Consider the following 72089-nt stretch of genomic DNA (forward strand, 5'->3'; position numbering starts at 1 on the left):
GGATCCTTCAATATATGAAAATCAACCAATGTAATACACCACATTAACAAATTAAAAAATAAAAGCCATGGGATTATCTCAATAGATGCAGAGAAATCCTTTGACAAATTTCAACATCCATTTATGATAAAAACCCTAAAGAAAGCAGGAATTAAAGGAACAAACCTCAACATAATAAAAGGTATATATGACAAACCCACAGCAAACATTATCGTCAATGGTGAAAAATTCAAAGCATTTCCCCTGAAGTCAGGAACAAAACAAGGGTGTCCGCTTTCACCACTACTATTCAACATAGTTTTGGAAGTTTTCGCCACAGCAGTCAGAGCAGAAAAAGAAGTAAAAGGAATCCAAATTGGTAAAAAAGAAGCAAAACACTCCCTGTTTGCAGATGACATGATCCTCCACATAGAAAACCCTAAAGACTCCACCAGAAAATTACTAGAGCTAATCAATGAATATAGTAAAGTGGCAGGATATAAAATCAACACACAGAAATCTCTTGCATTCCCTTACATAATATATAATGAGAAAATAGAAAGAGAATTTAAGGAGACAGTCCCATTCACCATTGCGACGAAAAGAATACAGTACTTAGGAATATATCTACCTAAAGAAACATAAGACCTATATATAGAAAGTTATAAAACACTGGTAAAAGAAATCAAAGAGGACACTAATAGATGGAGAAATATACCATGTTCATGGATCGGAAGAATCAATATAGTGAAAATGAGTATACTACACAAAGGAATCTATAGATTCAATGCAATCCCTATCAAGCTACCAATGGTATTTTTCACTGAGCTAGAACAAATAATTTCACAATTTGTATGGAAATACAAAAAAACCTCGAATAGCCAAAGCAATCTTGAGAAAGAAGAATGGAACTGGAGGAATCAACCTGCCTGACTTCAGGCTCTACTACAAAGCCACAGTCATCAAGACAGTATGGTACTGGCACAAAGACAGAAATATAGATCAATGGAACAAAATAGAAAGCCCAGAGATAAATCCATGCACCTATGGACACCTTATCTTTGACAATGGAAGCAAGAAAATACAATGGAGAAAAGACAATCTCTTTAACAAATGGTGCTGGGAAAACAGGCCAAGCACTTGTAAAAGAATGAAACTAGAACACTTTCTAACACCATACACAAAAATAAACTCAAAATGGATTAAAGATCTAAATGTAAGACCAGAAGCTAAAAAACTCCTATAGGAGAACATAGGCAAAACACTCTAGACATAAATCACAGCAGGATCCTCTATGACCCACCTCCCAGAATATTGGAAATAAAAGCAAAAATAAACAAATGGTACCTAATTAAAGTTAAAAGTTTCTGCACAACAAAGGAAACTATAAGAAAGTTGAAAAGACAGCCTTCAGAATGGGAGAAAATAATTGCAAATGAATCAACTGACAAACTGATCTCAATAATATACAAGCAACTCCTACAGCTCAACTCCAGAAAAATAAACGACCCAATCAAAAAATGGGCCAAAGAACGAAACTGTCAGTTCTCCAAAGGAGACATATAGATGGTTAACAAACACATGAAAAGATGCTCAACATCACTCATTATCAGAGAAATGCAAATCAAAACCACAATGAGGTACCATTTCACGCCAGTCAGAATGGCTGCTATCCAAAAGTCTACAAGCAATAAATGCTGGAGAGGGTGTGGAGAAAGGGAATCCTCTTATACTGTTGGTGAGAATGCCAACTAGTACAGCCACTATGGAGAACAGTGTGGAGATTCCTTAAAAAAACTGGAAATAGAACTGCCATACGACCCAGCAATCCCACTGCTGGGCATATACACCGAGGAAACCAGAATTGAAAGAGACATGTGTACCCCAATGTTCACGGCAGCACAGTTTATAACAACCAGGACATGGAAGCAACCTAGATGTCCATCAGCAGATGAATGGATAAGAAAGCAGTGGTACATATATACAATGGAGTATTACTCAGCCATTAAAAAGAATACATTTGAATCAGTTCTAATGAGGTGGATGAAACTGGAGCCTATTATACAGAATGAAGTAAGCCAGAAAGAAAAACACCAATACAGTATACTAATGCATATATATATGGAATTTAGAAAGATTGTAACGATAACGCTGTATACGAGATAGCAAAAGAGACACACATGTATAGAACAGTCTTTTGGACTCTGTGGGAGAGTGCAAGGGTGGGATGATTTGGGAAAATGGCATTGAAACATGTATAATGTTTCATACATGAAATGAATCGCCAGTCCAGGTTCTACCAGGGTCCAGCCCCAGGTGGATCCAGGGATATCCTCAGGATGACGGCGTTGGCGATTGAAAGGATAGATAAAGGGGAGAGACAGAGTCCTGATCTGACTGGTTTACGTGGGAAACCAATAAAGTTCATGACACATAGCTTGCTCTGACCACGGAGGCTGCAGGCGCCCTCTCAAATAGCTGAAGGTGCCCCACCTTAGGCACCTTCTTGAGTGGGTCTTAGAAGCCCAGGCAGGTAAGTGGTCTCAGAGGGCCCCCACACTCTGATCAGTCATCCTGAAGGAAGAACAGAGAAGAAAAGGAGAGAAAAGGAAACAAGAATGACACGGGGAGACCAAGCCTGATGAGCAACTCCCGTAGCTTTATTTTCAAAAAGAGCTTTTATACCCTAAGTTGTACATAGAGGATAATAGGGGGATGCAGAGTCATGCAAAGTCAGCAGTCTTTGACCCTTATCGAGACCAGGATTTCTTTTCTGCAAACTTACCTATACAAATGCTTTAGGTGATTTACATCATCTTCTGGCCAGGAGGCCTATTAACATTTTATGACTCTTTGTTCTGATAAAGGTTCTGCTGCTAAGTCGCTTCAGTCGTGTCTGACTCCGTGCGACCCCATAGACGGCAGCCCACCAGGCTCCCCTGTCCCTGGGATTCTCCAGGCAAGAACACTGGAGTGGGTTGCCATTTCCTTCTCCAGTGCATGAAAGTGAAAAGTGAAAGTGAAGTCGCTCAGTCGTTTCCGACTCTTCGTGACCCCATGGACTGCAGCCTACCAGGCTCCTCTGTCCATGGGATTTTTCCAGGCAAGAGGACTGGAGTAGGGTGCCATTTCCTTCTCCTGATAAAGGTTAGTTAACCAGAAAACTTATTTTCTCTAAAAGTAATTTTTCTAAAGTTTGGCACCGCTCTCTGAAAGTATTAGATAAAGTTGCATTCCTATAGGGCAAAGGTGCAGTGGGCTGTAGCAAGGAAAGAATTTACTACCTCAAGGGTCTAGAATTTACTACCTCAAGGGTCTAAGGTTGTTAATACCAAGGCCACTACTTAATTTTTCTATATACCAACTGTATTAATTAATATACTCCCAGGGACACAATGTGTAGGGGATTTGGAAACTTGGCAGCAAGCATTAGCTCAACAATGAAATCTTCTACTAGTTCTATTCTAATAATTTCTAACTCACCAAGAGGCTGTATACTATTTGAATATCTTAAGCTTCCCATACCTCTCACGGTTGGAAGGCTGTAAACAATCATATGCGTAGCTGTAGGAGTCCAGATAAACCTGTCAGGCAAGTTCGAGAGCCATCTGAGGGGTTTGGATTGAAACACTCTTATTATGCCCAGGAGGCTTACTAACTGGAGCTCTAAGCTGATTTCCATCAGAGAAAGGTGGTCAGGGACAGTCCCCCATTAATGTCAGAGGAGTTGGTGAAAGTCGTAAAATAGTAAAGCAGACAGATTCTGGTTTGGGGGTAGATGCTCAAGCAGATCCAGGGGGCCCTCGAGTCCTGACTCACCTTTTCATGTCAGGTCCTCTCTGTATATCAGTTCCCACCTTTGTCATGGGTCAGAACTCCGGTGCTGGCTCCTGGCAAGGTTCAATGCATGATACAGGATACTAGCGGCTGGTGCACTGGGATGACCCAGAGGGATGGTATGAGAAGGGAGGTGGGAGGGGGTTCAAGATAAGGAACACATGTACACCCATGGCGGATTCATGTTGATATATGATAAAACGAATACAATATTGTAAAGTAAAAATAAATAAATAAAAGTAAAACAGAATTACCATATGACCTAGCAACACCTCTCTTGTGCATATTCCTGGAGAAAACCTTATTTCCAAAAGGTACATGCACCCCAATGTTCATTACAGCACTATTTTCCACAGCTATGACTTGCAACATTTTTTAATCATAACAACAATGCAAGGAAAAAAAAAAAAAAAAACCACCTTGAAGCAAAGAGTCTCTAAACAGGAGGTCAAATTACTAGGCATTTGTAAAAATAGAAGCTTAAAGATAGGGAAACAAAGCAAGAATCACGTATCAGAACCAAGTTCTACATTAGCATTCAAATAGCAGAAAAGACGATTTTATACTGAAAGAACTAGTGCACCATCATCTTCTTATCTCCCCTTCCCAGGAACTCAGAATTCTAAGCTAATGCTATATGAAATCACGTGTGATTTTTTCTGACTTTGTATTTTTCTAGAAACTTCACATTTTCTGTTATGAGCATGTATTATTTTTTTTTAAGTTATACAGTATTATTTTCAACATGTAAATAAAACATTTGGTTTATATAAATTGCATTCATAAGCACTCTTCTATTTCTCCACGAGAGGGCAGAATAAGCACAGTATATATTTATTCATACCCACATGTACTTATGAGAGAATACATCTGCATTTTATACATTACATTCATAAGCATTCTTCTATTTCTCCATGAGACGTCAGCATAAGCACAGTAAATATGTATTCATACACACACATATATATATATGAGTGAATACCTTGGATTTTGTAAATTACATTCATTAGCATTTTCTGTTTATCTCTGAGAGGGCATCATATGCACAGTAAATATTTATTCATACCCACATATACATATGTGAGAATATATCTCGATTTTATACATTACATTCATAACCATTCTTCTATTTCTCCACGACAGGGCAGCAAAGGTAAAGTAAATATTTATTCATATCCAGATACTTTGGCCACCTGATGTGAAGAGCTGACTCATTGGAAAAGTCCCTGAGCACACACTGAGTGACTAAACTGAACTGACATATACATTTGAGAGAACACATCTGGATTTTATAAATTGCATTCATAAGCAATTTTCTCTTTCTCCATGAGAGGCCAGCATAAGCACAATTAATATTTATTCATACCCACATATAATCTGGAGAGTCCCTTGGACTGTAAGGAAATCAAACAAGGTAATCCTAAAGGAAATCAGTCCTGAATATTCATTGGAAGGACTGATGCTGAAGCTGAAACTCCAGTAATTTGGCCAACTGATGGGAAGAACTGACTCATTTGAAAAGTCCCTAATGCTGGGAAAGATTGAAGGCAGAAGGTGAGGGGGATGACAGAGGATGAGATGTTTGGACTGCATCACCCACTCAATGGACATGAGTTTGAGCAGGCTCCAGGAGTTGGTGACAGATAGGGAAGCCCAGTGTCTTATAGTCCATGGGGTCACAAAGAGTCAGCCACGACTGACCGACTGAACTGAACTGACTGGCATAAACATATAAAATACTAATACAGCTTCAAAATGGACGTGCTATTCCAAGAGTGGTGTACTACACAAGTTTTCATAATATATCAGGGAAAATAACCACAGATGAATACCTCTATGTATGGTTAAAAGCATACAAAAATCTGTACAGCTACAAAAATAAGGCAATTTAAGTCAACATGAATGGACTGAGAGATGATCATACTAAGTGAAGTGAGGCACACAGAGAAAGACAAACAACAAACAATATCACTTAAATGTGGAATCTAAGATAAATGAACACATGTATGAGACAGAAACACACTCATGGACATAGAGAACAGACTTGTGGTTTCCAAGGCTTAGAGAATTGGGGGAGCAATGGAGTAGGAGATTGGGGTTAAGAGATATAAACTAGAGTGTATGGAATGGATTGGCAAGTTCCTACTGTAGAGGACAGAGAACTATATTCAGTATCCTATGATAAATCATGATGGAAAAGAATATATATGGGACATCCCTGGCAATTCAGTGGTTACGACTCCACACTTCCACTGCAGGGCATGCATGTTCAATCCCTGGTCAGGAAACTAATCCCACATGGTTAAAAGTGTAGCCAAAAGAAAAAAAAACTGTAAAAATGAAATAAAATAATGTATATATATATATATATATACACACACACATATACATATACATATACATATATGTATACACACATATATGTGTATTTCTGAAACATTTTGCTATAAAGTAGAAAAGAAATGGCAGAACTCTTTAGTATTCTTGTGTTGACAACCCCATAAACAGCCAGTCAGTCAGTCAGTCGGTTCAGTCGCTCAGTTGTGTCCGACTATTTGCGACCCTATGAATTATAGCATGCCAGGCCTCCCTTTCCATCACCAATTCCTGGAGCTCACCCAAACTCATGTGCATTGAGTTGGTGATGCCATCCAGCCATCTCTTCCTCTGCCGTCCCCTTCTCCTGCCCCCAGTCCCTCCCAGAATCAGGGTCTTTTCCAATGAGTCAACTCTTCGCAAGAGGTGGTCAAAGTATTGGAGTTTCAGCCTCAGCATCAGTCCTTCCAATGAACACCCAGGACTGATCTCCTTTAGGATGGACTGGTTGGATCTCCTTGGAGTTCAAGGGACTCTCAAGAGTCTAATCCAACACCACAGTTCAAAAGCGTCAATTTTTCAGTGCTCAGCTTTCTTCACAGTCCAACTCTCACATCCATACATGACCACTGGAAAAACCATAACCTTGACTAGATGGACCTTTGTTGGCAAAGTAATGTCTCTGCTTTTTAATATGCTATCTAGGTTGGTCATAACTTTTCTTAGAAGGAGTAAGCGTCTTTTAATTTCATGGATGCAATCACCATCTGCAGTGATTTTGGAGCTCCCAAAAATAAAGTCTGAAACTGTTTCCACTGTTTACCCATCTATTCCCCATGAACAGTATGAAAAGGCACACACACTGAAAGATGAACTCCTCAGGTCGGTAGGTGCCCAATATACTACTGGAGATCAGGGGAGAAATAACTCCAGAAAGAATGAAGGGATGGAGCCAAAGCAAAAACAACACACAGGTGTGGATGTGACTGGTGACAGAAGCAAGGTTCGATGCTGTAAAGAGAAATATTACATAGGAACCTGGAATGTTAGGTCCATGAATCAAGGCAAATTGGAAGTGGTCAAACAGGAGATGGCAAGAGTGAATGTCAACACTTTAGGAATCAGCGAACAAAGATGGACTGGAATGGGTGAATTTAACTCAGATGACCATTATATCTACTATTGTGGGTAGGAATACCATAGAAGAAATGGAGTAGCCATCATAGTCAACAGAAGAGTCTGAAATGCAGTACTTGGATACAATCTCAAAAATGACAGGATGATCTCTGTTCGTTTCCAAGGCAAACTATTCAATATCATGGTAATCCAAGTCTATGCCCCGACCAGTAATGCTGAAGAAGCTGAAGTTGAATGTTACTACAAGACCTTTTAGAACTAACACCCCCAAATAGATGTCTTTTCCATGACAGGGGACTGGAATGCAACAGGAGGAAGTAGAAATACCTGGATTAACAGGCAGATTTGCCCTTGGAGTACAGAATGAAGCAGAGCAAAGGCTAATAGACTTTTGCCAAGAGAACGTGCTAGTCATGCAAACACCCTCTTCCAACAACACAAGAGAAGACTCTACACATGGACATCACCATATGATCAACACCAAAATCAGATTGATTGTGTTCTTTGCATCCAAAGATGGAGAAGTTCTATACAATCAGCAAAAACATGACCAGGAGGTGGCTGTGATTCAGATCATGAAATCCTTATTGCCAAATTCAGACTTAAATTGAAGAAAGTGGGGGAAACCACTAGACCATTCAGGTATGACATAAATCAAATCCCTTATGCTTATACAGTGGAAATGAGAAATAGATTTAAAGGACTAGATCTGATAGACAGAGTGCCTGATGAATGATAGGTGAAGATTTGTGACATTGTACAGGAGACAGGGAGCAAGAACATCCCCAAGAAAAAAGAATTGCAAAAAAGCAAAATGGCTGTCTGAGGATGCCTTACAAAGAGCTGTGAAAAGAAGAGAAACTAAAAGCAAAGGAGAAGAGGAAAGATATACCCATTTGAATAGAGAGTTCGAAAGAATAGCAAGGAGAGATAAGAAACCTTCCTCAGCAATCAATGCAAAGGCATCAAGGAAAACAATAGAATGGGAAAGACTAGAGATCTCTTCAAGAAAATGAGAGATACCAAGGGAATATTTCATGCAAAGATGGGGTCTATAAAGGACAGAAATGATATAGACCTAACAGAAGCAGAAGATATTAAGAAGAGATGGCAAGAATACACAGAAGAACTGCACAAAAAAGATCTTCACAACCCAGATAAACATGATGGTGTGATCACTCACCTAGAGCCAGACATCCTGGAATCTGAAGTCAAGTGGCCTTAGGAAGCATCACTTCGAAGAAAGCTAGTGGAGGTGATGGAATTCCAGTTGAGCTATTTCAAATCCTGAAAGATGATGCTGTGAAAGTGTTGCACTCAATATGTTAGCAAATTTAGACAACTCAACAGTGGCCAGAGGACTGAAAAAGGTCAGTTTTCCTTCCACTCACAAAGAAAAGCAATGGCAAAGAATGCTTAAACTATCACACAATTGTACTCATCTCACACTCTAGTAAAGTAATTCTCCAAGTCAGGCTTCAGGAAAATGTGAACCGTGAACTTCCAGATGTTCAAGCTGGATTTACAAAAGGCATAGGATCCAGAAATCAAATTGCCAACACCTGCTGGATCATCGAAAAAGCAAGAGAGTTCCAGAAAAAATCTATTTCTCTTTTATTGACTATGCCAAAGCCTGTAACTATGTGGATCACAATAAACTGTGGAAAATTGTGAAAGAGATGGGAATACTAGACCACCTGACATGCCTCTTAAGAAACTTGTATGCAGGTTCAAAAAGCAAGAGTTAGAACTGGACATGGTATAACATACTGGTTCCAAATAGGAAAAGGAGTATGTCAAGGCTGTATATGGTCACCCTGCTTATTTAACTTACATGCAGTGTACATCATGAGAAATTATGGGATGGAATGAGCACAATCTGGAATCAAGACTTCTGGGAGAAATATCAATAACCTCAGATATGCAGATGACACCACCCTTATAGCAGAAAGTAAAGAAGAGCTAAAGAGCCTCTTGAAAGTGAAAGAGGAGAGTAAAAAGTTGGCTTAAAGCTCAACATTCAGAAAAGTAAGATTATGGCAGGTGGTGCCTGAAGCCTTGAAATTGAAAGACACTTACTCCTTGGAAGAAAGGTTATGACCAACGTAGACAGCATATTAAAAAGCAGAGACATTACTTTGCCAACAAAGGTCCATCTAGTCAAGGCTATGCTTTTTCCAGTAGTCATGTATGGATGTGAGATTTGGACTATAAAGAAAGCTGAGCACTGCAGAATTGATGCTTTTGAACCGTGGTGTTGGAGAAGATTCTTGAGAGTCCCTTGGACTGCAAGAAGATCCAACCAGTCCATCCTAAGGGAGATCAGTCCTGAGTTTTCATTGGAAGGACTGATGTGGCAGCTGAAACTCCAACACTTTGGCCACCTGATGCAAAGAGCTACTTGTTTGTAAAGACACTGATGTTGGCAAAGATTGAGGTCAGGAGGAGAAGGGGACAACAGAAGATGAGATGGTTGCATGGCATCACCAACTCATTGGACATGAATTTGGGTAAACTCCAGCAGATGGTAATGGACAGGGAGACCTGCCATGCTGCGGTTCACGGAGTCTCAAAGAGTCGGTCATGACTGAGTAACTGAACTGAATTGAATGCAACATTTAAAATCAACCATACTTCAATTAAAATTTAAGATGACTGGGAAAAAAAAGATTGGTATATTTCATTGCATATAACTTTTATATCCAAAGAAAATTGCTGTAAACAAGCATGGCTTACAAAATGGCAGGCTTGCTGAAATACTTGCAGAGAGACATACTGATGTCTGCAATTTATCAGAAAATGCAACAAGGAAAAAGGTCAATTGATGATTGGACAGAGGCATGGACAAATGGATAGATACATGGCAAAGCAAGTATTGTAAAATCGTTACAAAAGCAGCCCCTACACATGCTGTCTACAAGAGACCCACCTCATAACAAGGGATACATACAGAGTGAACATAAAGGTTTGGAAAAAGGTATGTCATGCAAATTGAGACCTAAAGAAAGTAGGAGTATCAATACTCATATCAAATAAAATACCCTTGGAAAGAAAGGCTGTGAAAAGAGACAAAGAAGGACACTACATAATGATCAAAGGATCAAACCAAGAAGAAGATAGAAAGTGAAAGAAAGAAAGTGAAGTCACTCAGTCGTGCCTGACTCTTTGCAAACCCATGGGTAGTAGCCTGCACCAAGCTCCTCCTTCCGTGGGATTTTCAAGGCAAGAAGTACTGGAGTGGGTTGCCATTTCCTTCTCCAGGGAATATTCCCAACCCAGGGATCGAACCCAGTTCTCTCACATTGTAGACAGACGCTTTACCATCTGAGCCACCAGGGAAGTCCTGGTGAAGATATAACAATTATAAATATCTATTCACCCAACATAGGAGAAGCTTAATGCGTAAGTCAAATGCTAACAAATAGGAAAGGGGAAATTAACAGTAACACAATAAGAGTAGAAGACTTTAATACGCCACTCACACCTATGGATAGATCAACCAAACAGAAAATTAGCAAGGAAACACAAAGTTTAAATGATATAATGGATTGGTTAAACCTAATTGATATCTATATGACATTTCACCCCAAAATAATGAAATTCACCTCTTTCTCAAGTGCACATGGAACCTTCTCTGGGATAGATCACATTATGGGCCATGAATATATCCTTGATAAATTCAAAAAAATCGAAATAATTTCAACCATCTTTTCTGATCACAATGAGTTAAGATTAGATGTCAACTTCAGGGGGGAAAAACTATTAAAAATAAAAACATATGGAGGCTAAACAATTTGCTTCTTAATAACCAACAAATAACAGAAGAAATTAAAAAGAAGTTAAAATATGCATAGAAACAAATGAGAATTAAAACACGAGAACCCAAATACTATGCCATTCAGTAAAGCAATGCTAAGTTGAAGGTTGATAGCAATAAGAGCTTACCTCAAGAAACAAGAGGAACATCAAATAAATGACCTAACTTTACACCTAAATCAACTAGAAAAAGAAGAAATAAAGAACCCCAGTGTTAGTAGAAGGAAAGAAATCATAAAAATTAGGGCAGAAAGAAGTGAAAAAGAAACAAAATAGACTATAGCAAATATCAACAAAACTAAAAGCTGGTTCTTTGAGAAGGTAAATAAAATAGACAAAGTATTAGCCAGACACATCAGGGGGAAAAAAAGGGAGAAGAATCAAATCAACAAAATTAGAAATGAAAATGCAGAAATCACAACAGACAATGCAGAAATACAAAGGATCACAAGAAACTACTATTAGCAGCTATATGAAAATAAAATGGACAACTTGGAAGAAATGGACGAATTCTTAGAAAAGTATAACTTTCCAAAGCTGAATCAGGAAGAAATAGAAAATATTACCAGACCCATCAAAAGCACAGAAATTGAAACTGTAATAAAAAATCTTCAAACAAACAAAAGCCCAGGACCACTTGGCTTCACAGGTGAATTCTACCAAACAATTAAAGAGCCAACACATATCCTACACAAACTCTTCCAAAAAATTGCACAAGGTAAACACCCAAACTCATTTTATCACCCTAATCCCAAAACCAGAAAAGATGCCACAAAAAAAGAAAACTACAGGCCAACATCATTGATGAACATAGATGAAACTCTTCAACAAATTCCAGCAAACAGAATCCAACAACATATTAAAAATGTCAGACATCATGACCAAGTTGGTTTATCCTAGGGATGCAAGGATTGTTCAATATTTGCAAATCAATCCATGTGATAAATCACATTAACAAACTGAAAGATAAAACGATATGGTTATTTCTATAGATACAGAGAAAGCCTTTCACAAAATTCAACATGCATTTATGGTAAAAAACACTCCAGAAAGCAGGCATCAGATCAGATCAGATCAGTTCAGTCACTCAGTCATGTCCGACTCTTTGCGACCCCAAGAATCGCAGCACGCCAGGCCTCCCTGTCCATAACCAACTCCCAGAGTTCACTCAGACTCACGTCCATTGAGTCAGTGATGCCACCAGACATCCCATCCTCTGTCATCCCCTTCTCCTCTTGCCCCCAATCCCTCCCAGCATCAGAGTCTTTTCCAATGAGTCAAGTCTTCGCATGAGGTGGCCAAAGTATTGGAGTTTCAGCTTTAGCATCATTCCTTCCAAAGAAATCCCAGGGCTGATCTCCTTTAGAATGGACTAGTTGGATCTCCTTGCAGTCCAAGGGACTCTCAAGAGTCCTCTCCAACACCACAGTTCAAAAGCATCAATTCTTCAGCGCTCAGCCTTCTTCACAGACCAACTCTCACATCCATAAATGACCACAGGAAAAACCATAGCCTTAACTAGACAAACCTTTGTTGGCAAAGTAATGTCTGTGCTTTTGAATATGCTATCTAGATTAGTCATAACTTTCCTTCCAAGGAGCAAGCGTCTTTTAATTTCATGGCTGAAGTCACCATCTGTAGTGATTTTGGAGCCCAGAAAAATAAAGTCTGACACTGTTTCCAATGTTTCCCCATCTATTTCCCATGAAGTGGTGGGACCGGATGCCATGATCTTCGTTTTCTGAATGTTGAGCTTTAAGCCAACTTTTTCACTCTCCACTTTCACTTTCATCAAGAGGCTGTTTAGTTCCTCTTCACTTTCTGCCATAAGGGTGGTGTCATCTGCATATCTGAGGTGATTGATATTTCTCCTGGAAATCTTGATTCCAGCTTGTGCTTCTTCCAGTCCAGCGTTTCTCATGATGTACTCTGCATATAAGTTAAATAAACAGGGTGACATTATACAGCCTTGACATACTCCTTTTCCTATTTGGAACCAGTCTGTTGTTCCATGTCCAGTTCTAACTGTTGCTTCTTGACCTGCATACAAATTTCTCAAGAGGCAGATCAGGTGGTCTGGTATTCCCATCTCTTTCAGAATTTTCCACAGTTTATTGTGATCCACACAGTCAAAGGCTTTTTTGGCATAGTCAATAAAGCAGAAATAAATGTTTTTCTGGAACTCTCTTGCTTTTTCCATGATCCAGCGGATGTTGATAGTTTGATCTCTGATTCCTCTGCCTTTTCTATAACCAGCTTGAACATCAGGAAGTTCACGGTTCACATATTGCTGAAGCCTGGCTTGGAGAATTTTGAAGGAACACAACTCAACATAATAAAATTCATATATGATAAAACCATAGCAAACTTTATCCTCAAAGGCAAAAAATTTAAAGCATTTCCCCTAAAGTCAGGAACAAGACAAGAGTGCCCACTCTCACCACTACTATTCAACATAGCTTCAAAGCTTTAGCCATAGCAATCAGAGAAGAAGAAAAAAAAAATAATAAAGAGAATCCAAATAGGAAAAGAAGAAGTAAAACTCAATGTTTGCAAATGCCATGATCCTCAACACAGAAAGCCCTAAAGACACCACCAGAAAATTACTAGAGCTAATCAATGATATAGAACAGTTGCAGGATATAAAATTAATACACAGAAATCCCTTGCATTTCTATACACTAACAATGAGAAAACAGAAAGTGAAATTAAGAAACAATCCCTATCAGAATTGTGGTGAAAAGAATGAAGTATTTTGGAATAAAACTACCGAAAGAAACAAAAGACCTATATATAGAAAACGTTAAAACACTGATGAAAGATATCAAAGATGAAACAAATAGATGAAAATATCCCATGTTAATGGATCTGAAGAATCAATATAGTGAAAATGAGTATACTACCCAAAGCAGTCTATAGATTCAATGCAATCCCTATCAAGCTATCAATGGTATTTTTCACAGAACGATAAAAAATAATTTCACAATGTGTATTGAAACACAGAAAACCTCAAATAGCCAAAGTAATTTTGAGAAAGAAGAATGGAAGAAGAGGAATCAATCTGCCTGACTTCAGACTATACTACAAAGCTACAATCATCAAGACAGTATGGTACTGGCACAAAGACAGAAATATAGATCAATGGAACAAAATAGAAAGCCTAGAGATAAATCCACACACCTATGGACACCGTATCTTTGATAAAGCTTGCAAAAATGTACACTGGAGAAAAGAAAATCTCTTTAACAAGTGGTGCTGCAAAAACTGGTCTATGAAGTGTCAAAGAAGGAAACAAGAACACTTTCTAACACCATACACAAAAATAAACTCAAAATGGATTACAGATTCAAGTGCCGAACTAGAAACTATAAAATTCTTAGAGGAGAACATACTCAAAACACTCCCTTGCATTAACCACAGTAGGATCCTCTATGAACACTCCTCCCAGTGTAATGGAAATACCAGAAAAATTAAACAAACCAGGCCTAATTAAACTTAAAAGCTTTTGCACAATGAAGGGAACCATGAGCAAGGTGAAAAGCAGCCTTCAGAATGGGAGAAAATAATAGCAAATGAAACAACTGACACAGAATTAATGTCAAACATATACAAGCAGCTGCACACCAGAATAATAAATGACCCTATCAAAAAATGGAACAAAGAACTGAAGAGACTTTTCTCCAAAAATACATACAAATGTCTAACAAACACATGAAAAGATGCTCAACATCACTCATTATCAGAGAAATTCAAATCACAACCACAATGAGGGATCATCTTTGGTGGTCAGAATGGCTGCTATCAAAAGTCTACAAACAATAAATGCTGGAGAGGCTTCAGAGTAAGGGATCCCTCTTACACTGTTGGTGGTAGTGCAAACTAGAATGGCCACTATGGAGAACAGTGTGGGGATTCCTTAAAAAACTGGGAATAGAATTGCCATACAACCCAGAAATCCCACTGCTAGGCATACACATTGAGGAAACCAGAACTGAAAAAGACATGTGTACCCCAATTCTCATCACAGCACTGTTTACAATAGCTAGGATATGGAAGCAACCTAGGTGTCCTTCAGCATACAAACAGAAACAAAAACCGTGGTACATATGACTCAGCTATTAAAAAGAACATATTTGAATCACTTCTAATGAGGTGGATGAAACTGGAGCCTATTATACAGAGTGAAGTATGTCAGAAGGAAAAACACCAATAGAGTATATTAACACACACACACACACACACACACACATATATATATATATATATATATATATATATATGGAAATTAGAAAGATGTTAATGATGGCCACATATGCAAGGTGGCAAAAGAGACACAGATATAAAGAAGAGACTTTTGGACTCTGTGGGAGAAGGCCAGGGTGAGATGATTTGAGACATTTGAGAGACATGTATGTTATGATATGTGAAATAGATCGCCCGTCCAACTTTGATGCATGACATAGGGCACTCAAAGCCAGTGCACTGGAAAAACCCTGAGGGATGGGATGGGGAGAGAAGTGGTAGGGGTTTCAGGATGGGGAAGACATGTACACCCATGGCTGATTATACTCAATATATGGCAAAACCACCACAATACTGCAAAGTAAGTAGCCTCCAATTAAAATAAATACATTAATTTAAAAGAAAAAGACCCATGTACATTCTGTCTACAAGAAACCCACTTCAGACCTAAAGACACATATAGACTGAAAGTGACACAATGGAAAAATATATGCCATGCAAATGGGAATCAAAAGAAAGATGGAATAGCAATCCTCATATCATACTTTAAACTAAAGAAGATTACAATAGATAAGGAAGGACCCTACATAGTGATGAAGGGATTAATACAAGATGACATAGCAATTGTAAACATCTATGCCCCTAACATAGGAGCACCTCAATACATAAGAGAAACACTAACATACATTAAAAGAGAAACTGACAGTAAAACAATCATAGTCGACTTTAACACCCCACTCACACCAATGGACAGATCATCAAAACAGAAAATTAATACAGAAACACATGTCTTAAATGACACATGAGATGAGATGAATCTCACTGATATCTTCAGGACATGCCATCCAAATGGAGAAGAATATACCTTCTTCTCAAGTACACATGGAACATTCTCCAGGATAGACCACACTTTGGGTCCCAAATCAAACCTCAGTAAAATTAACAAAATTGAAATTGTATCAAGCATCTTCTCAGACCACAACACTATGAGACTAGATATCAATTAGAAGGAAAAAAAAAAAAAAACTTTAAGGAACACAAACCCATGGAGATTAAACAACATGTTTCTAAATTACCAACAGATTACTGAAGAAATCAAAATGGAAAATGAAAATTTTCTAGAAAAAAATGACAATGAAAACACAACAACTCAAAAACTATGGAATGCAAGAAAAGCATTTCTAAGAGGGAAGTTTGTAACAATACAATCCTAACTCAAGAAACAAGAAAAGCATCGAATAGACAACCTCAATTGACTCCTAAAACAACTGATAAAGAAGAACAACAAAAAAATAGCCAAAATTAGTACATGGAAAGAAATCATAAAGATCTGAACAGAAATAAATGAAAAATAAATGAAAGAAACAATAGCAAAGATTAGTAAACTAAAAGCTGGTTCTTTGAGAAGATAAACAAAATGGACAAAACTTTAGCCAGAATCATCAAGAAAAATAGAGAGAAGAATCAATTCAACAAACTTAGAAATGAAAAAGGAGAGGTTACAACAGAAAATGCAGAAATACAAAGGATTATAAGAGACTATTATGAACAACTCTATGGCAATAAAATGGATAACCTGGAAGAAATGGACAGATGCTTAGAAAAGTTCAATATTCAAAGACCGAACCAGGAAGAAATATAAATTATGAACCATCCAATTACAAGCTCCAAATCGAAGCTGTAATCAAAAATTCCCAAAAGACAAAAGCCCAGGACCAAATGGCTTCACAGGTGAATTATATCAAACATTCAGAGATGAGCAAATGCCTCTCCTTCTAAAACTCTTTCAAAAACCTGTAGAGGAAGGAACACTTCCAAACTCATTCTATGAGGTTACCATCACCCTGATATCAAAACCAGACAAAGACAAGACCAAATAAGAATACTATAGGCGAATATCACTGATGAACTTAGATGCAAAAAAATCCTCGGCAAAATTTTAGCAAACAGAATTCAACAACACATCAAAAACCATGATCAATTTGGGTTTATTCCAGGGATGCAAGGATTCTTCAATATTTGCAAATCAATCAATGTGACAGACCATATTAACCAAAGGAATGTTAAAAATCATATGATAACCTAAATAGATGCAGAAACAGCCATTAAATTTAAAATTTTAAAATTATTAAATTAAAAATAAGTTTTAAAAAGAAATAAACTTTAAAAAGTTTAAAAAGTTGAAATAACTCAAATGTCCATCAACTGGTGTTCGAATAAATAAAACATGCAGTGCAAAATTATTTGGCCATCAAATGAATGGAGTTCTTATAAAAGGTATAACATGCTAGAGCTCTGAAATGATTATGTTAATTAAAATAATCCAGGAACAAAAGGCTGTGTATTGCATTATTCTGTTCATGTGAATGCATATGTCCCAGATTAGGTAATTCTCTAAAGATGGAAAATAGAGGAGTGGATGCAAGGGCCCAGATAAAGGGGGAAATGGAAAATGTCTGCCAACTGGAGAGTGTTTCCCTTTGGAATGATGAAAATATTCTAGAATGAGGCTATGGTTATGGTTATTCGACCTATGAATAAGTTACAAATTAATGAAATATACAGCTTAACTAGTAAATTCATGGTACAGGTACAACATGTCTATAAATACAATCTTTTTTTTTTTAATCTACTGAAATTAATTTCTACATCCAGGAATATTATCCTTCAAAAACAAAGGAGAAGGAGATATTCTCATATAAACAAAAAATTGGGGAATTCATTCTCAGCAGATACCTTGTCTGTAAGAAATGTTAAAAGAAGTTATTTACACAGAATAAGATGATATTGAAGAGAAACTATGAGACGAAGAAAGACTGTTATGTTAAAGTTTGACAGAAAACAACAAAATTCTGGAAAGCAATTATCCTTCAATGAAAAGTTAATTGAAAAAATAAACGAAGGCAAATTGAAATGAAGGTTTTTTTTCTTATGATTAACTGGTAAAAGATAAATGCTTGTTTCTCCATCTTTGCTTTTCACCAATTATGAATCTTCATAATTAAAGTGGGTTTCATGTATACAAGATCTATTTTCACTCACTGGTAAAGAATCCGGAGCAGATGCAAATTCCATCTCTGGGTCAGGAAGATCCCCTGCAGGAGAGCATGGCAACCTACTCCACTATTCTTTCCTGGAGAATCCCCATGAACAGAAGAGACTGGTGGGCTTACAGTCCATGGGGTGGCAAGGAGCTGGACACGACTGTGCAAGTAAACAACAGCAGGCACATATTCTTAACAGAAACTCTGAAGATAGTAAAAATAGATGAGAAAATTGTCAGCCTAAACAGAGCAAAACAAACAAACAAAAAACCTAGATTGTAGAACTGAATTATAAAAGGTTTTAGGCAATAAAATGTCTCCCAACAGTAGTGTAAACAGTGTGTCCCACACAAGAGAGAGGAGTAATTTTTAATACTCACTCAATAGAAAAACAATCTAGTTACATTCATAAATTAAAGGAAATTTAAATGTCCAGAAAACAAACATAGTATACAGTCTACTGATCATTTTATATCTAATTAAGACTGTAAAACTGTAAGGGAAGTTTTAAGAAAAAACATCTGTGAAAGTTTAAGCAGCCCCCAATGAAAAGAGTTGCACATGACTGAGTGACTGAACTGAACTGAAGCATCCCCAATGAACGTAATTTTATTTCCTTTTTCCCATAGTTTCAAAATAATTGACAATTAAGATTGAATTTCACTTTAAAACATATTTTTCAATTTCAGCAGGATATTTCATATTCAAATATAAGATTTTTCATGCTAAAAATGTTTGTACCTTGCAGTGAATATTTTGTTTCACTGATTTAGACATAAAATCATAATGTGTGTCTTTGCTTTGACCATCTTTGTGGCATCACTGTGCATTTAGAATCAACTGTTTGAATGTGTGGACTGTGAAGTTTTTGGGTCACGTACTGTTGAAGCCTAGCTTGAAGGATTTTGAACATTACCTTGCTAGCATGTGAAATGAGTGCAGTTGTGTGGTAGTTTGAACATTGTTTGGCATTGCCCTTCTTTGGGATTGAAATGAAAACTGACCTTTTCCAGTCCTGTGGCCACTGCCAAGTTTTCCAAACTGGCTGGCGTATTGACTGCAGCACTTTAACAGTAGCATCTTTTCAGATTTGAAAGAGCTCAGCTGGAATTTAATCACCTCCACTAGCTTTGTTCATACTGATGCTTCCTAAGGCCCACTTGACTCTGCACTCCAGGATGTCTGGATCTAGGTTAGTGATCACACCATCATGGTTATCCAGATTATTAAGATTTGTTTCGGAGAAGGCAATGGCAACCCACTCCAGCACTCTTGTCTGGAAAATCCCATGGACAGAGGAGCCTAGTAGGCTGCAGTCCATGGGGTCGCTAAGAGTCGGATATGACTTAGCGTCTTCACTTTCACTTTTCACTTGCATGCATTGGAGAAGGAAATGGCAACCCACTCCAGTGTTCTTGCCTGGAGAATCCTAGGGACGGGGGAGCCTGGTGGGCTGCCGTCTGTGGGGTCGCACAGAGTTGGACACGACTGAAGCGACTTAGCAGCAGCAAGATTTGTTTAAACAGTTTTTCTGTGTATTCTTGCTACCTCTTCTTAATCTTTTCTGCTTTAGTTAGGCCCATAGCATTTCTTTCCTTTATTGTGCCTGTCTTTGCATGAAATGTTCCCTTGCTATGTCTCATTTTCTTGAAGAGATCTCTAAGTCTTTCCCATTCTATTGGTTTCCTCTGTTTCTTTGCTTTATTCAAATCCCTTGTGAGTATACATTGGAAGTGACAAATAGATTCAAGGGTTAGATCTGGCACACAGAGTACCAGAAGACCTATGGATGGCGGTTCCTAACATTGTACAGGAGGTGGTGATCAAAACCATCCACAAGAAAAAGAAATGCAAAAAGGCAAAGAGGTTGTCTGAGGAGGCCTTACAAATAGATGAGAAGAGAAGAGAAAGGCAAAGGAGACACAGAAAGATATAGCCACCTGAATGCAGTCCAAAGACTAGCAAGGAGAGATAAGAAGACCTTTTTAAGTGAGCCACCAGGGAAGTCCCTTATCTAATAAAAGGGGGTCTCAGTGAGATCACTATGCACTGAGTCCCCTCTTATGGACACTATAGTGTCCCTCTTATGGACACTAGTGTCCATAGTGCCTCCTCCCCTCCCCAACTGGGGGTCACTGTCTTTTAGTCTCAGCACCCAGAGGGAGGGGGCACCCCAGCCTCTCCCATGGGGAAGTCACAGACCCGAGAACCAGGTGTGGCTCCCTGAGGATGTGATTGTACAAATCATGTGCTCACCTTTAATCATCACCTCACAGCCAGCATTTGCCGAAAGACACATGGAGGACGGAGGAGACCATGGATGCTACCACCTGGCCCCACCTCTGCAGTAACCCACGTTCAGTGCACGGGCAGATGGATGACCAGTCCCTCAGGACAGAGCTGAGAATAGCCTCCTCAATGCCCAGCTCCTCCACGCGCTGTCTGGCAGCCCCAAGGCGTCTTACAGTTCAGGCCAGTGACGTTGCAGGACGTGACTGAGACGCAGCCTAAGCGATACCCAGCTCCACCCATGCGCCATCCGTCAGCCCCAAAACAGCTTCTGGTTCAGCCCAGTGACATCACAGGATGCGAATGAGGAGTGGCCTGCACCATGCCCAGCTCCTCAGTGTGCCATCTGTCAGCCCCAAGCCAGCTTCCAGTTGAGGCCGGTAACGTCACAGCACGTGACTGAGACGCAGAGTCCACGATGCCCCCCAGCTCCACACACGCACTGTCCATCAGCCCTGAAGCAGCTTCCAGTTCAACCCGATGACATCGCCAACAAACCCGTCAGCCCACATGAGGTCGCCTGTGATGGTGTTGGTACAGCCGGTGGCTGACCCTGGGCACTGGCCCTTCACCCATGTGCAAAGGCAGGGGAGCCCCCACTGGGTCAGCTTCTCCAGGGACCAGGCTGGTTGGACGCAGACAAACTCCAGGTTCTCTGTGAGGTTTATGCCGGCCATAAACAGCCTGCCTGGGACAAGAGAGGGCTGCTGTTCATGGTGCCGGCTGTGGGGTCAGCTGCCCACATGTTAGTCACTAACCCATGGAGTCATGTGGCCAACCAAACTATGTGGTCACCAACCCACGTGGTCACCCACCCATTGGGTCACTAACCTGAGAGGTTATGCACTCACCTGTCCACATGATTATCCACTCACACCGTCACCCGCCCACACGGTCACCCACTCACCGGGTCAGCAACTCACATGGTAACCCACCCTGCAATCAGCAACTCAAACCGGTCACCCACCCACACGATCTCCTGCCCATGTGACCAGTAACCCATGGGGTCACCTGCCCACGCAGTCACCAAGCTGTGCCATCACCCACTCAGACTCTGGCCTCCGCAGTGGTCAGATATTCAGATGTCTGACAGAGACCAAAGTTCAGACAGAAGGGGCTCACAGGGGTGTTGACTCATGAATTTCTCCTGTTACAGAGGGCAGGCAGGCTGGACAGTGATCCCAAAGATGTCCATGTCCTGGCCCCGTATGGTGGACACAGTAACATCCCCAAGGATGTCCATGCCCTGCTCCCCATGTGGTGAACAGAATAATATCCCTTAATACATCCTATTCCATTTCTCCACTTGAAACCAAAGCCAGCCCCATGCACTAGGACATGCATGTGACCAGGTATCCCGGTGTGAAGGCGGCACTCACCTGGGTGGCTGCAGCTCTTCATGTGCTACAGGTAGTGGACAAGGTCTTGGGGCTTCACCTGGTTCCCCCACCAGTAGGGGATACCAGGCCACAGTTCTACATGCTGACTCATGGATGCCTCATCCTTGTACGACAGGATGACCTACTGGCCCTGGGACCACAGCTGGTGCAGAGTCGGCACCTCCTGGGGGGAGAATCATCTGGGTGCCCGTGAGACATGTGCACAGTGGTTATTGGGGTGCCTTGTGACACGATATGTCAGTTATTGGAGGTGTCTGAGAAGCTACAGTGATGTGTGAATTATTAGGGTGTCTATGAGCAGTGATGGGCTGGTTACTGGGTTCTCTGTGAGAAGAGACAGTCATGGGTGGGTTATTGGCATGTCTGAGTAGAGACACTAGTGGGTAGATTACTGGGGTGTCTTGAGCAGTGATGGGTTGATTATTGGGGTGCCTGAGTGGAAACAGAGCTGGGTGGATTATTGGGGTTTCTGATAGGAAACAGCGAGTGGATTACTGGGGCATCTTGAGGCATGATTGGTGGATTTGGGGGGTGTCTGAATAGAGACCGGGCAGGGTGTATTATTGAGGGTGCCTGTGACCAGTGATGGGCTGGTTATTGGGGTGTTTGAGTGGAGACAGTAGTGGGTGGATTACTGGGATTCCGTGAGCGGCATCACCCAGTGCCTGAATCAGCCTCACGCAGCTAGGGAATAGTCTGATTACAGTGAAGCCTAGTGCTCCCACTGGCCCCGCTGCCAAGAGCATGGGGAGCCTGTGGCCCCTGCTCACTCCATGGGGACACAGCATGTCCCCAGAGATGTTCTTGATGCAGTCCATCAGGTACTCGTGCAGGTCCTCCGTCATGCCCTTGAAGTTCCTGCACGCCAGGATAACCACTTCCTGGGAGTGGTTCTCCAGCCATTCTGAGATCTCCATGAGGGCGTTCTGGGTGGGGGTGGAGGAGACGGGCCTTTTAGTGAGAGACAGAGGGGCGTGGGTGGGGACTTTCCCCAGCACAGCCACTCTACAGACGGGTTGGGGGGTCCTGACACAAAAAGACATAAAGCATGGCACCTGCTCCCAAGGGACTGAGTCTCCCCTGAATGGCAGTGGGGAGCTGTGGCATTGCTCTTGTGTGTGTGTGTGTGCGTGTGTGTGTATGTACACGCTCCTGTAGGTACAGGTGCACATGCAGGTGTGCATGTGTTCAGGGTCTGTGTGTGCATGGATATGCCTGTGTGTGTGTGTGTGCACAGCAGCAGAGAGCAGTGCTTATAATATTGTGTGAAATCTGTACTCCTGGTAGCATGCGAGGGCAGCAGGGTACATGCACACTGAGGCCCAGGACAGAACCTCCAGACCCCAAGGGTCATGAGGTTCTGTGGTGGGGGCACCGGGGGCCAAGGCCAGAGTGAAACACTAAGTGACTTGGCCAGCAGCTGAAAGAATGGACTGGACACCCCAAAACTGGACACAGGTAAGGATGTGTCAGGGACCTGGTATAGCCAAATTCTGGGAGACACCCCAGAGGCCAGAGGTACAGGTGTGATTTCAGAAATGCACGTTGGTCTGGAATTCTGAGTGACTGATGCCAGAGGTCAGTCCTCTCCTGCCTGGAGTGGATGCGTGTCCATCTCCTTAGAGGCCAGTGTCTTCTAATGGGAGTGGACCTGTGTTGTCCCCTTAGAGATCAGCATCTCCTGCCTGGAGTGACCATATGTCCATCTGAGTGGACGTGTGCCCATCCCCTCAGAGGCCCTCCCCCTCCTGCCTGGACCAGACATGGGTGTCCCTAGATGGCAGACACCCCCCCAGTCCCTACCCCCTGTCCCCACCCCTACCTCCCTTAGGGCCGTCATGTACACCATGTGGCCAGAGTGCAGGTTCCTCTCAGTGCCCTCCTCCATGTGCACCATCCGCAGGTCCTTGTGCCAGCATCCAGCTGCTTCGTGATGCTCAGCACCTGCACACCTGTGCTGGGCAGAGAGGGCGGCCCCCTGCTTAGGGGCTGGGCATGCACTGAGGACGCCCAACTGAGGGCCACATTATCCACTGTGAAATCCACAGTGTTGGTGCTGCTGGGGTTGAGGCCCTGCTTCTGGGAACAGGGTCTCCAGGGTCACTGATCAGGTGGAGCACAGATCTGAGGTCCAGATTGTGGTCATGGGGGGGGGGGTGTTCCTGCAGAGTCCAGCCTCACCCTCCTCTCAGGCAGTCTCTGGGTGGAAGCTCCTTGTGGGTTCAACAGCCCAGGCTCCACAACACCTAAGCTGGACCCTTCAACATGAGGACATACAAGACCCACAGAGGTCTGTGCCCACCCCCACAAACAGCACTAGGAAAGGCAAGGAACCAAGGGGAGAGAACGAAAGGAAGAAACATCTGTCCACCACACAAATAAGACAGGAAAAAGCAAAAATAAGTTTAACATAAATTGAAAAGTGAAAGTTGCTCAGTTATTTCCAAGTCTTTTCGATCCGATGGACTGTAGGCCACCAGACTCCTCTGTCCATGGAATTATCCAGGCAAGATTACTGGAGTGCGTTGCCATTCTCTTCTCCAGATTTTCCCAACCCAGGAATTCAACCCATATCACCTGCATTGCAAGCAGATTCTTTACCAACTGAGCCACCGGGGAAGCCCTAATATAAATTCATAGCAGAAAACATACTGTGTCCTCTACAAGGAGTCATAATGGAAAAAGGAAAAAAAAAACATAAAAATAAAAAAAAAGGAAAGAAAATAATAGATTCTCTCTATCCAAAATAAAAGAAAAAGCAAAAACTAATATTAACATAAACTAATAGCAGAAAATGGTACTGTGTTCTCTACACAGAGTCATAATGGAAAAAGAAAAAAAAAAGAATAAAAAATGGGAAAGGAAGTCACAGCACCTCCCTCCCAATCCAAATTAAAAGAAAAAGCAAAGATTCATCTGAATATTGTCAGCTATACACAGGCACTTGCCATCTACCTCTACAAAGATTAAATGAAGTGCTGCTGCAGTCGCTGATCTTCAACACCCCCTGAAAGACCACCACCCGTGCCCCCCACCATGCACACACCCAGGTCTCTTTGGCAGCCATACCACTTGAGACCACAGCACCGAGGCCCCCGGGGATGGAGGGATCCTGCCCTGGAGGGACGCAGAACAGAGAGACCCAGCAACAAGGGGCCCTCAGAGCAGAGGGACCCCAGTCCTGCAGGACTCCTGGGCTCTGGTGGACCCCCTCCTGCTCCCTCCCTCCTCTGGGTGTGAACTCTTAAGGCCAGGCTGAAGGCCCCTGATGCAAGGAGGAATGTAGTTTGTCCACATTCCAGCCCTGGCTCTCTGCCAATCAGATCCCCTGAGGGGGATTCCAGCAACCAGGAACCTCCCAGGAGGAAGCAATTACACAAGGCAAGAGCTGTGGTTGACAGCCTTTTGTCTTCTTGGGAGGACCAGCCTGGGAGCAGAAAAACCAGGAATATGAGTGCCCCCTCAAGTGTGGGTTCAGGAAGGCAGTGGCCATCTGTCCCCTGCTGGTGGGCCCCTGCTCCTGCGGGCACCTGGGCCTAGGTGGGTTTTCTACCCCGTCCTGCATCCCCCCCCTGGCTAACGTGTGTGCCTGTGACAGGACCGCTGTCAAGTGGGTGCCCCCTTCCCACAGACAGGGCCCCCGCCATTGACTACTCTCCATCCTCCACAATGACTGCCTCCTACCCCGGCTTCTCTCCACCCCATAAAACCCCTGATCCACCCTGCAGAAGCACTACAGGGGAGGGGTGTGAGTGTGTGCATGTGTTCTCAGTTGCTTCAGTCGTCTAGACTCTCTGTGACCCCATGGACTGTATAGCCTGCCAGGCTCCTTTGTCCATGGCATTTCCCAGGTGAGAATACTACAGTGGGGTGCCATTTTCTCCTCCATGGGATCTTCCTGGCTCAGGGATCAAACCCAGGTCCCCTGCATTGCAAGCTGATTCTTTACCATCTGAGCCACAAAGAAAGTCTCCTTGGAGGGGGTGCCAGGGTACAAATGCAAACTCACCTCAGAGTACATGGGAACTCAGCTATTGATTATCTGGGACCAAAAAGGAGCTCTGGTGTCAGCTCAGCTGCACAAAAGGCGGGACCCAGCCTCCCCCTTCCCCTCCCAGCTCCCCCAGCCTCTGTGACTTCAGACAGTGATGCTGTTAGTCCATGGGTCCCCGTTCTGGCTTCAGGCTAGTTCCAGAGTAAAGCTGTGTCCTTTCCTACTTTTCTTGGAGGCTCTCTGGGTGGGGAAGATCTCCTGGAGGAAGGCATGGTGAACCACTCCAGTATTCTTGCCTGTAGAATCCCATGGACAGAGAAGCCTGGCCAACTATAGTCCATGGGGTCGCAATGAGTCAGGCATGACTGAGCGACTAAACAATTCTGCTTTACAGCAGGTTTGTTCTCAATACCATTTCCCCAACAAGGATAAGGACACTGCCCCCTGTGGGTGACACTAGTGGCTGGAGCTGGGTCCAGGGCCCGGGCATGCCTGCAGTCTCTCACCTGGGTGGTGGACCACTTGAGCACCACGGGCAGGGTGACACATGGCAGCACTTTGCCCAGAAGCTGCAGCAGCCTCGACTTCTTGTGAGAGATGGGTGACTTCTTGTTCAGGCAGTATGTCATCGTGCCGTGGCTCCCTGCAGGCAAACCAGGTGGGGGACATGTCACCCCCTGAGCCTGTCCTCTGTGCCCCCAAGCCGTCCTAAGGATGCACAGCTATAGCGCCGCGGGGCATGGGGGAGTCCCAAAAGTCATATCCACTGAGTCCCGGGAACTGAATCTTGTCCGGAAATGGGATCTCTGCAGCTGTGAGAAAGTGAAAGTCAATTTATTTAAGGAATCCCGTTTTTGGACAGAAAAGGCTTAAGATGGCTTTTGATTTTATGGTTTCTTGCCAGGAGCCAGCACGAGAGTTCCCACCCATGACAAACTTCATGCGGAGAGGCCTGACATGCAAAGGCGAGTCAGGACCCGAGGGCCCCCCTGGATCTGCCTAAGTGTCTACCCCCAAAGCAGAATCTGTCTGTTTTACTATTTTACGACTTTGACCAACTCCTCTGACATTAATGGGGAGCTATCCCCATCACCTTTTCCTTGAAGGAAATCAACTTAGAGCTCCAGCTAATTAGCCTCCTGGGCATAATAGGAGTGTTTCAATCCAAACCCCTCAGATGGCTCTCTAACTTGCCTGACAGGTTAACCCGGACTCCTACAGCTACGCATACGATTGTTTACAGTCTCCCAACCGGAGAGGCATGGGAAGCTTAAGATATTCAAATATTATAGAGCCTCTTGGAGAGTTAGAAATTGTTAGAATAGAACTAGTAAAATATTTCATTGTTGAGCCAATGCTTGCTGCCAAGTTTCCACATCCCCTGTATTGTGTCCTTGGGAGTATATTAATTAATATAGTTGGTATATAGAAAAAAATAAGTAGTGGCCTTGGTGTTAAGAACTTTAGACCCTTAAGGTAATAAATTGTTTCCTTGTTGTAAGCCCATTGCACCTTTGCCCTATAGGAATGCAACTTTATCTAACACGTTCGGAGGATGGCGCCCAACTTTAAAATAATTACTCTTAGAGAAAATAAGTCTTATGGTTGACAAACTATTATCAGAGTCATAAAATGTTAACAGGCCTTCTGGCCAGAAGATGAGGTAAATCACCTAAAGCATTTGTATACTATAAGTTTGCAGAAAAGAAAGCCTGGTCTCAATAAGGATCAAAGACTGCTGACTTTGCATGATTTTACACCCCCTATTATCCTCTATACACAACTTAAGGTATATAAGCCCCCTTTGAAAATAAAGCCACGGGCCTTGCTCATCAGGCTTGGTCTCCCCGTGTCGTTCTTGCTTCCTTTTCTCTCCTTTTCTTCTCTTTTCTTCCTTCAGGGTGACTGATCGGAGCATGGGGGCTCTCTGAGACCACTTACTTGCCTGGGTTTCTAAGACCCACTCGAGAAGGTGCCCAGGGTGGGGCACCTTCCGTGATTCGAGAGGGTGCCTGTGGCCTCCGTGGTCAGAGCAAGTTCGGTGTCACGAACTTTATTAGTTTCCCATGTAAATGAGTCAGGTCAAGCCTCTGTGTCTTTCTCCTTTTATCTATCCTTTTAATCACCAACGCAGTCCTCCCGAGGGAATCCCTGGATCCAACTGGGGCTGGACCCCTGGAGTTTCTTGTTTCCCAGGTGGTTGTCATGGCAAAGAGCCTGCTTGCCAAAGCAGGAGGCACAAATGATGCAGGGGTGATCCCTGGGTTGGGAAGATCCCCTGGGAAGGGACTGACAACCCACACCATTATTCTTGCCTGCAGAATCCCATGGGCAGAGGAGCCTGGCGTGTACAGTCCATGGGGTTGCAAAGAGTCAGACACAACTGAGCACAGGCAGACCCTCTTTAGGTACAAATACTTTGAAGTTATTCATAGTATTTTCAGACTCTTTATGGCGCAGTGTTGTCATTTATTTATGGTCATTTATGTGTGGTTTCTTTTATTCTTTTTCCTTTTAAATCTGTGTGGTCTGTTTCAGAAACAGTGTGGGGGAGATTCATACTTTAGCAGTCACTTGGGGACAATCCAGAAATCCTTCCCTTCCATCTCCTAACATAGGTTTGCACTAGCTTTATTTCTCTCTCTCTCTCTCTCTCTCTCTCTCTCTTTTTTTTTTTCTTATTTATTCTCAGGGTCAAGGGACGGGAAGGAGGATTTACAAGTTCATAATATAATTTGATTTGACGATGTTACAGAAGAGTGAATGGATGGGTGGATAGATAAGTGGATGCATGGATGAATGGATGGTGGGTGGGTGGATGGATGGATCGGTGTATGGGTGGATGATGGATTGGTCAGTGGATGGATGGATGGATGATGGATGGTTGATTTATGGATGGATGGGTGCGTGGATGTGTGGGTGGTTAAATGGATGGATGAGTGGATGGGTGGGTGTGTGGGTCGATAAATGGATGGGTGGGTCAGCAGCATGTGGCCCATACACACAGTGGTGTATGCCTCACCATGAAAAGGAGTGAAGTTCTGACACAGGCTACATCGTGGATGGACCTTGAACACACGATGGTCAGTGAGAGAAGCAAACACAGAAGGACACATTTTATGTGTCCGTTTATAAGAGATGTCCAGAACAGGCAAATTTACAAAGATAGAAGCAGATGAGTGGTGCCCGGGCTTGGGGTAAGGGGTACAGGAAGGAGAGAGGCCAAGGGTCCCTCTGTGGATGGAGGAGGTCTGAAGACTCGGAAGCCTCTTCTTTGTGGGGCCCCCATAGCCTTCCCTATGAGGAAGCACTGGGAAGGGCTGAGAGACTGGGTCCACGGTTCCCTGTCTGTTCCACACCCTCAAGGGAAGGGCTGTGTGGGGGCCCGTCCTCCCGGGGAGGTGACCAGCATAGAACCCCACAGCTGTGGAAAGGGTGAGAAAGAGTCTAAAGCTGCCTTCCATAAAAAACAGCACTTCCTGTTTGTCCAACTGTCCATGTGTGCTCCCAGCAGGCAGTGCCCAGGGTCACAGAGCCAGGGCAGGGCCCAGTGTTGGCATGGCCAGAGGAGTGCTGGTGGAGACTGGGGTGCGTTTGCACCTTGAGGAGGTGAGCAGGGTGCTGTCTGGCAGGGACCCTCTCCTTCCAGGCCACGGTGTCTGGTGGCCACCCCTCTGATGGCCTGAGCACAGCAGTGTCACCCTGGAAGTGTCCGCCTACCTGGTCACCACTGGGCATCCCCAAGTCGAGATGTCCGCCCATGGCTGAGCCTTGCAGCACTTTTTGCAACCAAACTGGCTACAGTCAGAGGTTCCTCATTTTAATTACATAGTTCTGGTACGACTTATCGAGTTGTTTCGGGGTGGGTGGCCCCCTTAAACTTTGGGCCCTCCAGGCTCAAGTGCAGAATGTGCTGCACAAGCTCTGATGAAAAACGTGGGCAGAAAGGTGAGGAGTCCCCAGGAGTAGGACAGAGTGGCTAAGAAAACACAACCCTGCCCCCCAGGGTGGCTAGCATGTGTCCTGGAGGCAGACTCTAGGGGGTTCACATACCTTCTGGGTTGAATGTTATAAAGTGGACAGACGAGGGTAGGTGCTGGTATGTATGTGTGCAGTATGTGTGCATGTGTGTTTGCTGTGTGTGTGTAAATGTGTGTGTGTGTGTTCAATGTCCCTGTGTGAGCCTGCGTGTGTGCATATTTGGCACTGAGGCTTCCTACACTCAGGCCCATCTCCCAGCCACATCCTTGCGGAGCTGAGCCTATGGGGCCTCACCTGGGATGGAGAGGTGGTGCAGGGGCATGTCCCAGAGCCGAGAACTCAGCACTGACATCCATTCCGCGTTTGCCTTGGTGGCACAGGAAGGAGCCAGGCGAGCTCACCTGCCAGACCATCGGAGGCTGAGCCTGGGAGATCTGGGGGAGGAAATAGGGCGTTGCATAATTAAAACATGACATACAGAAGACCCGGTGCTGGCGGCGTGGAGGCGTGGCTCTGAGAATCGGGAAACTGCGGACTTCTCTCCAAGAGAAAGGAGGATGGGGTGGTGAAGAGGGGAGAAGAGCTCTAGAGACAGAGAGACTGAGACACAGAGAGAAATGGACAGAGACATGAAGAAAGACAGACAGAAACAGAGAGAGGGGAGAGACACAGGAGGTGAAGTGAGGGTTTGAGGAGGAGCAAGGGAGGGGGGAGACAGGGACCAACAGACAGACCCCAGAAGCTCAAGTCTGTTCTCCCTGAGGCTAGAGCTGCCGTCCGCCTCCAGAGAGTCCCCCTTCCTCAAGCTGTGCAGCAGCCCCCTCCTCTTGGTGCTGAGAGGGGCCCAGTTGAGCCTGTGTGGTCTCCAGGTATGGGGGCTTCCATCCTAGGTGTGATGGAGCCCAGGCACAAGGTCACACCCCCTTCACTCTCCAGAGGTGCTCTCTCCATCTGGTGGGTGTGGCTGCAGTAAAAGTGACTGGACCAGCTCCCAGGATGAAGCACCCACTTGGGCAGCTGAGAAGCTGGGAATGCCTCTGGTCAGGGTCTGAGTGTTCCCTCTCTCCTGTTATGGGTGGGTGTCCTTGTGGAGAGGGGACAGAGGAGTAAAATCACTATAGTTTTTACCGATGTGTGGCCAAGGGTGGCCATCCCATCATGCAAGGAGATGATTTAAAACACAATCACCTGGAGACATGAACCATGACTTCTGAGTGGCGGCTGCAGATTTTGTCCACTCACCCAGAACCTGATCTCACTCCCGAGCTTCTGTGCCTTGTCTTTCCACGTGGGAGAGGGGACAGAGCCCTGTTCATGGTGTTGAAGGTGATCTGAGGGTCCAGGAACACCCTCCCTCACCCACCATGTCCTGGAAACAGTTTCTGCAAAGACCTCTCCCTGTAGAGACTCAGATCCAGATCCTGACTTCCCTGACCTGGCCACACAGACCAGCCCCTCCCTGGGATCATCAGTCGGGGCTGACCCGGTCATTCCCAGGACCTGTCAGAACATGGGCCTGTGACACACTGGTTCTCCCTGCCTAGCCCCAACAGCAGCCACTGTTGCTGCCTGAGCAGAACCTTCCCCTCACAGCTCCTCCTGAGTCAGGGCCTGTGGTCCACATGCCATCAGGACTCCTTTCATGGCAAACACATGCCTGGGCCTTTATTTTTGTGTTTACTGCTCTCCACGGACAGGGGTTGTCTCTATTCTTAAGGTCCCCTCTCTATAGTAATAATTCCCTTCTGTTGCCATAGTTCCCCCTCTACAGTAATAGTCCTTTTCTGTTTTCATGGTCCCCCCTCTACAGCAATAATCCCCTTCTGTTGTCATAGTCACCCCTCTACAGTAATACTCCCCTTCTGTTGTCATACTCTCCCCTCGACAGTAATAGTTCCCCTTCTATAGTAATAGCCCCCTCTAATATCATAGTTGGAGAAAGGCATGGCAACCCACTCCAGTATTCTTGCTTGGAGAATCCCATGTACAGAGGAGCTTGGCGGGGTCCATGTGGTCCGTCCATGGAGTCTCAGTCAGACATGACTGAATGACCAACACTAATGTCATAGTGTTTAGAGTAATAGCCCTTTATTCTCAAAATTCTACTTCTACAGTAACTGTGCTCCTCTATTGTTGTAGTCCCTGCTCTGTATAATAGTCCTCCTTAATTGTATTACTCCCCTTCTATTGTCATAGCCCCCCCACCACAGTAATTGTTCCTCTTCTACAGTATTAGCTCCTCTCTATTGTCATAGTAACAGTTACCCCTATAGGGTAACAGTTCTCTATTAGAAAATTAATAGAGTAATAGTTCTCTTTTATTGTCATAGTCCTCCACCCCATACACTAGTAGTCCTGTCTCTATTGTCATACTTCACTTTCTATTGTAGTAGTCCCCCCTTCTATTGTCAAAGTTCCCCTTCTACAGCAGTACTGTCATAGTCCCCTCTCTGCAATAATAGTCCTTCTTGATTGTAGTAGTCCCCTTAAATTATAATAGTCTGCCTCTAATATCCCCCTTCTAGAGTAAAAGTCCTTCATTGCTATAATCTCCCTCTACTGTCATAGTCCACTCCCTATTCTAATAAGTCTCTCTGTGCGGTAATAGTCTCTCATGTAATAATCTCCCTCTGTTGTCAGTATTCCCCTTCCACAGTCAAAGTCCCCCTTCTACTGTAACAGTCCCGCCTCTATTGTCCTAGTTTCCCCTCTACACTAATAGTCCCCTTCTGCTGCCCTTACTCTATATTAATCGTCCCTTCTCTATCATAGTAGTCCCCACTCTATAATAATAGTCTTCCTCAATTTCACTAGTCCCTTTCTATTGTAATAGTCCCTGTCTGCAGTAATAGACCCCCATCCATTATAATAGTCCTCCCTAAGGTAATAGTCCTCTTCTATTATGATAGTCCCTCTCTCTTTGTCATAGCCCCCTCTGTTCAGTAATAACCCCCCCCACAATGATAGACCACCCTCTATTATAATAGTCTCAAATATGCTATAATAGTCCTCTCTCAACAGTGAGAATTCTCCTCTATTTTAATAGCCCCCCTCTATGGTAAGAGTCCTCCCTCCATAAATAGTTCTGCCTCTTCTGTAATACAGCAAAGCAAAGACATCACTTTGTCAACAAAGGTCCGTCTAGTCAAGGCTATGGTTTTCCCAGTGGTCATGTATGAATGTGAGATTTGGACTGTAAAGAAAGCTGAGTGCCAAAGAGTTGATGCTTTTGAACTGTTGTGTTGGAGAAGACACTGGAGAGTCCCTTGGATTGCAAGGAGGTCCAACCAGTCCATCCTGAAGGAGATCAGTCCTGGGTGTTCATTGGAAGGACTGATTTGGAAGCTGAAACTCCAATACTTTGGCCACCTGATGCGAAGAGCTGACTCATTTGAAAAGACCCTGATGTAGGGAAAGATTGAGGGCAGGAGGAGAAGGGAACCACAGAGGATGAGGTGGTTGGATGGCATCACCAACTCAATGGACATGTGTTTGGGTGGACTCCAGGAGTTGGTGATGGACAGGGAGGCCTGGCGTGCTGTGGTTCATGAGGTCTCAAAGAGTCGGACACGACTGAGCAACTGAACTGAACTGAACTTCTGTAATAGTCCCCCTCTACAGAATGGTCTCCCTCTATTGTAATAGTTCCTATATTATAATAGTTCTCTATATTGTCATAGCCCCTTCCCCTTCATAACAGCCCCCATGGTATCAGAGTCCTTTTATTATAAATTTTCCCCCTCCATAGTAATAGTCTCCCACTACAGTAAGGGTCCTCTTTAATTATGAGTCTCCTCTCCACAGTAGGGCTTCCCTGGTGGCTCAGCTGGTAAAGAATCCGCCTGCATTGCGAGAGACCTGGGTTCACTCCCTGGGTTGGGAAGATCCCCTGGAGAATGGAATGGCTACCCACTCCAGTATTTTGGCCTGGAGAATTCCATGGCCTGTATAGAGTCAGAAACAACTGAGTGACTTTCACTTTCTCCACAGTAGCATCCCCCCTACATGGTCGTAGCCCCATTTATTGTTGTATCTCCCCTCTATCATATTAGTCACCTCTCTACAGTAATATTGCCCCTTGTACAAATAAAGTCCTACCTCTATGTAATCATGCCCTCTCTAGAGTAATAGTCCTTCTCCCTGAAGGACTCTTATCCTCCTGAAATAGTCCCCTTTCCTCTTCACAATAACCCTTCAGAATAAAAGTCTCTTTTCTAATCTGAATATTCAATGAGGTGCAAGTACAACACACAGCAAAACAGTATGCCAGAACCCAAAGCACGGCACCATGGGGAGAACATGTGGATGTGTGTGCCCCGTCACATAGGGCTCCTTTGGTGTGTCTGTGTCACCATCCTGGGAACACCTGTGGGTGTGTGTCTGTCTTCCTCTCACAAAGGAGACCTCCCCATACTACAGGTAACCTGCCCACTGGGTGTCCTGTCCACAACTCTCCCCATAACACAGATCACCTGCGCACTCCTGAGCTCTCTTGTGTCCACATCCCTGGACCTCTGTTCCATTAGAATCCAGGTCAGTATGTCACAAGCACTTCATCCTCCCATTTGCGCTGGCCTGAGATGGTTGTGGGTTCACTGTGATGGGAGGAATAATCCATCGCCTGTGGACACCAATCCTGTACTTGCAAGACACTCTCCAGTCTCCCAGGTACATAGGTGTGGGTCACCTACCCTCTTTTCGTTGTCTATGAGCCCCAGCTGTCTGGTTTCCAAGTGCAGATTCAGGAGTGCTTGGCAGTAGTGCCACCCAGGCTTGGGGCCTCGGAAAGCACCCCAGGGATCAAGTCGGGTGCACTTGCACACCCCGATGGCTTCTGCTCCACGGGGCACTTCCTCCTGTGGGTCTGCCACGCCCTCTGCGTTCTCAGTCCACTCAGGGGAGCAGGTGGGACGTGTGCCAGTAAGTTCAGGTTCTGCCCCCATGGGCCCGCAGTGAGACAGTGGAGGAGGCTCCGTGTGACCTTGCACACATCTGTGGGTGAGGATGAGCACAGAGGCACTCAGTAAATAGTTATCAGGTGAATGAATGGATGGAGCAATGCAGGGCCTCTTCATGAACACCAGGCTCCTAGACCTTTGCTCAGGCCCACAAACTCGCCAGCCCCCTGAAACGCTCACTGGGTCCCCCAAACATGCTGGCACTGAAATGCTCACTGGGTCCCCCAGATACTCACTAGCCCCCTGAAATGCTCACTGAGTCCCCCAAACTCTCCAGCCCCCTGAAATGCTCACTGGGTCCCTCAAGCACTTCCCGGGCTCCCAAAGTGTCCATCCACTCCGACCAGCCCATGGCCCTGCCCCCTCAATGTAAGGGCAGGACACAAGACCTGGGTCATCAGGTGTCGTCCCTCAGTGGCACTGGCCAGCACAGGGTCAGCACCAGCTCAGGACTTGTGAGGGGCTTGTTACTGTGCCCCATGAGCCACAGTCCAGGGGCTCCCTCAGGCTCAGTGCTCTGACCCAGAGGGACTCAACTTCCACCTGGAGATGCCAGGTGGGCTCCTCCCTTCTCCCAGGTGGTCCCTGCCCTCAAGTCCTTCCTGTGCACAAACAGACACACACATAAATATATGATGCTGGGAAAGACTGAGGTCAGGAGGACAAGGGAGGGTGACAGAGGATGTGATGTTTGGATTGCATCCCCAACTCAATGGACATGGGTTTGAGTAAACTCCAGGAGTTGGTGATAGACAGGGAGGCCTGGAGTGCTGCAGTCCATGGGGTTGTGAAGAGTCAGAAACGGCTGAGTGACTGAACTGAACTGATCACAGCTTTTAGAGTTCTGTTACAAAAAATGGCCACAAGGAGACAGCACTTCTAAATTTCTTTTTTTTTAATTAATTAATTTATTTTAATTGGAGGCTGATTACTTTACAATATTGTGATTTTTGCCATACATTGACATGAATCAACCATGGGTGTACATATGTTCCCCATCCTGAACCCCCTCCCACCTCCCTCACCATCCCATCCCTCAGGGTCATCCCAGTACACCAGCCCCGAGCACCCTGTCTCATGCATCAAATCTGCACTGGTGATCTACTTCACATATGGTAATATACATGTTTCAATGCTATTCTGTCAAATTATCCCACCATCACCTCCTCCGACAGAGTCCAAAAGTCTGTTCTTTACATTTGTGTCTCATTTGTGTCTCACATACAGGGTCATTGTAACCATCTTTCTAAATTCCATATATATGTGTTAATATACTGTATTGGTGTTTTTCTCTCTGACTTACTTCTCTCTGTATAATAGGCTCCAGTTTCATCCACCTCATTAGAACTGATTCAAATGTATTCTTTTTAATAGCTGAGTAATATTCCATTGTGTATATGTACCACAGCTTTCTTATCCATTGATCTGCCAATGGGCATCTCGGTTGCTTCCAAGACCTGGTGATTGTAAGTAGTGCTGCGATGAATATTGTGGTACACATGTCTCTTTCAATTCTGGTTTCCTCAATGTGTATGCCCAGCAGTGGAATTGCTGGGCCATATGGCAGCTCTATTTTCCAGTTTTTAAAGGAATCTCCACCCTGTTCTCCATAGTGGCTGTAGTAGTGTGCATTCTCACCAACAGTGTAAGAGGGTTCCCTTTTCTCTGCACCCTCTCCAGCATTATTGTTTGTAGACTTTTGATAGTAGCCATCCTGACTGGCATGACATGGTACCTCATTGTGGTTTTGATTTGCATTTCTCTGATAATGAGTGATTTTGAACATCTTTTCATGTGTTTGTTAGCCATCTGTATGTCTTCTTTGGAGAAACGTATGTTTAGATCTTTGGCCCATTTTTTGATTGGGTCATTTATGTTTCTGGAATTGAGTTGTAGGAGCTGCTTGTATATTTTTGAGATTAATTCTTTGTCAGTTGCTTCGTTTGCTATTTTTTTTTCTCCCATTCTGAAGGCTGTCTTTTCACCTTGCTTATACTTTCCTTCGTTGTGCAAAAGCTTTTAAGTTTAATTAGGCCCCATTTGTTTATTTTTGCTTTAATTTCATGACTCTTGGAGGTGTGCCATAGAGGATACTGTTGTAAATTTCTTTTTCTGTGCATTCATTGTTGTTTTATTTTAAAGTAGGGTCGATTTCCAATACTGTGTTTGTTTCATGTGTACAGGAGCTAGATTCATTGATACACAGACATTTATCAATTCTTTTTTGGGTTCATTTTCCCCACAGAGAGGATTACAGTGTCTCCAGTAGGCTGTCCTTTGCTAGTCAACGTGTTTTTTTTTTTTTTTTTTCCTGATTATCTGTTTGATGTATATTAACGTCTGTTTGTTTCTTGCAAACTCTTCATTTATTCATTTTTTTAATAATCATAAGTTATTTTTTTTAAGTTTGTGAGTCTGTTTCTACTGTGTAATAGCATACATTTGCATTAATTTCAAGAAGATACCTGTCAGTGATACCTTCTGATATTTGTCTTTCTCTGCCTTCCTTTACTTAGTATAGTATTCACCCTATCCATCCAGTGACATTATTCCATTCTGATTCAGGGCTGGGTAGCATTTCAGTGCAGATGTGCACCACTCTGACTTCATTTTCCTGTCGATGAATAACTTGGTTGAATTTGTTGCAGGGAGGGCTTCCCTAGTGGATCAGCCAGTAGAGAATCCACCTGCCAATGCAGGAGACGTGGGTTCAGTCCCTGAGTGGGGATGATCCCCTAGAGAAGGGCATGGCAACCCACTCCAGTATTCGTGCCTGGAGAATCCCATGGACAGAGGAGTGTGGCGGGCTACAGTCCATGGGGTCACAAAGTGTTGGACATGACTAAAGCGACTGAGAATACATGCAAAGGAAAAAAAAGAGGAATGAGTTTTTTATTCTTTCACTTTTTTGAGAAAAAAGGAGATAAATAAAATAGTGAGCAAGCCTGAGCATTCCTAGTTTTTTTTTGTTTTGTTTTGTTTTTTTACTTTAACTGCTGAATGTCTGTGACTGAGTTTGCTTTTCTGCCCTGCCACTCTGCAGGAGCCACGAGTAACATTTTTTTTCCTTGGACTCCATACTAAATACACCCCCTATCTGGTTTTTACCCTTACAATACCCTTCCCCTTGTACTTACATATCAGAAAGAAGGCCGTGGAGCCACCTCAACTGCCAGAGTCAGTTACTGTGTTATTGACTTCAGTCTATGATGGTCTTTGGAAAAATGCATGAGGAGGAAATCTAAATCCTATCCCCTTTGTTCCTCTTCACTGACACCTGGCTGTGAGTCCTTGCCTTATATAAGCCTCTAGACTCTTAATGGGTGGGGTGGGGGGGTACACAATCCTTGAGGCATGACCTTATTGTGTTCCCCTCTCTGCTGGCTTGAGAATAAAAGCTACCTTCGTATCTCCTTCAAACTCTGTCTCCGTATTTTCTATTTGGCTTCACTGGGCAGAGAAAGCCAAGATTCTGGCCAGCAACAATTCTAGTTCTTGGCCGTTGTCAATCGAGCTGCCTTGAAAACAAGGGTGCACGGGTCACTGTGAATTCTGATTTTTCTCTGGGTCTGAGCCCAGACGTGGGATTGTTGGGCCATGAGCTTTCTGGATGTTTAGTTGATAAAGAACCTCCTTGCTGGTTTTGATAGTTCCTGCACCCATTTACACCACCACTGAGAGTGTAGGAGACTTCCTTTTTCCCTCCATTCTCTGCAACCCATATTCTCTGTAGATTTTTAGACAGTGGCCACTGTGACCTGTGGGAGGGGATTTTTCATGGGAGTTTTGATTTGCGTGGATTTAATACATAGTGGTGTGCTGCAGTCCATGGGAATGCAAAGAGTAGGACACAACTGAGCAATGGAACTGAATATATAGTGAGCTGGACAAACTTTCCAGGTGCTTTTCAATCATGTGCAGAGTGACTACAGTTTACCTCTTGGCATTGTTTTCTTGAAAGGTGGCCCTTTTTTGAATTCCTGTCTGATAATCTACACTGGGACATGACTGGAAGGGGGGGGGGTCATTTACAGTCCTACGGGCCTTGTGAATATGAAGAGCCCAGCACCACTAGGTTTAAAGTTGTTTTTTGGAAGATGGTTCTAAGGAAACAGCATTGCTTCCTGCCCCACTCTGATACTCAGGCATTGAGTCTTATGGAAAACTCTGTTCATGGATTGTCATCTAGAGTGGAATGTGCCAAGACTTGAGCCTCATTTCTCCTTTCCCCTTACCAAGGGTCCCCAGGACACATCCCAGTTTGTGGATACCACTCTGCAGAGGGTGCTGTCACCTCTAGGTGGGGTGACCCTAAGGACGGAGGCAGGAGAGAGGAGCCCCAGCCTAAGGGACATAGAGTGGCCAGGGGACCTTGCAAACATGTTCCAGCCCAGAGGCTCCACCAATTCTTGGGTGATGTAGGCTGGGTTTCTCTACTGGAGGTTCCACCAACATCTGGAGATTGGGTGCTCATGCAGAGGGAAGGAGACACCCCAGGCCCATTGTGGGGTCACATTTCTTGGCACATGCTCCCAGCTCCGGTCTGAACTGAGGCCCTCTGGTCAGGGGACCAAACCCAGCTCAGGTCCAGGGATATGACACCATCCAGGCCACCATGTCCTGAGGGCAGTAGAGTCAGCCTTTCTGACTCCTTTATTATACTTTTCTTCCCTAATTTGATTTGGCATATGTAGTTGAATGACAAGGTTATATAGTTGAATGACAAGGTTGTGGGTGTTTTTTTGTTTTTCTTTTGGGTTGACAGCAACTTGATTCACTTGTACGTAGATGTGTATATCTTCTCTACCAAGTTCTTTTCCGATATAGGATGCTAAAGTGTTGAATAGGATTCCTGTTTACACAGTGGTTCCTGGTGGATTCTTTTTTTTTTTTTTTTAAATAATATTAGCCTCCCTATGTCAGATTGAATCAGTTCATTACTCCATGCCCCACAGTTGTCTTTTTTTTTTTTTTTCTTTCGGGGGACCACTGATTCTTTTCTGAGTCTGGGAGACTGTTTCTTTTTGGTAAAGAAGTTCATCTGTATCCATTTTTAGATCCCAGCTACAAGGGATATCTTATGCTAATATCCCTCCCTGTGGCTCTCACCTCACTTGTTATGATCATCTCTATTTTATTCCCTGAGACCGCCCATGGCATTCTTTCCTGCTTGTTATGGCTGAGTGACTGTTCATCGTCTATGTACCCCATCTTCTTTATTCCTTGTGGACGTCTTTGTTTGCAAATATATATATATATATATATATATATTTTCCCATTCTGAGGACTGTCTTTCTCTTTCATTTAGTGTTCCTTTGCTGTGCAAATACTTTTAAGGTTAATTCAGCCCTATTTTCTTAGTTTTGGTTCATTTTTCATTATTCTGGGCACACTTGGTGGAATTGATGTTATAGCATGTCCCCTCTATATTGTCCTCAAAATTGCATAGTATCCATCTAACATTTAGATCTTTTCTTTTTGAAGTTTATATTTGTGTATGGTTTGAGGGATATTCTAATTTCATTCTCATTTTCATTATTGATGTATGCCCATGCTGTTATCCACAGTGGCTTTCATCTGTTTTCATTTACAGCAACGGAGGTGGAGGGTTCCCTTTTCTTCATGGCATCGGGTGGATTTAACCTTTGTAGAGTGCTTGACAATCACCTTTCTGATTGGTGTGAGGTGATACCGAACACCCTTGCCTAATATTTAGCAATTTTGACATCTTTTCATGTGATTTTTTTAAAGTGTGAGTTAAAGGTACCTGTTAAAATTGACTTTGTGACGGTCTGCACAATTATGAAGTTTTTTTTGGTGACCACCCCTTGGAGACTCCAGGAGATCAGTTGTTTTTTACTTAGAAACCCTTGGACCTTGTGAATATTAAATGCCCATCAACATGACTTTCTGTGGATGGGCGGGGCTGTGGCCCTCACTGTTGTTTTACCAGAGACCAAACTCTGGTGGAGGTAATGAAGACAATGGCAACTTCCTTCAAAAGGTCCTGTGCATGCACTGCTGCACCCAGTGGCTCTGACCCTGCAGCAGGCCACCACCGACCCACACCTCCACCAGAAATCCCTGGGAACTCACGGGCAAGTCTGGGTCAGTCTCTTGTGGGGTCATTGCTCCTTTCTCTTAGGTCCTGAAGCACACAAGGTTTTGTTTGAACCCTCCAAGCTCAGTGTCTCTGGCGGGTATGGGGTTTGCTTCTAAACACGATTTCGCCCCTCCTACCATCTTGTTGGAGCTTCTCCTTTGCCTTTGGATGTGGGGTATCTTTTTTGGTGGGATCCAACATCCTCCTGTTGATAGTTGTTCAGCATAAGTTGTATTTTGGAGTTCTCACAGAAGATGAGCACAGGTCCTTCTACTCCACCATTTTGTCACTTTAGATTAAAGGTTTACTGAGCATGGCCCCACCCATCAGAACAAGACCCAGTTTCCCCCACAGTCAGTCTCTCCCATCAAGAATCTTCCATAAGCCTTTTATCCTTGTCAGTCAGAGGGCAGACAGAATAAAAACCACAATCACAGAAAACTAGTCAAACTGATCTGTTGGGAGCCGTGTTAGGCCTTACTGACAAAATGGAGGCATGGTCGCCAGCCCCCTCTCCTCATTCCGCAGGCATGGATCCCGGGATGAAGGAGTTAGGCCTTGTAATTCTGACCTGTCTTTTCCTCTCCTCAGCTGAGTTGACTGAAAAGGAATATTAAGGTGCTTATTGTTCTTGAGAGGAGCATGAGAAGGCAAAAAGCCTTCTGCAGTTGTGCTCAGAAAATAATTCATAAAGTTAATCGTTGACATTTGTTCAAGGACTTTTACAAAAGATTGTTCCAGGATGAGCACATAGACCGTAGCTTTAGGCCATGGGAGGGATTGATATCTGAAGCCTATTTGTGAGGAGAATGTTTATGGCAAAGGAGTTTACTGAATTTAGGGCTTAGAAATAATTAAAAGAGTTAGAAGTTAAAGATTTAAGGAATCTTGTAAAGTTAGCATATTTTACTATAGCTTATAGAAATTAGGAATTTTTAGAGACACTATAGCTAGAAGTCTTTTTAAGAGATAGTGAGCTCAGGATGTTAGGGGCAAAGAGGATTTAGGAAGATAAGTAGTAAACTGAGGAATGTAGCATGAGTTACAATGTAATCACAAGTTAACTATAGGACACAGTAGAAGAGGTAGATAATAGATGATAAGGCTGATTCAAAGAGAATCACTGAATCAGGAACTCTGTTTTTAAGAGCAACAATGATTTATGGAGATAATAAATCTGGGAGAGGGGGAACTGAAAATGTCAAACTCCTGGCCTAATGTTTTTGTAAAAGTATAAAAGACAATCTTAAACTTGGAATAAAGAGGCAGTCCATAGAAAAATGAGAGGCTGTCTCATTGCCGACACCGTCCATCTCTTCAGATTGAATCCCTGGTTGCTGGAGTTGGACTCCGGCACTGACCAATCTTTAATGCTGAAGAAGCTGAAGTTGATGGGTTCTATGAAGACCTACAAGACCTTCTAGAACTAACACCCAAAAAAGATGTCCTTTTGTTTATAGGGGACTGGAATGCAAAAGCAGGAAGTCAAGAAATACCTGGAGTAACAAGCAAATTTGTCCTTGGAGTACACAATGAAGCAGGGCAAAGGCTAACAGAGTTTTGACAAGAGAACACACTGGTCATAGCAAACACCCTCTTCCAACAACACAAGAGAAGACTCTACACATGGACATCACCAGGTGGTCAATGGCAAAATCAAATTGATTCTATTATTTGCAGCCATAGATGGAGAAGCCCTATAGAGTCAGCAAAACAAGACCCAGAGCTGACTGTGGCTCAGATCATGAAGTCCGTATTTCAAAATTCAGACTTCAATTGAAGAAAGTATGGAAAACCACTAGACAATTTAGGTATGACCTACATCAAATCCCTTATGGTTATCCAGTGGAAGTGACAAATAGATTGAAGGGATTAGATCTTACAGACAGAGTGTTTGAAGCACTATGGACAGAGGTTCGTGACATTGCATAGGAGGCAGGGATCAAGAATATCCCCAAGAAAAGGAAATGAAAAGAAAAGCAAAATGGCTGTCTGAGGAGGCCTTACAAATAGCTGAGAAAAGAAGAGAAGCAAAAGGCAAAGAAGAAAAGGAAATATATAACCATTTGAAATCAGAGTTCCAAAGAATAGCAGGGAGAGATAAGAAGGCATTCCTCAGTGATCAATGCAAAACAATAAGGAAAACAATAGAATGGGAAAGACGAGAGATCTCCTCAAGAAAATTAGAGATACCAAGGGAACATTTCATACAAAGATGGGCAGAATAAAGGACAGAAATGGTATGGACCTAACAGAGGCAGAAAATACTAAAAAGAGATGGAAAGAACACACAGAAGAACTATACAAAAAAGGTCTTCATGACCCACATAACCACGATGGTGTGATCGTGGAGGGTGAGAAAAGATGCGAATATATGAAAGGGGGTTGTACTCAGTGATGGAAAAGGTGGAGAACTTCCTGAGAGCAAGTGCTAAGATGCAGAGGAGAGGGGAAGGTGGATGGGGCAATGCAGATAGGTTGTGAGGAAATGTGGACAAAAGGAGTGTCACTCATGGAAAACAAATTCAGGACACAGGCTCTGTAGGGGGCGAGCAGGGCAGGCGAGCAGTGTGTGTGCTGACCTGGCATGGATGGAGCTGGGGTGGTTGTGTGCTGACCTGGCATGGATGGAAGTGGGGTGGTCTGTGTGCTGATGTGGCATGGATTGAGCTGTGTGGTTTAGTGCTAACCGGGCATGGATGGAGCTGGGGTGCTCTGTGTACTGATCTGGCATGGATGGATGTGAGGTGATCTGTGTGCTGACCTGGCATGGATTGAGCTGTGTGGTTTAGTGCTGACCTGGCATGAATGGAGCTAGGGTGGTTTTGTGCTGACCTAGCATGGATGGAGGTGGGGTGGTCTGTGTGATAACATGGCATGGATGGAGGTGGGTGTTCTGTGTGCTGACCTGGCATAGATGGAACTGGGATGGTCTGTGATCTACCTCATTAGCAGTGACTCAAATGTGTTCTTTTTTATGGCTGAGTAGTATTCCACTGTATATGTGTACCACAGCTACTTTATCCATTCGTCTGTTGATGGACAGGTTGTTTCCATGTCCTAAATATTGCAAATAGTACAGCAGTGAGCAATGAGGTACATATGTCTTTTTCAGTTATGGTTTCCTCTGGTTATATGCACAGTAGTAGGATTACTGTGTCATATGGTAGCTTTATTCCTAGTTTTTTATGGAATCTCCATACTGTTCTCCATAGTGGCTGTATCAGCCTCTGTCCCCACCAAGAGTGCAAGAGGATTACCCTTTCTTCACACCCTCTCTAGCATTTAGTCTTTGTGGTCTTTTTGATGATGGCCATTCTGACCCTTGTTGGATGGTACATCACTGTAGTTTTGATTTGCATTTCTCTATTAATGAGCAATATTGAACATCTTTTCATGTGTTTTTTAGCCATCTGTAGGTCTTCTTTGGAGAAGTGTCTATTTAGGTCTTCTGTCCACTTGTTGATTGAGTTGATTATTTTTCTAGTGTTGAGCTGCACGAGCTGCCTGTATATTTTGGAGATCAGTTCTTTGTCAGTTGCTTCATTTGCTATTTTTTCTCCCATATTGAGGGCTGTCTTTTCACCTTGCTTACAGTTTCCTTTGTTGTGAAAAAGCTTTTAAGTTACCTAGGTCTCATTTATTTTTGTTGTTCAGTCCTTTGGGTTTTAACCATGTTCCTCCATCTGCTGGATGTTTCTCTGTCATTTTGTTTTGTTTAATTTACTGTGTTTGTGATCCCTTTCTTGGTTGAAAGGTTATAGTTCCTCTTAAGTATGGAGTCTACCTCTCCTGAGTGGGGTTGGACCAATGCTTTGTGAAGGTTTCCTGGTTGGAGGGATTTGTGTTTGTATTCTGGTAGGTGGAGCTAGATCTTGTCTTTCTGAAGGGCAGTGGCAGGGTCCAGTAGTGTGGTTTGGGGCGTCTATGGGTTCAGTATGGCTTTGAGCAGGCTGTCTGCCAATGTTCAAGGCTGTGCCCTATTTGGCTGAGGATAGGTGAGGGGTGTTTAGCACTATCGCTTGCTGGCTTTTGGGTGTGGTTTAGTCTTAGTGTTGAGATGGAGGCTTTTGGGAGGGCACTCATCTATTAATGTTATATGGGGCCAGGAGTTCTCTAGTGATTGAAAGTCCTGGAGTTGTTAGATATCAACCATTTCCTTCCCCAGGGGATCATCTTCACCAAAGGATCAAGGCCAGGTCCCTTGCATTGCAGGCAGATTCTTTACTGTCTGAACCTCCAGGGAAGCCCTTAGAGAATGCCTGATGACACTGATTAAATATTAAAGAAATACGTGTTGAAAGTGAAGAGTATACTGATGAATAGCAGAGACTGATGATCATGATAATTATTGTTATTTGACAAGTCTGTTCTGTCCGATCATAGTAGGAATGTGTATGGTAGGATGTAGGAACACAGTACAGTTTCTAACTGTGCGTTCATCTGAAAGTTTCTTAGGGTGATGGAAGGTCCTCAGTTACCTTCTAATGACAGTGACAGGATTTTTCATTGCTTTGTGTTCTTCTTCTTCTTCTTTTTTTTTTTTTTTTTTTTTTTTGTTAACCTTCCTTTGCTTTCTCATCTACTGGTTGTTGTTTTCTGGCTAAGTCATGTCAGACTCTTTGCGAACCTATGGACTGTGGCCCACCAGGCTCCTCTGTCCATGGGATTTCCCAGGCCAAAAAAAGAAAGAAAGAAAAGCCCCCGGTTTTGGGGAAAAGCGCATGGACAGAAACCTCTGAGTACACGGGGATGGATAGGCCTGCCAGGAGTGTATGGGGTTCAGAAAGCTTTGGGTTTACGTGAGGTCTAGGCAGAAATTATGGCTCCCAGGCTTGGTCATGGACACTGCCCAACACCCATCTACCCTCCCTCTATCTGTCCTGCCCCACATTTGCCAGCAGCCCTGGGGTCTAGACTGTGGTACTTGCTGAGCTCTAGACACAGCTGTCTGCTTGCAGGTGTGTGGGAGGGATGGAGGGCTCTTAATGACTCGATACAACTTTGGAAAGTGGGGCCAAGAGCCTGGGGTTAATCTGGCTCCAAGGAGCTGGGGGACCTATGTTGGTCCCAGGGCCAGAGGCCAGACCAGAGCTGCTGAAGAAGGAGCCCAGAGGATGTATTGAAAAACCAGTGAAATTGGTTATTAGAAAGCAGCACTGAAGACTACAAACAAAAACATGATATAAACTAAAGTGTGAAACAAATGTGAAGTATTGTTGTCACTGGTGTTTTGTAGAAAGCTGGATTAAATGTGTTCTATCATCGGCACACTTATCCCAGAACTTTCAGCTTTATTTCCACCACACAGCATCAGCAGTGAGTGGTGGCTGTGTGGTGCTGGAGCAGCGAGCAGCTGAGAGGATATATCCCACGTCCAAGATCAGGAGTGGGGACCATGAGGAGATACCAAATGCCCAAGGTCAGGAGCGGTGGTTGTGAGGAGATTCCCCATGTTCAAGGTAGGGAGTGGTATAATCACATGGGCCACAGCTTGTCTAACTCAATGAAACTATCGGCCGTGCTGTGTAGGGCTGCCCAAGAGGGATGGGTCGAGGTGGAGCGTTCTGACAAAATATGGGCCACTGGAGAAGGGAATGGCAAACCACTTCAGTATTCTTGTCTTCAGAACCCCATGAACAGTATGAAAGACAAAAAGATAGGACACTGAAAGATGAATTCTCCAGGTCAGTAGGTGTCCAATATGCTACTGGAGATCAGTGGAGAACTCCAGAAAGAATGAAGAGAAAGAGCCAAAGCAAAAACAACACCCAGTTGTGGATGTGACTGGTGATGGGAGCATGGTCGAATACTCTAAAAAGCAATATTGCATAGGAACTTGGAATATTAGGTAGATGAATCAAGGTGAATTGGAAGTGGTCAAACAGGAGATGGCAAGAGTGAACATCAACATTTTAGCAATCAGCAAACTAAAATGGACTGGGATGGGTGAATTTAACTCAGATGACCATTATATCTACTACTGTGGGCAAGATTCCCTTAGAAGAAATGGAGTAGCCATCATAGTCAACAAAACAGTCCAAAACGCAGTACTTGGATGCAATCTCAAAAATGGTGGAAGGATCTCTGTTCGTTTCCAAGGCAAACTATTCAATATCATGGTAATCAAAGTCTATGCCCTGACCAATACTACTGAATAAGCTGTAGTTGAATGGTTCTGTGAAGACCTACAAGACGTTTTAATACTGACATCCAAAAGAGATATCCTTTTCATTATAGGGGACTGGAATGCAAAAGTCAGAGGTCAAGAAACATCTGGAGTAACAGGCAAATGTGGGATTGGAGTACAGAATGAAGCAGGGCAAAAGCCAATAGAGTTTTGCCAAGAGAACACACTGGTCATAGCAAACACCCTCTTCCAACAAAAAGAGAAGACTCTACACATGGACATTACCAGATGATCAACACCAAAATAAAATTGATTATATTATTGCAGCCAAAGATGGAGAAGTTCTATACAGTTACCAAAACAAGACCAGGACCTGACTGTGGTTCAGATCATGATCTCCTTATTGCCAAATTCAGACTTAAATTGAAGAAAGTAGGGAAAACCATCAGATCATTCAGGTATGACCTAAATCAAATCCCTTACGATTATACAGTGGAAGTGAGAAATAGATTTCAGGACAAGATCTGACAGACAGAGTACCTGATGAACTATGGGTGGAGGTTCGTGACATTGTACAGGAGGCAATGACCAAGACCATTCCCAAGAAGAAGAAATGCAGAAAGGCAAAATGGTTGTCTGAGGAGGCCTTACAGATAGCTGTGAAAAGAAGAGAAGTGAAAAGCAAAGGAGAAAAGGAAAGATATACCCATTTGAATGCAGAGTTCCAAAGAATAGCAAGAAGCGATAAGAACACCTTCCTCAGTGATCAATGCAAAGAAACAGAGGAAAACAATAGAATGGGAAAGGCTAGAGAGCTCTTCAAGAAAATCAGAGATATGAAGGGAACATTTCATGCAAAGATGGGCAGAATAAAGGACAGAAATGGTATGGACCTTAGAGAGGCAGAAAATATTAAGAATAGGTGGCAAGGATACACAGAATAACTGTACAAAAAAGATCTTCATGACCCAGGTAATCACAAAGGTGTGATCACTCACCTAGAGCCAGACATCCTGAAATCTGAAGCCAATTGTGCCTTAGGAAGCATCACTAAAAACAAAGCTCGTGGGGGTGATGGAATTCCAGTTGAGCTATTTCAAATCCTAAAAGATAATGCTATGAAAGTGCTGCACTCAATATGTGAGCAAATTTGGAAAACTCAGCAGTGGCCACAGGACTGGAAAAGGTCACTTTTTATTCCAATCCCAAAGAAAGGCACTGTCAAAGGATGATCAAACTATTACACAATTACACTCTTTGCACACACTGGCAAAGTAATGCTCAAAATTCTCCAGGCCAGGCTTCAGCAATACATGAACTGTGAACTTCCAGATATTCAAGCTGCTTTTAGAAAAGGCAGAGGAACCAGAGATCAAATTGTCAACATCTGCTGGATCATCAAAAAAATAACAATTTCCGAAAAACACGTATTTCTGCTTTATTGAGTGTAGTAAAGCCTTTGACCGTATGGATCACAATAAACTGTGGAAAATTCTGAAATAGATGGGAATACCAGACCACCTGACCTGCCTCTTGAGATATCTGTATGCAGGTCAGGAAGCAACAGTTAGAGCTCGACATGGAATAACAGACTGGTTCCAAAAAGAAAAGGAGTATGTCAAGGCTGTATATTGTCACCCAGGTTATTTAACTTATATGCAGAGTACACCATGAGAAACACTGGCCTGGATGAAGCACAAGCTGGAATCAAGATTGCCAGGAGAAATATCAATAACCTCAGATATGCATATGGCAACACCCTTATGGCAGAAAGTGAAGAAGAACTAAAGAGCCTCTTGATGAAAACGAAAGAGGAGAGTGAAAAAGTTGGCTTAAAGCTCAACATTCAAAAAAGAAAGATCATGGCATCCAGTCCCATCACTTCATGGCAAATAGATGGGGAAACAGTGGAAGACTTTTTTTCACATGAACTGTGTGTCCTTGTGTCTCTGTGTGGAGAAGTGCCCCCAGGACCCCCAGTGGTTCACCTAGCCCAACCCTGTTCTCACACCTTCCCCTGCATACCCCTGGGGTAGCACTTGTTGAGCTTGCCTTGTGACCGTAGCCACCTTGCAGGGGCCAGCAGCAACTTTATTGATGCCTCAGTGACTCCTGCCCCTGTGACATGGGGCCAGAATGTCCCAGGGAAAGCGTGACCCTGGTGCCCATGAGGAACACGCCCACCCTGCTGCTTGGGGGCGGCTCAGTCTACCGTGGCACCATGTCCAGGCTCACAGGCTGGCTGCAGGTCAGCCACTAGCTCCCTCGGTATGTGGTGTAAGACCACGGGCTCAGCAGCAGTAACCCATGGAACTTGTAGGTCTCATTTTTGATGGTGAAAATGACCTGCAGGCTGACGGGCCGCTGGGAGTGCACACAGCCTGGCCCAGTGCTACCCTGAGCCCAGCATCCCAGGGCTCAAGTCGGGGGACAGGAGCCCCAGGGCCAGCTGGGGCACTGTGGGTGAGTCTGGGGCCTTCCCAGAGGAAGCACTCGGTTTGAGGGGCCCCTGTGCCTGAAGGTTCCCAAGGGTTAGGATACCCTGAACAAGTTGGGCCAAGGGGACAGGAAGCTGGAGGGGCTCAGGTGAGCCTCTGTCCACAGGAGCTGAGTCAGCCTGACCTAGGGATGGGGTGGTGTGGGCATGGTGTGGTCAAGGCTGGGGGCTCAGAGCATGTGCCCATTGGGATGGAGGGGGGGCAGGACCACCCTGCGGGTCACAGTGCATTTCAGGGCTCCATCCATCTGGCCCTCACACCCATGTATGAGTAGAAACTCTCCTGGCCCCTCTTCTGCCAGTAGCCCTCAATGAGAAAGGACAGCTTGCAAGTGAGCACCTTTATCTGGCCTGGCGGCAGGAGCCCAGGGCAGCAGTCTTCCAGGTCTGTGCAACTGGGGAGAAGAGAGGGCACTGCAGAGGTGCCTCAGGCATGACGAACCCCAGGTTGGGAGTGACAGCCCGGGGTGACCCCTTGTGGCACTGTTACCCCCACCCCCCTGCTCTGGCCCTTGACCCCCAAGGTGCAACATCCCGCACACTGACAGCGTAGGGTCAGGGCTCTGCAGAAATGAGGGGACAAACAAGGCTGAGCACACCAGGTGAAACCCATCATTTTATTAAATACCACAGTGATGTGTGCACAGAACAGATTTTATGTAACAGATAAAAGTAAGGGCCTTCTGTGTTTACAGGCTGCCTGACGTGGCCTGACGGGTTGTGTTGCTCTGGGTGCGGGATCCTTTTTCTTCTCCCTAACCTGCATGTTCTAATGATTGGATAGTGAGCCTGGTCAATTTGAACCTGAAGGATCAGGCCCCTCAGAGCTGGGGAAGGAGACCTCTTGTAAGTTTGTGCATTGATTACAGCTGCTTTGGAAGTAACCAGAAAGTGTGTGTTTGAGATGTAAGTGCCCTGAGGTTTGGCGAGGCTTATGTTTTTTGGAGGTGACCACAAAGAGACACACACACACACCTGTTTGGCAAATGGCCAAAGCATTGGAAAACGTGTTTTCATTCCAACCTCAAAGAAGGGCAATGCCAAAGAATGTTCCAACTATTGCAAAATTGCACTCGTCACACATGCTAGCAAAGTAATGCTCAAACTTCTCCAAGCCAGGCTTCAACAGTATGTGAACTGAGAACTTGCTGATGTTTAAGCTGGGTTTAGAAAAGGCAGAGGAACTAGAAATCAAATTGCCAACATCTGGTGCACCATCAAAAAAGCAAGCTGCTAAGTCACTTCAGTTGTGTCAGACTCTGTGCAACCATATAGACGGCAGCCCACCAGGCCCCCCTGTCACTGGGATTCTCCAGGCAAGAACACTGGAGTGGGTTGCCATTTCCTTCTCCAATGCATGAAAGTGAAAAGTGAAAATGAAGTCGCTCAGTCGTGTCTGTCTCTTCCCGAACCCATGGACTGCAGCCTACCAGGCTTTTCCATCCATGGGATTTTCCACGCAAGAGTACTGGAGTGGGGTGCCATTGCCTTCTCTTAAAAGCAAGAGAGTTCCAGAAAAACATTTGCTTTGTTTACTACATGAAAGCCTTTGACTGTGTGTATCACAACAAACTGAAAACTTCTTAGAGATTCGTATACGAGACCACCTTACCCGCCTCCTGATAAACCTGTATGCAGGTCAAGAAGCAACAGTTAGAACTGGACATGGAACAAAAGACTGGTTCCAAATTAGGAAAGGAGTACATCAAGGCTGTATATTGTCACCCTGCTTATTTAACTTATATGCAGAGTACATCATGAGAAACGCTAGGCTGGAAGAAGCACAAGCTGGAATCAAGACTGCCAGGAGAAATATCAATAACCTCAGATATGCAGATGACACTACCCTAATGGCAGAAAGTGAAGAACTAAAGAGCCTCTTGATGAAAGTGAAAGAGGAGAGCGAAAAAGTTGACTTAAAACTCATCATTCAGAAAACTAAGATCGTCAGAAAATTAATTTCCCATCACTTCATGGCAATTAGATGGGGAAACAGTGAAACCAGTGACAGACTTTATTTGGGGGGGGGGGGCTCCAAAATGACTGCAGATGGTGACTGCTGCCATGAAATTAAAAGACGCTTGCTCCTTGGAAGAAAAGTTATGACCAACCTAAACAGCATATTAAAAAGTAGAGACATTACTTTGCCAGCAAAGTCCGTCTAGTCAAGGCTATGGTTATTCCAGTGGTCAGGTATGGATGTGAGAGTTGGACCATAATGACGGCTGAGTTCCCACAAATTGATGCCTCTGATGTGTGGTCTTGGAGATGACTCTTGAGAGTCCCTTGTACTGCAAGGAGATCCAACCAGTCCATCCTAAAGGAGATCAGTCCTAAATATACATTGGAAGGACTGATGCTAAAGCTGAAACTCCAACACTTTGGCCACCTGATGCAAAGAACTGACTGATTGGAAAAGACCCTGATGCTGGGAAAGATTGAAGGCAGGAGGAGAAGGGGAAAACAGAGAATGAGATGGTTGGATGGCAACACTGACTCGACTCAATGGACATGAGTTTGAGTAAACTCAAGAAGTTGGCGATGGACAGGGAGGCCTTGCGTGCTGCAGTCCATGGGGTCACAAAGAGTCGGACATGACTAAGTGACTGAAATGAACTGAAACCACTCCAGTTGATTCTTCCAAGCATATAGCCCAAAGTGTTCTGCCTGAAGGAATTGAGATCACACAGATAGAAAGTTTAACAGGCCACAGGATGCTCAGGAACGTGGGACTAAGAGTCCTTCCTGGGAAGCCACAACCCTGAGCACTGACCAGGGACTCTCCCTGTTTTGATCCCTGGGAGAAGGAAGCTAGTCTGCCTGCCAGTCGGTTCCAAGCCGGTGCTGGGAGGTCCCTGCCTACCCTGACCCCTGGAGCGACCCATGTGGGTCCACCCACTTGGGACCCACCAAGCCCCTGCTCTGCACACATCTTGAGAGTCAGTTCAGGCTGATGTGACAGGAATCTGTGGTGGGAACTCAACAGAAAGGGTGTGACGGCAGCTGGGACCTTCCTTCATTGAGGACGTAGCATTGCCAGGTACACTGAGGTGGTGCAGGTGTCAGGGAGGACATTTCAGATGGTGGTGCATGCTGAGAAGGACACAGGGCATGGGGTGGCAGAGGCTGATGGGTTGTGAGTCCAGAGAGGTGCCTTCTTGGGGTAGGGGTCATGCTCAGACTGAACTGCATCCATGGGCCGGAGCTCCAGCAGGGCCGGCCGCTGAGCTGTGGAGGGCGAAGCCAGAGGCGACGGCCACAGGAAGGTTGCATTTGACCTCTGGTAGAATTTCTGCTCCCCAAGGACTGGCATTATTGTCTGTCTCCTCAACGGCTGTCCCATACCGGGCAAACGACCTGGCCAGAGGCAGCTGATAAACAAATACCTGTCATTGAATGAACAGTCTTGAGTGTGGAGGTGCACAGGACAGGTGGCATCAGGCTGCAGATTAGGACTTAAGTAAATTAGGAGGCAGAGACAGGAGAGAGGCATACAGGATTTCTGAGTCAGGACTCCCAGCCCCCTTGGGCTCAGCTCCACCCAAGCCCATCTGTTCCCCAGACACTCTGTTTTTTTCCAGGATACTCTCTCTGGCCTTCACTCACCTGAGTGTCCTGCCCTGCATAACTTAAAAAGCAGCTCCGAGTCTGCTGCCACCACCTGTGCCTAAAGCATCTGATGTCTTTTCCACCTCTGCCTGTGTGGTGCTGCGGATAAGCCAAGGGTTTGATGTGGCTTTGGGGTCTTTCTCATTCACTGAGATCAGCTCCACCTGCAGGGCCGGCAAAGCCTCCAGCACCTCCATTGGGGGTTAGTCACTTGAAGCTCCTGTCCTTGGATGTTCCTAGCCCTGCTCCGCGGGCCTCTCCTCCCGCTCCTGCGAGGACAGCTTCTCCTGCTTCTCCTCCGCCACCACTTCAACCTCCTCAATGATGTCTTCCACCAGCAGCTGGAACACTTGCTGATCCCCAACACCTCTCCCATCTCCAGGGTCACTCCTTCCTCCACTGCCTCCCCACTGAAGAAGGCCGCCTCCTCACCTGGTGGGCCACCTGCTGCCTGTGACATCCCCAATGGTTCCAGCATGCTGGCAGGTCTCAGGGCCCCAGCACCCTGAATCCTCTGGCTCACACCGAAGAAGACCCAGGGTCTCCATCAGCAGCAGGACCCAGGGAAGGATGATGCTGACAAAGGTGCTTCATTCACCCTGCCTCCGTGAGAATCACCTGGGTCTCACATGCTGTAAGCAGAGCTGCTCTGGATGAGACTAAGACACACGAAGCCCCCAAGTTTCCAGTCTCAGCCTGTCACCAGCTACATGCATTACCTGAATCCAGGCACTGCATCTAGGCTGCATGAGCCTGAGCTTCCCCAGTGGGGAAAGGAGAGGGTCCTGGCCTCTCCACAGATCTGCCCTCAGGTCTCACCTCCCAAACCCCTCACAACCTCTGTATCTTGTCACTTATCTCTCATGGCAGGACCTTCCTTCTGGGGGTAGTACTTCAGGGGATTAACCCACAGGCCCTCACCAGTGATCTGCTGGCCACACAAGGGAGGTCAGCATGGGGCTTACCAGGCCCCAAGCCCTCCCATGGGCAGCCAAGAACCCCACCCTCAATCGGCCATTCTGGGCAGGCTCAGAGAGACTGCACCTGAGCAATCCTGTTCCATCCTGGACAGTTGTGGTCCAACAGACAGTTAAGGAAGTTCAGGCTGCTGGTGTCCAGCCTGAGGCTGGGAGCTCCCCATCCATCATCACAGACCCAGTGGACCGGAGAGGAAGTATACGCCCTATGTACTGAAGGAGTACTGGGGAGACAGGGAAGATTCAGGTAGGAGGAGCATCCACCTCCCTCTCCCAGCCACGCACACAGCCCAGGGAGCCAGGTTGCACCAGTGACGCCAAAGTGGTACTCCTTAATGATCTCTCTGTTCCTGAAGTACGGGTTGTCCCGAAAGAAAAATACCAGCTTTCAGCGGGACTGGGGATGGCCTAGTTCCTGCACCTTCCAGGACCAGGAGGATGGAAAAGGTGGAGGTGCAAGCTTCTAGGGTCTTCAGCTTGCCTGCCAGGCAGGAATCAACATCTTCCGATTTTCCTTTCCAAAGGCTCACACTGAAATCACACACACAGGTCACAGGATCCCCCACCTCCACTTGCCCTCCCAGCTCCCCCACCCACCTTTCCACAGGCACCCTCCCTGCCCTTCAAGGCCATCATGGACCTGAGAAAGTCTTCATCTTGTTCGCTGATCATGACGGATATATGGCGGTGGTTCATCATCTGCTGTATGTCAAGGACCTATTCATGCCCCATGCTGGGCAAGGAAAAGTCTTGAGTAACAGGGTTAGCCTCGGGTAGAGTGAGGATACAGGAACAGGCATCTGCAAGGACTCAGGGTACTCCCGCTTGCCTGGTGGCCAGACTGACATCCCCAGCCCCTGCCACACCATCAGATGCGCTCATCCCTCTGGGTTCCCTTTGGTCCTCTGGGACCCTTGTCCGCATCCCCCAAGGGAGGATCTGTTTCTGACCACTCCTGATGTATGCCTGGCATGTGTGTCCTGGGTAGTGGCATGTCAATTGCTTAAAATTTCAAGATCTGCAGTCCCTGCAGCATGCTTTCTCCATGGGCCAGTGTGTGTGTCTGTGCGTTTAGCAAGAGAGCCCTGGGTCTCTTACCTTCTCCCTGTCTTCACACGGGGTGGCATGGATGTACTGGAGTCAACTGGCACATGGTCTCTGATCACTGATGACATACCTTCCCCGCCAAAGTGTGTGGCTTCTATGCAGATGCAAGCCAAAATGAGCCTCCCAGAGTCATTTGCTCAGATACATACAGGTCGAGAGATTCCCAAGCTCTGCTGGCACTCATAACTCCCTCTGCCCCCATTCCATTGCCCCCCAATACCTTTGCCCCCCCCCCAGATGGCTGGTGCCCTAAGCCCTACCCATCTTCCTGCTCCTTTTCCTTCTCCTCCTGAGCATCTGACCCTGAAGAAGCAGCAGTAAGGAAACGGCTTTGGCCCCGAAGCCAGGGATGCCCTGGATGACGGCACTTCTCTGATTCAAGGGACACTTTCTACTCTGAAGGTCCTTCCTCTGGAGCTGAAGATAGGCTTTGGCGTCTTTCTCACTCATGGAGCTCAGCTCTACGTGCAGGGCTGCCAGCGCCTCCAGCACCTCGAATGGGGGCTGGTCACTCGAGGCTCCTGTCCTTGGATGTTCCTGGCCCTGCTCATCCGTCTTCTCCTCCCGCTCCTGCAAGGACAGCTTCTCCTGCTCCTCTTCCACCACCAATTCCACCTCCTAAATGATGTCTTCCACCAGCAGCTGGAACACTTGCTGATCCCCAACACCTCTCCCTACTCCAGGGATGCTCCTTGCTCCACTACCTCCCTGCTGAAGAAGGAAAACTTTACACCCATATTTTCATATGTGAAACATAGAAATGTACAGATTTCATGCAGGAAAATCATCCTTCACGTGTAAATATGCATGAGGCATGGCATCCAAAACCAGCGATCTAGAAGAACCCAGAGGAATAGGGTGGGGAGGGCCTAAGGGCCCTTAGGTTGGCCTAAGGATGTGTTGGACACATGTGCCCTTATGGCTCACTAATGTTGATGTATGGCAGAAACCATCACAATGTTGTATAGTAATCATCCTCCAGTTAAAGAAATCAAGTTAAATTACTAACAAAATAAAAAAGAAAGCACAAGGAACTCTACTCAGTGCTCTGTGTTGACACAAATGGGAAGAGAATCCAACATGAAGGGATCTATGTAAGCATATAATTGGTTCACACTGATGTACAGCAGAAAATAATACAACAATATAAAGTAACTATGCTCAAATAAAAATTTATTTAAAAATATTACAATGCTACTATACCTTCAGCAGTGAATAAATAAATGGTTCCCCTATTTGCAAAATATATGTCTTTAGGAGAATTGTGCTAAGTAATATTTTCGTTAGAGGAAGACAGAAACGTTATCATCACATGATATTGTTAGTTAAAATACCTGAGTTATAGAGACAGAGAGTTGAATGTGGTTATCAAGGGCTAGTGGAAATGGACCATGATGGTCCAGGTACCAACTTTAGTCATGCATTGACTAATCTACCAAAGAAGATACTGTAAGAGGGCAGGAGGAATATGGAGCTGCATACTGAGCTCAGGTCCATTAGTGAAGTTCAAAATCCAGCTCCATCAGAGTCAGCCTCTCAGAAGAGTTTAGTTAAAGATATATTGCAGGCTTTGCCCAGGGCCTTCCAGGCTCATTGACTTTGGGCTGGGGAGCAAGCCAGGGCACCTGGGCACAGGCTAATAGCTGTGTCTTGCAGTGGGCCATAGCTGCTTGCTAGAGCGACTCACTGGCCTGGCCCCAGGTTCAGAGAAATAGCCAAGATCTCCCATCCCCACCTCCATGACCAAACGGTTGTGGCTTCTGCATGAGTCAGTCTACAAGACCCAGTCCCAGACCACTGGGTAGACTGAGAAGACTGAGGGCCAGATGCATGCTGGTCACTTGGCTCCTTCATTGAAGATGGTTGGGCAAGGTATGGGGACCTTGGTAAGAGGAGGGCCCAGAGACTGAGAGCTGCCTCTTCAACTGGGAATGTCCAATGGTGGGAAGATCAAGTCTCTGTGCTGGATGAATGCTCTCAGACAGGATAACCAGTCTGCCTAGGGTCCGCCTCCTCCTAAACAGGACCTTGGAGTGTGAAAGTCAAGCTTGGAAGGATTTCTTTCAGCATAGGGAATAATATTTATTTCACCAGAGGCTTACATGAACACTGTTACATCACCGTGATCTTATTTCAGTAGCAGAGGATCTGACAGGGAGACGTTTGCAACAGTTAATCACACCCCTCCCTCACCTCTCCCAGAAGCGCGTTTTGCTGAAACCTCTTGGGGAGTTCAGGATTTTTAAAGCCATATGCCACACATCTCCTTTCATGGGCCTGCAATAAAACTTTCTCTGCTTTAAGGTCCAATGTTCTGATATTGCTTGGCTTAACTATACTGGGTACATGGGTATTCATTAACACTAGCCCCTAAAGACTCATTTCTGTAGAGGGTAACTCTCTGAGAGAATACCTCATTCCAAAACCACACTCAGTCATTGAATTATGTGCAATTTTTCACTCTTCAATATAAAGCTAATTATCAAACACTGATGGCTACAACAAATTACCAGGTGAATTTAGGACAAAATAACTCTGACGAATGTTGTCATCAGGTCTTATTTGAGGACTACATATTATTTTGAAAACTTTGTAGTGACTGTACTTAATAGGATCATTTCAGTCGCTCAGTCAGGTCTAACTGTTTGTGACCCACGTGTTTTTTGTGACCCCTCCTGTCCTTCTGGATGTCCTGGAGCCTGCTGAAATTTATTGAGTCGGTGATGCCAATCCACCTTTAAATCAGTGTTGGAAGTAAACAGAAAGTACATTTTACTAATAACATATTAAATTGAAAAATATTCATCAGGCACAGTACCAGACACTCGAAAACAAGTGTCTTAAGATTTTGCTTCTCTTGAAAATCCAAAGCATATGAAAAGTTTGATTAAAATATCTTCATCCCCCCCCAAAGACAACTAGAACATTCTCTTTGCATGAAGACAAGACTGTGGATAACTGAACTATAGCAAGACTCTAAGTTGAGCTAGTTAAAACTGAACATTAGATTTCTGTAAATCTATGTTCTATTGAGGTGATTGCTAATTGATCTTCTCTGTTTATAGAGTATATGCAAGAACATTTAGACTTTCATAATTTCAAAACACACTGAGAAAATGAACTTTGCTCTAAATAGCAAATAGTTTAGTTACTGTTCTTTTTGAAATGTATTTTCTTCAATAACTATACCAACATATTTTATGATTGCTCTCTGTTTCAAACATTATATAAATGGATTCATTTGAATCTCAATGGAGAAGAGGCACAGACTGTTATAAACTAGAACAATGAGTATATAGTTTTTCAAAACAATATAAAGAACACACATAATAAAGTGAAGATTCATATAAAATACATATGTGCTTGTAATGAATCTTCATGATAAATGTAAAACTGCAACTGCAACTGGTATGAATACAGAGTTGGTTAACATCTAGAAAGGACAGAAGAGAATCAAAACAAACCAAAGAAAAAGGGAGAAGTTCATGCTGAACTTAAACTTTTGTGTGGAAGCATTAAACAATAGTGGGAAAAGCAATACTCAGGAAAAGAAAATGTGCTCAGTGTTGTTCAATTAAAAATACTTTTTTTCTAATATACATGATTTCAACTTATGAGTCCTTCATGAAAAAATTATTAGAGGACTAATTAAGGAAAGTAATCACTGATGGCATAAACAGAGTCAGAAGTTTTGCTGAGCAGAAGATCTTTTTAAACCTCAGATTAAAGATAAAACACCTGAAGAATTGATGTTAATAAAACAAAATGGAAATATGGAAATAAAATAACATTTTAGACTAGACTGTTGAAATTAGAACAATGAGATACAATTACAGACTTATTGGAATGGTCAAATACAAAAATCTAACAAACCATTTACCGGCAAAGATGAGGGACAATAGCAACTCTCATTTGTTGTTAGCAGGAATACAATTTGGAAGCAATTTCTTACAGAGCTAAACATTGTCATACCCCATGATATTAACAATTATGCTCCTAGATATTTTAGCAAATGATTTGATAGCTACTGCCCACACAAAAACATGCACATGGATTTTATAACAGCTTAATTCATACTATCACTCTCTGACACACAAACAAATTGGAAGCAACCAAAGTGTCCTTTAATAGACGACTGGATAAACAAACTATGGTACATCAACATAACAGAATATTATTCAATAATAAAATGAACTGAACTATCAAATCATAAAGAAGAAATGGATGAAACCTGAATGAATGTCATTTTATTGGATTGGATAAAGTATGTCAGTGGTCAACAATTCCTCTCCGACTTTGACTTATAAATCCACTCTGTCAGATTCTTCATTGCCCCAGAGCTCATAGGTCTGCAGGAACCTCGACACTGAGGGGGTTGTGGTTACCATTGGTTGACGTGGTGAGTTTCAGATTCCGCACACTGGATAAAAAGTTCACAAGGTATATCTTGAGCAGGGTTAATGTTGGGTACATGTAGTCTTCTTCAGAGGAAGACTTTTCATTTTTCCTTCCGAGAGAGCTGGATGAAGGGCCCTGACGGGCAGCAGGAATCTGCACTTTACTCTTGCCACTCTCTCCTGACAACTTCACTGTCACATATATTAGCACAATGAATAAAAGGCAGAGCACCCTGGTCTCAAGCCAGTCTCAGCCATGCTCTTGTAGATTCTGCCAAATTAAAATGTGCCCTTGGCAGAGGATCTTCCCCTGAATTTCTTCAGCTTTGTCTCTCAGAGAAGTAAACATTAAGGCATAGACACAGGTAACAGCCATGGAAAATTACAGGAAAGATTTGAGGAACCACATGGAGAGCCGAGAGGAAATGGCTCCTGGTGTGCTGGTCTGCCCTGGCACCTGGAGACTGAGGACCAGCCAGGGCTGGACCCTTTCTGATGTCACAGAGGGCCCTGCCCCAGCCAGAACCCATGTGGCCATTGAGGTGACTTCAGGGTGGAGGATAAGGAGGCTTGCAGGGGTCAACTTGTAGTAGGGCTTAAAGGAAGATGGCGACATTTCCAGCAGGTAGTTGCAAAAGAGTTGGGGGGTGACAGAATGCCACCTCCTTGCCAGTGTATTCTTTCTGAACCTGGTGCTCTACTGGGAGGGTGGGTACATGTTTCATTTTTATTTTTCCATTTGTCAAATATACACACTGGATAAGCAGAGCAGACCCATGGGCATATGCCCCTGTGGAACAGAGAGCCTAGTGGGAAAGAAAGTTATTAAACAAGAAGCCACAAACTAGCAGTGACTGATGTGTTTTCTGTGGCCAACATGTTTGCTAAAAATGATTGTGTCCAGTCACAAACTCATGCCTGGCTCTATGAGACTCCATGCACTGTAGCCCACCAGGTTCCTCTGTACCTGGGATTTTCCAGACAAGAATACTGGAGTGGGTTGCCATTTCCTCTCCAGTCATAGAGGATATTTAATGGCAGTGGAACTATTCAGTATGATTTTATGGTATATACACGGCACTATATATTTGTCAAAACCTGTAGACCCTTACAACACAAAATGTGAATCAGTGTATGCATATTAAAAAAAAAAAAACACATTTTGACATCAAGAATGGAATGCAGAATTTGACTAATGAATCTAATTATATTACAAATGTATTAAGCCACCTCACTAAGATCCCCTGACGTAAGTAACTTGGGAAATGAATGTAGTTTGCAAGATTGAAACGAAGATAAAAGCACTGTAATCTAGTTGATAGTGGTTTTTTTTTTTTTTTTTCCTCTTGGGTTACAGGTTAACCATCCTGATAGTCTTACACATGCATAATTGAATTTAACAGTTAAATGGATGGCACATGAGTATACATACATATATTTCTTTGTCTTGTTAGCTGAAAGTGTCTAAGAGAAATGACACTCTCAAAATCTGAAAGAAACAATGATGTAGAAATAAGCTCATATCTTGGTTCCCAATACTCTTTTCCAATAATAGGAGCCAGGCTTCTTGGAGAAATTACTGATTGTAGGACTCAGAGAGGAAATATAGAAAAGGAGTCGCATGGATTTTATTATATCAAAAGGGAAATCATAAAAAAAAAAAAAGCCCCAGATTAATGTAAGTAAGGAAGTGTTAGTCCCTCAGTCACGCCCGACTCTTTGCAACCCTATGGATTGCAGCATGGCAGGCCTCCCTGTCCATCGCTAACTCCCAGAGATCATTCAAACTCATGTCCATTGAGTTGGTGATGCCATCCAACCATCTAATCCTCTATCGTCCCCTTCTCCACCTGCCTTCAATCTTTCCCAGCATCAGGGTCTTTTTAAATGAGTCAGTTCTTCACATCAGGTGGCCAAAGTATTGAAGTTTCAGCTTCACGATCAGTCCTTCCAATGAATATTTGGGACTGATTTCCTTTAGGATGAACTGATGGGATCTCCTTGCAGTCCAAGGGATGCTAAAGAGTCTTCTCCAACACCACAGTTCAAAAGCATCAGTTATTTGGTGCTTAGCTTTCTCTATAGTCCAACACTCACTTCCATACATGACTACTGGAAAAACCATAGCTTTGAAAAGATGGACCTTTGTTGGCAAAGTAATGTCTCTGCTTTTTGATATGCGGTCTATGTTGGTCATAACTTTTCTTTCAAGGAACAAGTGTCTTTTCACTTCATGGCTGCAGTCACCATCTGCAGTGATTTTGGAGCCCAGGAAAATAAATGCTGTCACTGTTTCCACTCTTCCCATCTATTTGCCATGAAGTGATGGGACTAGATACCATGATCTAAGTTTCCTGAATGTTGAGTTTGAAGTCAACTTTTTCACTCTCCTCTTTCACTTTCATCAAGAGGCTCTTTAGTTCTTCTGCACATTCTGCCATAAGGGGTGTTGTCATATGCATATCTGAGGTTATTGATATTTCTCCCGGCATCTTGATTCCAGCTTGTGCTTCATCCAGCCCAGCATTTCCCATGCTGTAGTCTGTATATAAGTTAAATAAGCAGGGTGACAATAACATCCTTGATGTACTCCTTTCCCTATTTGGAACCAGTCTGTTGTTCCATATCCAGTTCTAAGTGTTTCTTCCTGACCTGCATACAGATCTCTCAAGAGGCAGGTCAGGTGGTCTGGGATTCCCATCTCGTCAAGAATTTTCCAGTTTGTTGTGGTCCACACAATCAGAGACTTTGGCAGAGTCAATAAAGGATAAGTAGATATTTTACTGGCACTCTCTTGCTTTTTCACTTTGAGAAGAATGAAAGCAAAAACACATTACACCTAAGGCAGGGGATGTAGCAAACCAAACTCAAATAGGCAGCCATAGCAAACAATCAATATTGCAGCATAATAAATGAAATAGAGAATAGAAAAAACACAGAGGTACTTAAAAAATGAAAATTTTATTGTTTAGAAAGATCAGTAAGTTGACACAGCTTTAGCCATATTGTTCAAGAAAGGAAGAAGACTCAAATCACTAAAATTAGGAATAGAAAAGGAAAAATTACCACCAACTTTAGAGGAATAAACATAATTTTAAAGGAATACCATGGCACTAATTAGAAAATTTAGATGAAATGGACAAATTTCTAGAAATACACAAATGACTGAAATTGACTCAAGAAGAAACTGAAAATCTGAATAGCAAAGAGATAGAATTATTCATTTTTAAACTTCTTACCCAACGCACCTCACAAAAGTCCCCTGACCATACCTAGACCCAGATAGCCTCACTGCTGACTTCTACCAAATATTTAAACTAAAAGGCATGCCAATTCTCCACACATGCATTCTAAATATATCCATAGAAGTGGAAAGGAACATTTCCAAGCTCATTCTGTGAGGCAGTGTTACTTGAATGCCAAAACTAGAGGCCAGTTATTTTGTAGAATTCTCCTCAACTTTGCTCCATCCAGTGTTTGCTCATGAAGAATATCATGTTTTGCAACTTTGACAGGAAAATGATGGAAATGATACTGTGTTCATATCATCTCATTTTATCAAGTGGTTCATGCTGACATTCACGTTGATCACTTGATTAAGTGGTTGCAGTCAAGCTTCTCCACTGTCAAGTTACTCTCCCCTATCCTGTAATTAAAACATTCTTTTCTGTTTTAAAGTATATATATATATATATATACACACATACATTTTTTATTCCTCACCAAAATTTAGATTTATTAATTTAATTAAATCTATTTGAGTAATAGCCTCTTATTTTACTAAGGGAATCATGACTTGTCACTATTATTATTTATATTGATGTTCATATTGTTCCAGCCTCAGACAGTGGGAACCTCCTTAAGCCAGGCTCTCTGTCCTTTTGACATCTTCCCATCATTCTTTGAACAATTTGATGCTTTTGGTACAAGGTATTCCATCCTCATCTTGTATTTTCCTTGACCTTGCCATGGAATTAACTATTTCTCCCAGAAATCCCCAAAAGTTTTAGTGGAAAATTGAATTTAGAATCCAATATATGAGACTTATATGTACTCATTATTTCCCAGTTCCTCTCATTGGACAGAGTCTGGGAAGTGTACGTGTGTGTGTGCATGCCTTTGTGTGAGTATCCTCCCTGCATAACTCTGGCTCTGATATCACAAAACTCTGGATTGTCCTCAACCCATGTGACTTTCTCAACATATTCAGACTCTGACACCCATTCCAGGCAACCATTTTATAAACATGCTCCCTTTATCCTGCTTGGGCTTTGATACTCTGAAATTGGATACCCCCATGTTCAGATACTTTTCTTGTTCCACTCAGCCTCTAACTACCCACACAGGGCTTCCCACTTCCATGCATGGATGCCCTCCTTCTCTTGCTTGGCCTCTGATTTTCTACACAAATCTCTCTCCTCCCTGTGGATTTCCACTTCTCTGGACTTAGGCTTTTACTCTGCATGCCTGGCCAGCCTCCTATTCGATATCCTCTGGACTAAACTGACTCTTGTGGCAGGCTTCTCTGCTCTGTGAAGGCCTCTTAATCCCACTTTGGCACTGACTGCCCATGATACATCCTGGGATGGATATCCTTTTTTCCCTGTTCAAGTTCTCACATATCATACTACACACCTCCTTTCCCTGTTCTTGTGGGTCTTATCGTTTCACCCTATTTGAGTTCTGATGCCCCATACTAGGCTACTTTGTCTGCATGGATTCCTCTTCACCCCTACCATCTCATCTGGACTACTATGGCACCGTGACCCCCTATCATGGATGCCTGTCTTGATAGACCTCACCGAATTGCTTTTTGAATAGTTGCTTTATACTTTGGCGTATAATCCCAAACAATGACTTACTTAATTTATTGCATTGCTCATTCTGTTTTAGTTTTTGCCAAGGGAAGCTCATTCCTCTCTTCTTTGACATAACACCATTAATGTGGGCATTTTTTTTCCACTTTCGTTTTGATAGGATAATATCCCCTAGATTCCTCTTCTTTATTTATTTTCTGAGCCCTATAAACAGAAATTGCTCCTAGAGGCCTGGATCCTTTTCTTGGAAAAATATTGGGAACCAAAATCTGTGCTTATTTCTACATCACTGTTTCTTTCAGATTTGGGAGTATCATTTCTCTTAGTCTCTTTCAGCTCACAAAACAAAGAAATACATGTATGTATACTCATGTGCCATCTATTTAACAGTTTAATTCACGTATGTGTAACCATATCAAGATTGTTAACCTGTACCCCTACGAGAAAGCACACTATCAACTAGATTACAGTGCTTTTATCTTTTGCTTTCAGCCTCCCAAACCCCATTTAATTTTAAAGGTACTTAAGTCAGGGAATCTGATTGAGGTAGTTTAAAATATTTTCAATAATATAACTAGATTGTTTAGTCAAGTTTTTTATTCCATTCTTGATGTCAAATTTTTTTTTTATTTTTTTATTTTATTTTTTTAAATTTTATTTTATTTAACTTTACAATATTGTTTTGGTTTTGCCATATATCAAATGAATCTGCCACAGGTATACATGTGTTCCCCATCCTGAACCCTCCTCCTTCCTCCCTCCCCATACCATCCCTCTGGATCGTCCCAGTGCACCAGCCCCAAGCATCCAGTATCGTGCATCAAACCTGGACTGGCAACTCGTTTCATATATGATATTATACTTATTTCAATGCCATTCTTCCAAATCATCCCACCCTCTCCCTCTCCCACAGAGTCCAAAAGACTGTTCTATACATCAGTGTCTCTTTTGCTGTCTCGTATACAGGGTTATTGTTACCACATTGGTTCACTTTATGTGTTATAAAATTCGAAGAGTTTTGACAACTACACAGTGTCATCTATTTACATTAAGTTCATACAGAAAATTTTCACTGCCCTAAAACATCCTCTATGCTTGGAGAAGAAAACGGCAACCCACTCCAGTATTCTTGCCTGGGAAATCCCAGGGACAGAGGAGCCTGAAGGGCTACAGTCCATGGTGTCTCAATGAGTCACTCACAACGTAGTAACTGAGCATAGTCATTTTTAGAACTGTGAAGGCCACACAAAACACATCAGTGGCTCCTAGTGTGTGGCCTCTCCTTTACTATCTTTATTTCCCACTTGGTCCTCTGCTCCCCAGGGGCACATGCCCATTGGTCTGCTCTGCTCACCCAGTGTCCGGGTTTAATAAATGGAAAAATAAAAATGAAAGATAGACATATCCTCCCAGTAGAACACCAGGTTCAGAAAGAATACACTGGCAAGGAGGTGGCATTCTGTCACCCCCCAACTCTTTTGCGACTACCTGCTGGAAATTTTGCCATCTTCCTTTAAGCCCTACTACAAGTTGACCCCTGCAAGCCTCCTCCACCCTGAAGTCATCACAATGGCCACATGGGTTCTGGCTGGGGTGGGGCCCTCTATGACATCAGCAAGGTCCCAGCCCTGGCTGGCCCTCAGTCTCCAGGTGCCAGGGCAGACCAGCACACCAGGAGCCATTTCCTCTCGGCTCACTATGTGGTCCCTAAAATCGTTCCTGTGCATTTCCATGGGTGTTACCTGTGTCTATGCCTTAATGTTTACTTCTCTGAGAGAGAAAGTGGAAGAAATCCAGTGGAAGATGCTCTGCGGAAGGCACTTTTTTAATTTGGCAGAATCTAAAAGAGCATGCCCAAGACTGGCTTGCGACCAGGCTGCTCTGCCTTTTCTTCATTGTGCTGATGTACGTGACAGTGAATTTGGCAGGAGACAATGGCGAGAGTAAGTGCTGACTCCTGCTGCCCATCAGGGCCCTTCATTCGGCTCTCTCAGAAGGAAAAAAGAGAAGTCTTCCTCTGAAGAAGACTATATGTTCAATACCTTAACGCTGATGGAGATGTACCTTGTGAAATTTGTGTCCAGTGTGTGAAATCTGAAACACCACGTCAACCGCTGGTAACCTCAACCCCCTCAATGTCGAGGTTCCTGCAGACCTATGAGCTCTGGGGCAATGAAGAATCCGACTGAGTGGATTTGTGAGTCAAAGTAAGAGAGGTATGTTGAGCGTTGACATACCTTATCCAAACTCATAAAACCATTCCGAAGCAAAAGTGAAAAGCCTCTGATATTTTTTATTTGCTCTATAGTTTTTCCTTTTCCAGAATGTCATATAATTGGCAACATGCAGTGTATAATTTTTTCCAGAGTAGCTTATTTTTCTTAATAACATTAATTCAGATTTCATCCATTTCATTTTGCGATTTGATCATTTCGTTTTATTATTGAATAATATTCTGTTATGTTGATGTACCATAGTTTGTTTATTCAGTCATCTATTAAAGGACACTTTGATTGCTTCCAATTTGTGCGTGTGTGTGTGTGAGAGAGAGAGAAACAGTATGAATTAAGCTGTAATAAAACTCATGTGCATGTTTTTGTGTGAGCAGTAGCTATCAAATCATTTGCTGAACTATCTTGCAGCATAATTGCTAAATCTTGTGGTATGATAACGTTTAGTGCTGTAAGATATTGCTTCCAAATTGCAGTCCCACTAACAATGAATGAGAGTTCCTGTTGTCCCTCATTTTTGCTGGTAAATGGTTTGTCAGATTTTTGTATTTGACCATTCAAATAAGTCTGTAGTTGTATCTCATTGTTCTAATTTCACCAGTCTACTCTGAAAATTTATCTTATTTCCATATTTCCATTGTGTTTTATTACCATAAATTCTTCAGGTGTTTCATCTTTAATTTGAGGTTTAAAAAATCTTCTGCTCAGCAAAACTTCTGCCTCTGTTTATGCCATCAGTGATTACTTTCCTTAATTAGTCCTCTAATAATTGGATTCATACATTGAAATCATGTATATTAGAAAAAAAAATTTTTAATTGAACAACACTGAGCACATTTTCTTTTCCTGAGTATTGCTTTGTCCGCTATTGTTTAGTGCTTCCACAGAAAACTTTAAGTTCAGCATGAACTTCTCCCCTTTATTTGGTTTGTTTTGTTTCTCATCTATACTTACTAGATGCTAACCAAATCTGTATTCATACCAGCTGCAGTTGCAGTTTTACATTTATCATGAAGTTTCATTACAAGCGTATGTGTACTTTGTATGAATCTTCACTTTATTATGTGTGTTCTTCACATTGTTTTGAAAAAAAAATATATGCTGATTATTCCAGTTTATAACAGTCTGTGCCTCTTCTCCATTGAGATTCAAATGAATCCATTTATATAATGTTTGAAACAGAGCAATCATAAAATATGTTGGTATAGTTATTGAAGAACATATATTTAAAAAAGAACAGTAACTAAAAGGTTTGCTATTTGATAGCAAAATTAATTTTCCTCTCATTGTATTTTGTAATTATGAAAGCCCAAATGTTTTTGCATATAGTCTATAAACAGAGAAGATAACTTACCAATCACCTCAATAGAATATATATTTATGGAACTTCTAATGTTCTGTTTTAATTAGCTCAACTTAGAGTCTTGTTATAATTCAGTTATCCACAATCTTGTTTTCATGTCAGGAAAGAGTATGTGCTAGTTCTCTTTTGGGGGAAGATATTTTATCAACCTGTTCATATGCTTTTGATTTTCAAGGAATAGAAATCTTAAGACAAATGTTTTCGAGTGTCTGGTACTGTGCCTGATGAATATTTTTCAATTTAATATGTTATCATTAGTAATGTGTACATCCTGTTTACGACCAACACTGATTTAAATTTGGATTGGCATCACCAACTCAATGAGAAGGCTCCAGGAGATGGAGGACAGGAAAGCCTGGTGTGCATGGGTCACAAACAATTAGACCTGACTGAGCGACTGAAATGATCCTATTAAGTACAGTCACTACAAAGTTTTCAAAATAATATGTAGTCCTCAAATAAGACCTGATGACAACATTCGTCAGAGTTATTTTGTCCTAAATTCACCTGGTAATTTGTTGTAGCCATCAGTGTTTGATAATTAGCTTTATATTGAAGAGTGAAAAATTGCACATAATTCAATGACTGAGTGTGGTTTTGGAATGAGGTATTCTCTCAGAGAGTTACCCTCTACAGAAATGAGTCTTTAGGGGCTAGTGTTAATGAATACCCATGTACCCAGTATAGTTAAGCCAAGCAATATCAGAACATTGGACCTTAAAGCAGAGAAAGTTTTATTGCAGGCCCATGAAAGGAGATGTGTGGCATATGGCTTTAAAAATCCTGAACTCCCCAAGAGGTTTCAGCAAAACGCGCTTCTGGGAGAGGTGAGGGAGGGGTGTGATTAACTGTTGCAAACGTCTCCCTGTCAGATCCTCTGCTACTGAAATAAGATCACGGTGATGTAACAGTGTTCATGTAAGCCTCTGGTGAAATAAATATTATTCCCTATGCTGAAAGAAATCCTTCCAAGCTTGACTTTCACACTCCAAGGTCCTGTTTAGGAGGAGGCGGACCCTAGGCAGACTGGTTATCCTGTCTGAGAGCATTCATCCAGCACAGAGACTTGATCTTCCCACCATTGGACATTCCCAGTTGAAGAGGCAGCTCTCAGTCTCTGGGCCCTCCTCTTACCAAGGTCCCCATACCTTGCCCAACCATCTTCAATGAAGGAGCCAAGTGACCAGCATGCATCTGGCCCTCAGTCTTCTCAGTCTACCCAGTGGTCTGGGACTGGGTCTTGTAGACTGACTCATGCAGAAGCCACAACCGTTTGGTCATGGAGGTGGGGATGGGAGATCTTGGCTATTTCTCTGAACCTGGGGCCAGGCCAGTGAGTCGCTCTAGCAAGCAGCTATGGCCCACTGCAAGACACAGCTATTAGCCTGTGCCCAGGTGCCCTGGCTTGCTCCCCAGCCCAAAGTCAATGAGCCTGGAAGGCCCTGGGCAAAGCCTGCAATATATCTTTAACTAAACTCTTCTGAGAGGCTGACTCTGATGGAGCTGGATTTTGAACTTCACTAATGGACCTGAGCTCAGTATGCAGCTCCATATTCCTCCTGCCCTCTTACAGTATCTTCTTTGGTAGATTAGTCAATGCATGACTAAAGTTGGTACCTGGACCATCATGGTCCATTTCCACTAGCCCTTGATAACCACATTCAACTCTCTGTCTCTATAACTCAGGTATTTTAACTAACAATATCATGTGATGATAACGTTTCTGTCTTCCTCTAACGAAAATATTACTTAGCACAATTCTCCTAAAGACATATATTTTGCAAATAGGGGAACCATTTATTTATTCACTGCTGAAGGTATAGTAGCATTGTAATATTTTTAAATAAATTTTTATTTGAGCATAGTTACTTTATATTGTTGTATTATTTTCTGCTGTACATCAGTGTGAACCAATTATATGCTTACATAGATCCCTTCATGTTGGATTCTCTTCCCATTTGTGTCAACACAGAGCACTGAGTAGAGTTCCTTGTGCTTTCTTTTTTATTTTGTTAGTAATTTAACTTGATTTCTTTAACTGGAGGATGATTACTATACAACATTGTGATGGTTTCTGCCATACATCAACATTAGTGAGCCATAAGGGCACATGTGTCCAACACATCCTTAGGCCAACCTAAGGGCCCTTAGGCCCTCCCCACCCTATTCCTCTGGGTTCTTCTAGATCGCTGGTTTTGGATGCCATGCCTCATGCATATTTACACGTGAAGGATGATTTTCCTGCATGAAATCTGTACATTTCTATGTTTCACATATGAAAATATGGGTGTAAAGTTTTCCTTCTTCAGCAGGGAGGTAGTGGAGCAAGGAGCATCCCTGGAGTAGGGAGAGGTGTTGGGGATCAGCAAGTGTTCCAGCTGCTGGTGGAAGACATCATTTAGGAGGTGGAATTGGTGGTGGAAGAGGAGCAGGAGAAGCTGTCCTTGCAGGAGCGGGAGGAGAAGACGGATGAGCAGGGCCAGGAACATCCAAGGACAGGAGCCTCGAGTGACCAGCCCCCATTCGAGGTGCTGGAGGCGCTGGCAGCCCTGCACGTAGAGCTGAGCTCCATGAGTGAGAAAGACGCCAAAGCCTATCTTCAGCTCCAGAGGAAGGACCTTCAGAGTAGAAAGTGTCCCTTGAATCAGAGAAGTGCCGTCATCCAGGGCATCCCTGGCTTCGGGGCCAAAGCCGTTTCCTTACTGCTGCTTCTTCAGGGTCAGATGCTCAGGAGGAGAAGGAAAAGGAGCAGGAAGATGGGTAGGGCTTAGGGCACCAGCCATCTGGGGGGGGGGGGCAAAGGTATTGGGGGGCAATGGAATGGGGGCAGAGGGAGTTATGAGTGCCAGCAGAGCTTGGGAATCTCTCGACCTGTATGTATCTGAGCAAATGACTCTGGGAGGCTCATTTTGGCTTGCATCTGCATAGAAGCCACACACTTTGGCGGGGAAGGTATGTCATCAGTGATCAGAGACCATGTGCCAGTTGACTCCAGTACATCCATGCCACCCCGTGTGAAGACAGGGAGAAGGTAAGAGACCCAGGGCTCTCTTGCTAAACGCACAGACACACACACTGGCCCATGGAGAAAGCATGCTGCAGGGACTGCAGATCTTGAAATTTTAAGCAATTGACATGCCACTACCCAGGACACACATGCCAGGCATACATCAGGAGTGGTCAGAAACAGATCCTCCCTTGGGGGATGCGGACAAGGGTCCCAGAGGACCAAAGGGAACCCAGAGGGATGAGCGCATCTGATGGTGTGGCAGGGGCTGGGGATGTCAGTCTGGCCACCAGGCAAGCGGGAGTACCCTGAGTCCTTGCAGATGCCTGTTCCTGTATCCTCACTCTACCCGAGGCTAACCCTGTTACTCAAGACTTTTCCTTGCCCAGCATGGGGCATGAATAGGTCCTTGACATACAGCAGATGATGAACCACCGCCATATATCCGTCATGATCAGCGAACAAGATGAAGACTTTCTCAGGTCCATGATGGCCTTGAAGGGCAGGGAGGGTGCCTGTGGAAAGGTGGGTGGGGGAGCTGGGAGGGCAAGTGGAGGTGGGGGATCCTGTGACCTGTGTGTGTGATTTCAGTGTGAGCCTTTGGAAAGGAAAATCGGAAGATGTTGATTCCTGCCTGGCAGGCAAGCTGAAGACCCTAGAAGCTTGCACCTCCACCTTTTCCATCCTCCTGGTCCTGGAAGGTGCAGGAACTAGGCCATCCCCAGTCCCGCTGAAAGCTGGTATTTTTCTTTCGGGACAACCCGTACTTCAGGAACAGAGAGATCATTAAGGAGTACCACTTTGGCGTCACTGGTGCAACCTGGCTCCCTGGGCTGTGTGCGTGGCTGGGAGAGGGAG

The 72089-nt window shown here is 43.9% G+C and overlaps 3 pseudogenes; 1 reads left to right on the forward strand and 2 right to left on the reverse strand.

Moving 5' to 3' along the window:
• Window positions 1-21109: 21109 nt before the first annotated feature.
• Window positions 21110-30448, reverse strand: LOC112577751 (annotated as a pseudogene).
• Window positions 30449-53568: 23120 nt separating this feature from the next.
• On the reverse strand, window positions 53569-56153 carry LOC102407142 (annotated as a pseudogene).
• A 14354-nt stretch (window positions 56154-70507) lies between these two features.
• The window catches only part of LOC123465377, a 2587-nt pseudogene continuing 1005 nt past the window's right edge, over window positions 70508-72089 (forward strand).

The sequence above is a fragment of the Bubalus bubalis genome, chromosome X (genome assembly GCF_019923935.1).
Source record: "Bubalus bubalis isolate 160015118507 breed Murrah chromosome X, NDDB_SH_1, whole genome shotgun sequence".
Taxonomy (NCBI): domain Eukaryota; kingdom Metazoa; phylum Chordata; class Mammalia; order Artiodactyla; family Bovidae; genus Bubalus; species Bubalus bubalis.